The 72089-nt window shown below is 49.0% G+C and overlaps 1 protein-coding gene across 1 annotated transcript; it reads right to left on the reverse strand.

Moving 5' to 3' along the window:
- Positions 1–21473: 21473 nt before the first annotated feature.
- LOC115189603 (rho-related BTB domain-containing protein 1) lies at positions 21474–48844 on the reverse strand. The gene is made up of 11 exons (XM_029748218.1): positions 48511–48844; positions 43095–43290; positions 41384–41487; positions 37455–37640; positions 35542–35950; positions 34783–35332; positions 34226–34344; positions 28214–28364; positions 23510–23598; positions 22177–22282; positions 21474–21816 (listed from the first exon to the last, which is right to left on the reverse strand). Exons 2-11 carry the CDS (start codon positions 43272–43274, stop codon positions 21647–21649), a joined length of 2064 nt encoding a protein of 687 aa, XP_029604078.1. The 5' UTR covers positions 43275–43290; positions 48511–48844; the 3' UTR covers positions 21474–21646.
- Between the last annotated feature and the right edge of the window lie 23245 nt (positions 48845–72089).

Below are 72089 nucleotides of genomic sequence, written 5' to 3' on the forward strand. Positions count from 1 at the left end.
CCTCTGCCTACAAAGCCCCCTGCTTTCTCTCTCTCCTGGGACGAGACAGGACCAGACAGATGCATGGATTTGTCTCACTGTTAAAGCATTGTATTGTATTGTATCAGAGGCAGTAGTCACAGTAAATATATAGTGGATGCACTGTCAGTACGCTCTACATACAGTTAAGTTGGAAGTTTACATACTCCACAAATTTCTTGTTAACAAACTATCGTTTTGGTAAGTCGGTTAGGACATCTACTTTGTGCATGACACAAGTAATTTTTCCAACAATTGTTGACCGACAGATTATTTCACTTAAAATGTACTGTATCACAATTCCAGTGGGTCAGAAGTTTACATACACTAAGTTGACTGTGCCTTTAAACAGCTTGGAAAATTCAAGAAAATGATGTCATGGCTTTAGAAGCTTCTGATAGGCTAATTGACATCATTTGAGTCAATTGGCGGTGTACCTGTGGATGTATTTCAAGGCCTACCTTTAAACTCAGTGCCTCTTTGCTTGACATCATGGGAAAATCAAAAGAAATCAGAAAAAAAATTGTAGGCCTTCACAAGTCTGGTTCATCCTTGGGAGCAATTTCCAAATGCCTGAAGGTACCATGTTCATCTGTACAAACAATAGTACACAAGTATAAACACCATGGGACCACGCAGCTGTCATACCGCTCAGGAAGGAGACGCGTTCTGTCTCCTAGAGATGAACGTACTTTGGTTTGAAAAGCGCAAATCAATCCCAGAACAACAGCAAAGGACCTTGTGAAGATGCTGGAGGAAACAGGTACAAAAGTATCTATATCCACAGTACAACGAGTCCTATATCGACATGACCTGAAAGGCCGCTCAGCAAGGAAGAGGCCACTGCCCCAAAATTGCCATAAAAAAGCCAGACTACGGTTTGCAACTGCGCATGGGGACAAAGATCTGTCACGTCCTGACCATAGTAAGTTGTTATTTTCTATGGTAGAGTAGGTCAGGGCGTGACAGGGGGTGTTTGTCTGTTCTTGTATTTCTATGTTCAGTTTCTAGTTTTGTATCTCTATGTTGGTGTTGTTTGGGTTGATCTCCAATTGGAGGCAGCTGATCCTCGTAACCTCTAATTGGAGGTCATATTTAAGTTGATGTTTGTCCCACCTGTGTTTGTGGGTGATTATCTTTTGAGTAGTGTGTTTTCCACTCTGTGTCACGGTTTATTGTTTTTTGTGTTTCAAGTAAATTTATGTATTGCATTTAGTTTCACGGAATAAATAAATATGTGAAATTACGAACACGCTGCATTTTGGTCCGATCCTTCAGACAGCCGTGAAAAGATCGTACTTTTTGGAGAAATGTCCTCTGGTCTGATGAAACAAAAATAGAACTGTTTGGCAATAATGACCATCGTTATGTTTGGAGGAAAAAGGGAGAGGCTTGCAAGCCGAAGAACACCATCCCAACCGTGAAGCACGGGGGTGGCAGCATCATGTTGTGGGGGTGCTTTGCTGCAGGAGGGACTGGTGCACTTCACAAAATAGATGGCATCATGAGGAAAGAAAATTATGTGGATATATTGAAGCAACATCTCAAGACATCAGTCAAGAAGTTAAAGCTTGGGTCTTCCAAATGGACAATGACCCCAAGCATACTTCCAAAGTTGTGGTAAAATGGCTTAAGTCAAGGTATTGGTGGCCATCACAAAGCCCTGACCTCAATCCTATAGAAAATCTGTGGGCAGAACTGAAAAACCGTGTGCGAGCAAGGAGGCCAACAAACCTGACTCAGTTACACCAGCTCTGTCAGGAGGAATGGGACACAATTCACCCAACTTATTGTGGGAAGCTTGTGGAAGGCTACGCGAAATGTTTGACCCAAGTTAAACAATTTCAAGGCAATGCTACCAAATACTAATTGAGTGTATGTAAACTTCTGACCCACTGGGAATGTGATGAAAGAAATAAAAGCTGAAATAAATAATTCTCTACTGTTATTCTGACATTTCACATTCTTAAAATAAAGTGGTGATCCTAACTGACCTAAGACAGGGAATTTTTACTAGGATTAAATGTCAGAAATTGTGAAAAACTGAGTTTAAATGTATTTGACTAAGGTGTATGTAAACTTCTGACTTCAACTGTATATTACTGTGGATGTGGATCTTTAATAATACCACCATTCTGTACATTTAGCTTTTCCTCTTAGATTAACAAAATATAGACAAGTTTCCAATATAATAGAAACCAACCAAATGAATGTGATCAGTCACATGACTCTGCGTCACCAGGAGCTCCATTTCAACGTATACTTTCTATTTTTTATCAAAATGTGTTTTTTTCGGCAGAAATGCCTTCTGGAGCATATGAACTTTCATGTGCCTTAATAATAAATGTGTACGTCATATGTAAATACAAATAACATTGTTAAATTACGAGCCTAGTTGGTTTAGCCATTGAAAAAGACAGCAACCTTGATTGGCTGAGATAATGACATGCCGGGAGATGAGTTCGGATTGGTCCGCCATGTAACATGTTTCTGTCTATAATATGAGCAGGTCAGTATGTGTAGGTCATCCTTTCTAACGAGGCTTTTAATAAATATATCACATAGTAGAACTGCATCAGTGTTGCTCTCTACTTTCTGGAGGACCGAGTTTAGAAATCAGTGGAATTAGAGTATGTTAGCTAAGGAGATGGAGAAAATGCTGGTGTTTGATTGAAAATATGCATACGGAGTCAAAAAGAGAACACACAGAAGGCTGTTGTATAAAACACCTGTTACATCTTCTAACTAAAGGGCGACCGTAGCATCCGTGACAGAGAGGGAGAAGCCTCCATCCATGTTTACGGGTAAGATAGTCTAGCTAGCTACATTTTCAGATATTACACGTTTCACATTTTTTCAGAAAGTCGTTTTCATTTCAAGATAAAGTGTACTGTTAGATAGCTAGCTAACGTTATGTGTCTGATCTGTATGGTAATACTATTCGTATCTCAGAGCCATTTGCATTGCTAGTTATAGCCTAATGTTAGATAGCTAGCATAGAACCTAGTTGGTTATCTACCTGCAGATTCATGCAGGGTAGTAACATCATGAGTTGGGATTATGTTTCATTGTTTAGCTAAATAGCTAGCTAAACAAAAGACTCCACTATGTAAGTAAACATTTCAATAGAATATTCATGATGTCACTGCGACAACTGTTGATAGACGTAGCTGGTAAATTTGCTCAACCTAATCTGATTTCAGAGCACTCTGGTCTGAGTCTGACAGAGCACAGAATCACTGGCAAATTTATGAACGATCAACACCCGTTGAATATGTCTGTAAACGTTGACAAAAAAAGCGTAATTAAATTGTTGCCAGCAGCACAGTTACAGTCACCAACACTCTGGATAACATGAAAACAGCCTAACCAGCTCTGCTAGGGGGAGTAAAATGGTCAGAGTGAGGTGTTCTCTGATTATGTGTCTGGAAGTAGCTAGCAAGCTAGCCAACGTTAGCAACTTATGTTGGGTGCTTGACTGCTGTGAGGTCAGAACACTGGGATCAACCCTACTCCTCGGCCAGAGTGTCCAGTGTGAGGTCAGAACGCTGGGATCAACCCTACTCCTCGGCCAGAGTGTCCAGTGTGAGGTCTGAACGCTCAGATCAACCCTACTCCTCGGCCAGAGTGTCCAGTGTGAGGTCAGAACGCTGGGATCAACCCTACTCCTCGGCCAGAGTGTCCAGTGTGAGGTCTGAACACTCGGATCAACCCTACTCCTCGGCCAGAGTGTCCAGTGTGAGGTCTGAACGCTGGGATCAACCCTACTCCTCGGCCAGAGTGTCCAGTGTGAGGTCAGAACGCTGGGATCAACCCTACTCCTCGGCCAGAGTGTCCAGTGTGAGGTCAGAACGCTGGGATCAACCCTACTCCTCGGCCAGAGTGTCCAGTGTGAGGTCAGAACGCTGGGATCAACCCTACTCCTCGGCCAGAGTGTCCAGTGTGAGGTCAGAATGCTGGGATCAACCCTACTCCTCGGCCAGAGTGTCCAGTGTGAGGTCTGGGATCAACCCTACTCCTCAGCCAGAGTGTCCAGTGTGAGGTCTGGGATCAACCCTACTCCTCGGCCAGAGTGTCCAGTGTGAGGTCAGAACCCTGGGATCAACCCTACTCCTCGGCCAGAGTGTCCAGTGTGAGGTCTGAACGCTGGGATCAACCCTACTCCTCGGCCAGAGTGTCCAGTGTGAGGTCAGAACGCTGGGATCAACCCTACTCCTCGGCCAGAGTGTCCAGTGTGAGGTCAGAACGCTGGGATCAACCCTACTCCTCGGCCAGAGTGTCCAGTGTGAGTCTCATCCTTAAAGAGATGGGTGGGGCTAAAGCTTTAGAGGGTGTGAACATTGCTGAATGGGTGTAGACGAAGGAAGAGCTCTCCAGTAGGTACCAAAAATATTCAAGGGACATTTTCTCAAAAGTGAGGTTACAAGTTTATCAACTTTCAAAGCAAAAATACTTTCCCATTGTTCTTCAACTGTAGTGTCTGATAGACCATTTTCTAGCTCTTCTACTTCTCTCCAATGTAAAATACACCATTTCAAATGTTGCTACATAAGACCGAACCAGTCGGTCACATATACTTTAATGATTGTCAGCGTGAACAACAGGCTCACAGAGGAAACCAACCCATTACAATATAACTAGTGTGACATTCGTCGTTAGGAGGAGACCAAGGCTGGCTAGCTGGGTGTTGGGGTTCATCATATTTATTGACAAATGAGAACCAGAAAAAAACAATACAATGAACGAAAAGCTAGGCATTCAAACACATGCAACACAAAGACAAGATCCCACACTGAAGGAGGGAAAAAAGGGCTGCCTAAGTATGATTCCCAATCAGAGACAACGATAGACAGCTGCCTCTGATTGTAAACCATACTAGGCCAATCAAAGGAAAAAAACAACAACATATAAATATATGACATAGAATGCCCACCCCACACCCTGACCTAACCAAACAGAGAAAAACGGCTCTCTAAGGTCAGGGCGTGACAACTAGTGTCAAAGAGACCTGCTAAAACTGCCATATCCATGCTGGCAGATAGATGTGTTGATTTAAACTGTCTGATAACATTAAAGTGAAACTACACATTGATTCCTTCTACAGGATTGGTCCAACTCACTAAGAACATCCCAAATGGCACCCTATTCCTTATATAGTGTACTACTTTAGACCAGAGCCCTATGGCACCCTATTCCTTATATAGTGCACTACTTTAGACCAGAGCCCTATGGCACCCTATTCCCTATATAGTGCACTGCTTTAGACCAGAGCCCTATGGCACCCTATTCCCTATATAGTGCACTACTTTAGACCAGAGCCCTATGGCACCCTATTCCCTATATAGTGCACTGCTTTAGACCAGAGCCCTATGGCACCCTATTCCCTATATAGTGCACTACTTTAGACCAGAGCCCTATGAGCCTCCAGAGAGAGAGAGAGAGACACTACTTTAGACCAGAGCCCTATGGGCCTCCAGAGAGAGAGAGACACTACTTTAGACCAGAGCCCTATGGCACCCTATTCCTTATATAGTGCACTACTTTAGACCAGAGCCCTATGAGCCTCCAGAGAGAGAGACACTACTTTAGACCAGAGCCCTATGGCACCCTATTCATTATATAGTGCACTAATTTAGACCAGAGCCCTATGAGCCTCCAGAGAGAGAGAGAGAGACACTGCTTCTACAGGTCTGAACAGAAGCCTCTGATGGGCTGATAGGTAGATAACACAGTATTAACAGGAAAGAGGGCTCTGACAAACAACAACAATGAGATAACCTGGGGAGCGCGTCCCAAAAGGCACTCTACTCCCTTTATATAGTGGGAACAGAGTCCTATTTGGGACGCGGCCTGAGGCACTAACATGTGGTGATTAGATCACCCATATGCACTGATAAAGGTGTATTCTACCTGTTACAGTCAGGAAACCAACCCATTACATTACAGTCAGGAAACCAACTCATTACATTACAGTCAGGAAACCAACCCGTTACATTACAGTCAGGAAACCAACCCGTTACATTACAGTCAGGAAACCAACCCATTACATTACAGTCAGGAAACCAACCCATTACATTACAGTCAGGAAACCAACCCATTACATTACAGTCAGGAAACCAACCCGTTACATTACAGTCAGGAAACCAACCCGTTACATTACAGTCAGGAAACCAACCCATTACATTACAGTCAGGAAACCAACCCTTTACATTACAGTCAGGAAACCAACCCTTTACATTACAGTCAGGAAACCAACCCATTACATTACAGTCAGGAAACCAACCCATTACATTACAGTCAGGAAACCAACCCATTACATTACAGTCAGGAAACCAACCCTTTACATTACAGTCAGGAAACCAACCCATTACATTACAGTCAGGAAACCAACCCTTTACATTACAGTCAGGAAACCAACCCATTACATTACAGTCAGGAAACCAACCCATTACATTACAGTCAGGAAACCAACCCATTACATTACAGTCAGGAAACCAACCCATTACATTACAGTCAGGAAACCAACCCATTACATTACAGTCAGGAAACCAACCCATTACATTACAGTCAGGAAACCAACCCATTACATTACAGTCAGGAAACCAACCCATTACATTACAGTCAGGAAACCAACCCATTACATTACAGTCAGGAAACCAACCCGTTACATTACAGTCAGGAAACCAACCCGTTACATTACAGTCAGGAAACCAACCCTTACATTACAGTCAGGAAACCAACCCCTTACATTACAGTCAGGAAACCAACCCCTTACATTACAGTCAGGAAACCAACCCATTACATTACAGTCAGGAAACCAACCCATTACATTACAGTCAGGAAACCAACCCATTACATTACAGTCAGGAAACCAACCCTTTACATTACAGTCAGGAAACCAACCCATTACATTACAGTCAGGAAACCAACCCTTTACATTACAGTCAGGAAACCAACCCATTACATTACAGTCAGGAAACCAACCCATTACATTACAGTCAGGAAACCAACCCATTACATTACAGTCAGGAAACCATCCCATTACATTACAGTCAGGAAACCAACCCATTACATTACAGTCAGGAAACCAACCCATTACATTACAGTCAGGAAACCAACCCATTACATTACAGTCAGGAAACCAACCCTTTACATTACAGTCAGGAAACCAACCCATTACATTACAGTCAGGAAACCAACCCATTACATTACAGTCAGGAAACCAACCCTTTACATTACAGTCAGGAAACCAACCCTTTACATTACAGTCAGGAAACCAACCCGTTACATTACAGTCAGGAAACCAACCCGTTACATTACAGTCAGGAAACCAACCCATTACATTACAGTCAGGAAACCAACCCATTACATTACAGTCAGGAAACCAACCCTTTACATTACAGTCAGGAAACCAACCCATTACATTACAGTCAGGAAACCAACCCATTACATTACAGTCAGGAAACCAACCCTTTACATTACAGTCAGGAAACCAACCCATTACATTACAGTCAGGAAACCAACCCATTGAGAACACATGACTTCTTCTATGGGTTCCCTGTATCTACCACCAAACTGACCTGATATCAGATCATGATGAACCACAGTGAACCCATCATGAACCCTGTATCTACCACCAAACTGACCTGATATCAGATCATGCTGATATCCACATGTCTGTGTGAGACCCCACTAAACAGGAAGAGACCTCCCAGCCACCACTCGTCCACTTCACTAGAGACGGACAACCAATCAGAGGTTGACGCCTCCTGACCTGGTGAAAGAGAATCGTTGAAGAACGATCAAGAGGCTGAACAAACAGTACTTGGTGCATTGGTAAGGCTGTATACGCATCAGAGTGAGTGTTTTAATTCAGGTCTACCTGTATTATACAGTTCTGTAATACTTGTATGTTTAATAATATCATATATTTGGTATGTTAAGGCACTTTCACCGTCGGATCACCAAGACCAGTAAATACATCGACACTCTGAACACATCAACCTGCCTTTATACATTTTACATTTTAGTCATTTAGCAGACGCTCTTATCCAGAGCGACTTACAGTAGTGAATACATACATTTCATTTTATGCATTATTTTTTTATAATTTTTTTGTACTGGCCCCCCGTGGGAATCGAACCCACAACCCTGGTGTTGCACACACCATGCTGGCATTGCAAACACGATGCTCCACCAACTGAGCCACAGGGACCTTGCCTTCACAAGGTCCCTGTTTTACAATGACATAATCAGAGAGTGTAAACGGACGTCTGGTTGCCTCACCTCAGGAAATAGACAAAAATTTGTAGTTTAACAAGTCATTGCATGGATAGATTTTGTTTTGGCCACGACTTGGACTGGACTCCAGACTCGTCCCGTTCTACTGGGGACTCGACTTGAGACTCAGACCTCACGACTTGGACTGGACTCAAGACTCGTCCCGTTCTACTGGGGACTCGACTTGAGACTCAGACCTCATGACTTGGACTGGTCTCCAGACTCAACCCGTGTGGCTCAGTTGGTAGAGCATGGTGTTTGCAACACCAGGGTTGTGGGTTCAATTCCCACAGGGGACCAGTACGGAGAAAAATGTATGAAATGTATGCATTCACTACTGTAACTGGCTCTGGATAAGAGTATCTGCTAAAAGACTAAAATGTTCTACTTGAGACTCAGACCTCATGACTTGGTTATTTAAAAATATATATTTCACCTTTATTTAACCAGGTAGGCCAGTTGAGAACAAGTCCTTTATTTAACCAGGTAGGCCAGTTGAGAACAAGTTCTCATTTACAACTGCGACCTGACCAAGAATAAAGCAAAGCAGTGTGACACAAATAACAACAACACAGAGTTACACATGGAGTAAACAATAAACAAGCCAATAACACAATAAACAAGTCAACGACACAGTAGAGAAGAAAAAAAAGAAAGTCTATATACAGTGTGTGTAAAAGGCATGAGGAGACTCTAATAACAGTGAATTGGCTCCACCTCTGCTGTACAGCGGACAGGGTGACATCAGGAACAGATAATATCTGTAAGACTGTCGTAGAAACAACTGATCCACTCATATAGAACAGACTGCCTTTCCCCACCATGACACCAAGGATGCAGCCCAAATCACACCCTGGTCTCTGGTACATCTAGTATAAAGTAGTGTACTGTATAGGGAACAGGGTGCCATCAGGGACGCAGTCCCCGTCTCTCCACTCTGCGACTCTGGGTCAGCAGGACTGATAGAGGGATCTTTCATTCCTCTGCCATTGTCTCCAGAGCTGTATCAGCCTCCGCCCGTCACCAGCAGCACTCTGGCATCAGAGCAGGTCAGCCCGTCACCAGCAGCACATGGGGCTCTGGCATCAGAGCAGGTCAGCCCGTCACCAGCAGCACTCTGGCATCAGAGCAGGTCAGCCCATCACCAGCAGCACTCTGGCATCAGAGCAGGTCAGCCCGTCACCAGCAGCACATGGGGCTCTGGCATCAGAGCAGGTCAGCCCGTCACCAGCAGCACATGGGGCTCTGGCATCAGAGCAGGTCAGCCCGTCACCAGCAGCACATGGGGCTCTGGCATCAGAGCAGGTCAGCCCGTCACCAGCAGCACATGGGGATCTGGCATCAGAGCAGGGAGTCACCAGCAGCACTCTGGCATCAGAGCAGGTCAGCCCGTCACCAGCAGCACATGGGGCTCTGGCATCAGAGCAGGTCAGCCCGTCACCAGCAGCACTCTGGCATCAGAGCAGGTCAGCCAGTCACCAGCAGCACTCTGGCATCAGAGCAGGTCAGCCAGTCACCAGCAGCACTCTGGCATCAGAGCAGGTCAGCCCGTCACCAGCAGCACTCTGGCATCAGAGCAGGTCAGCCAGTCACCAGCAGCACTCTGGCATCAGAGCAGGTCAGCCAGTCACCAGCAGCACTCTGGCATCAGAGCAGGTCAGCCAGTCACCAGCAGCACATGGGGCTCTGGCATCAGAGCAGGTCAGCCCGTCACCAGCAGCACTCTGGCATCAGCAGGGCATCACCGCACTATCTGTTTATCTCCAGGACAGAACCGGCTCAGGAGGAGGACGAGTCACAACGCTATCGCTAGGTTCACTACAATGCTACGACACATGACTGGCCTACCAGCCTTCTAAACCAACGCTATCGCTAGGTTCACTACAATGCTACGACACATGACTGGCCTACCAGCCTTCTAACCCAACGCTATCGCTAGGTTCACTACAATGCTACGACACATGACTGGCCTACCAGCCTTCTAACCCAACGCTATCGCTAGGTTCACTACAATGCTACGACACATGACTGGCCTACCAGCGTTATCACCCAACGCTATCGCTAGGTTCACTACAATGCTACGACACATGACCGGCCTTACCAGCCTTCTAACCCAACGCTATCGCTAGGGTCACTACAATGCTACGACACATGACTGGTCTACCAGCCTTCTAACCCAACGCTATCGCTAGGGTCACTACAATGCTACGACACATGACTGGCCTTACCAGCCTTCTAACCCAACGCTATCGCTAGGGTCACTACAATGCTACGACACATGACTGGCCTACCAGCCTTCTAACCCAACGCTATCGCTAGGGTCACTACAATGCTACGACACATGACTGGCCTACCAGCCTTCTCCCTAAACGCGCCGCTGACGTCAGTCTCTTAACTCCCACGTGTCCCAACTCATTCCACGGAGGGTCGACTGTCTGCAGGTCCCTAACGAGTAAAGAACTCCCCTCCCCTGGTCGACTAAGCCCTCCATGGAATGAGTCTGGCCTAACCCTAAACCAAAACCCTAACCCAAACCCCTAACCCTAACCCTAAACCCTAACCCTAAACCCTAACCCCTAACCCTAACCCAAACCCTAAACCCCTAACCCTAACCCTAAACCCCTAACCCAAACCCTAACCCTAACCCTAACCCAAACCCCTAACCCCAACCCTAACCCCTAACCCTAACCCCTAACCCTAACCCCCTAACCCCTAACCCTAAACCCCTAACCCTAACCCTAACCCCTAACCCTAACCCCAACCCCTAACCCCTAACCCCTAACCATAACCCAAACCTCCACTGTTTCTAAAGCAGGAGGAGAGACAGTGATATTAAACACGGGACTTCAGAAGTGCATTAGTAAACAGAACCATGCCATGAAGATGCAGTCAGCGGGTAATCTACAAGTCTCCACAGGCCAAACCACAAGTCCCTTTTAAGATAGGCTTGGGTTCCAAATGGTACCCTATTCCCTACATAGTGCACTACTTTAGACCAGGGCCACTACATAGGGAATAGGGTGCTGCACTACTTTAGACCAGGGCCACTACATAGGGAATAGGGTGCTGCACTACTTTAGACCAGGGCCACTACATAGGGAATAGGGTGCTGCACTACTTTAGACCAGGGCCACTACATAGGGAATAGGGTGCTGCACTACTTTAGACCAGGGCCACTACATAGGGAATAGGGTGCTGCACTACTTTAGACCAGGGCCACTATATAGGGAATAGGGTGCTGCACTACTTTAGACCAGGGCCACTACATAAGGAATAGGGTGCTGCACTAATTTAGACCAGGGCCACTATATAGGGAATAGGGTGCTGCACTACTTTAGACCAGGGCCACTACATAGGGAATAGGGTGCTGCACTACTTTAGACCAGGGCCACTACATAAGGAATAGGGTGCTGCACTACTTTAGACCAGGGCCACTACATAGGGAATAGGGTGCTGCACTACTTTAGACCAGGGCCACTACATAAGGAATAGGGTGCTGCACTACTTTAGACCAGGGCCACTACATAGGGAATAGGGTGCTGCACTACTTTAGACCAGGGCCACCACATAGGGAATAGGGTGCTGCACTACTTTAGACCAGGGCCACTATATAGGGAATAGGGTGCTGCACTACTTTAGACCAGGGCCACTACATAGGGAATAGGGTGCTGCACTACTTTAGACCAGGGCCACTACATAGGGAATAGGGTGCTGCACTACTTTAGACCAGGGCCACTACATAGGGAATAGGGTGCTGCACTACTTTAGACCAGGGCCACTACATAGGGAATAGGGTGCTGCACTACTTTAGACCAGGGCCACTACATAGGGAATAGGGTGCTGCACTACTTTAGACCAGGGCCACTACATAGGGAATAGGGTGCTGCACTACTTTAGACCAGGGCCACTACATAGGGAATAGGGTGCTGCACTACTTTAGACCAGGGCCACTACATAGGGAATAGGGTGCTGCACTACTTTAGACCAGGGCCACTACATAAGGAATAGGGTGCTGCACTAATTTAGACCAGGGCCACTATATAGGGAATAGGGTGCTGCACTACTTTAGACCAGGGCCACTACATAGGGAATAGGGTGCTGCACTACTTTAGACCAGGGCCACTACATAAGGAATAGGGTGCTGCACTACTTTAGACCAGGGCCACTACATAGGGAATAGGGTGCTGCACTACTTTAGACCAGGGCCACTACATAGGGAATAGGGTGCTGCACTAATAGGGCGCTGCATTTCCAGGAAACTCTAAATCAGCGACACCATTACCTCAGAACCTGTTTCTCCAGAATCTTGAGTCCACTAGGATCTATTCTTACATCCCAAATAGCGCCCTATTCCCTATATATATATATATATATATATAGGGGCACTTCTTTAACCAGAGCCCATAGGGCACTATGTAGCAAATAGTGTACCATTTGGGACTCTTGCCCTAGAGCAAGGCTTTTAGTTTGTTTGTTCTCTCCCTAAAACCACTCCTTGACTTATAGACACTAGAGATGACTGGTGTTGAGGTCCCATTATAGCCACAGAATAGATCAGCCATTAACTCTGTGTTGAGTTAGATCAGGCTGAATGCTTTACATTCAACAACTAACAACTATTCTACAATCCTACCACTTTATTGTGTTTCACTACCAAGTGTTTTCCCCTATCAAATATCATTATGTGGATGTCAATGTCATGTAAAATTTGCATTATAACCGTTTATAACAGTGTAACTGTACAGTGAAGCTAAATGTGCAGCTAACAGATTAGCATAATAACACGACGCCAAGGAAAGTCTGCAGAAAATGTTTGTGTGTGAATTTACTGAACAGTGAATAGAGCTTCAGTGTAGGTTATTAACCGAGAAAAACAGAGCAGGGAAAAACGAGTAAAGTCCCATATGAACAGGCAAAAGTTGACATGTCAATTTACTGTTAAATGTGTAGTTTATATATATATATATATATATATATATATATATATATATATATATATATATATATATATATATATATATATATATGTTTATTAAGGTTAGGGTCTAAATGCTGCGCTACGGACGGAATAAGTGAAAGCAAAACTTTCCCTCCACGTTGTTGCGACACATAATACTGTAGTCCAGGTGCTAAATAACACAACACAAAGTCTGTGTAACGGCAGAAAGCGGGATTATTCTCCATGACCAGGTGTATAAATGTTAAATGTTAAATGGAAGTGTTTTTCTTCAGCAGGGTATTGATTCCTGTTTCCAGGTAAAGGAAGGTCCTCACCTGTGGGTCTCGGTGGTCACCTGAGGTGGAAGCCATGTTGAACAGCTCTCTACTCCGCTGCTCACACTCCCAGTCGGATATAAAATATGAATTATCACACAGCTATAATATTATATTAATATTATTAAAATCCCGACATCAAGTCCTTCGTCTTCAACAAGTTTCCCGCTCGAAGGTCCTAATATTTCCCGGGCAAAACGCTCTGTGGCGCGAGATGGGCTGCAGTGGCATTCAGTGGAGCGCGCAGGTAGAGTCGCCTGGCTCAGTTATTACCCAGGGGGTATTACCAGAGGTTATTACCCAGGGGATATTACCCAGGGGATATTACCCAGGGGATATTACCCAGGGGATATTACCCAGGGGGTATTACCCAGGGGATATTACCCAGGGGGTATTACCCAGGGGATATTACCCAGGGGGTATTACCCAAGGGGTATTACCCAGGGAATATTACCCAGAGATTATTACCCAAGGGGTATTACCCAGGGGTATTAGCCAGAGGTTATTACCCAGGGGGTATTACCCAGTGGTTATTACCCAGAGATTAATACCCAGTGGTTATTACCCAGAGATTAATACCCAGAGATTATTACTCAGAGATTATTACTCAGAGATTATTACCCAGTGGTTATTACCCAGTGGTTATTACCCAGTGGTTATTACCCGGTGGTTATTACCCAGTGGTTATTACCCGGTGGTTATTACCCAGTGGTTATTACCCAGTGGTTATTACCCGGTGGTTATTACCCAGTGGTTATTACCCGGTGGTTATTACCCAGTGATTATTACCCGGTGGTTATTACCCAGTGGTTACTACCCAGTGGTTATTACCCGGTGGTTATTACCCAGGGGGTATTACCCAGTGGTTATTACCCAGTGGTTATTACCCGGTGGTTATTACCCGGTGGTTATTACCCGGTGGTTATTACCCAGTGGTTATTACCCAGTGGTTATTACCCAGTGGTTATTACCCAGTGGTTATTACCCAGAGATTATTACCCAGTGGTTATTACCCAGAGGTTATTACCCAGTGGTCACTACCCAGTGGTTATTACCCAGTGGTTATTACCCAGTGGTTATTACCCAGTGGTCACTACCCAGAGATTATTACCCAGTGGTTATTACCCAGTGGTTATTACCCAGTGGTTACTACCCAGAGGTTATTACCCAGTGGTTATTACCCCGACTGCTCCGTTTCACCACAGAACTGTGGGCAGGCTGTGCTTCTGTTTCACCACAGAACTGTGGGCAGGCTGTGCTTCTGTTTCACCACAGAACTGTGGGCAGGCTGTGCTTCTGTTTCACCACAGAACTGTGGGCAGGCTGTGCTTCTGTTTCACCACAGAACTGTGGGCAGGCTGTGCTTCTGTTTCACCACAGAACTGTGGGGCAGGCTGTGCTTCTGTTTCACCACAGAACTGTGGGCAGGCTGTGCTACTGTTTCACCACAGAACTGTGGGGCAGGCTGTGCTTTTGTTTCACCACAGAACTGTGGGCAGGCTGTGCTACTGTTTCACCACAGAACTGTGGGGCAGGCTGTGCTACTGGAAGGATCCAGTTCGGAGCTTGTGGATTATTAGGACGGTGTAATGCAGTTCTTTCACTATGAACTAGATGTTAAACCATCATTTTCCAGTGCGACAAAAACAACACAACAAACAGGTCGGCCTATCTGTCAAATAGCCTAATCATTTCATATTTTTATTATGAATAATTAGAACGTTATTTCTCATGGAAAAATATGATACAATTTGTACATTAACAAATGTCTGTGATATAAGGGTTTGTTGTCCGAACACCCTCCTACACTACGTTACAGTGTTGTCATTATGTTTCTGGGCCTCTAGAGGGAGCCAGAGTACAGCATTTGGGCCTGTGAGTGTTTATCAAGGTGCTGCTGTGAGTTCTGCAGAGCTTTAGTCTCAGTTACAGTGCACCTCCGTACAGCGAGCAGGGGGGCCCCAGAGAGGACTACAGATCTGAGTCTTTAACAACAGTAGAATAACTCCATTGATGAGCAGGGGGGCCCCAGAGAGGACTACAGATCTGAGTCTATTACAACAGTAGAATAACCCCATTGATGAGCAGGGGGGCCCCAGAGAGGACTACAGATCTGAGTCTATTACAACAGCAGAATAACCCCATTGATGAGCAGGGGGGCCCCAGAGAGGACTACAGATCTGATTCTGTCCCACCCTAACACCACCCTGTTCCCTGTACCACCCTAACACCACCCTGCCCCCTGTCCCACCCTAACACCACCCTGCTCCCTGTCCCACCCTAACACCACCCTGCTCCCTGTCCCACCCTAACACCACCCTAACACCACCCTGCTCCCTGTCCCACCCTAACACCACCCTGCTCCCTGTCCAGCAGCTCAGAATGTAATTACCGCTCCTCTTCCTGCAGTTTATCCCGGCAGCGTGCCGCCTCCTCTCACCCTGCCAAGCCGGGGACTTAGTCTTCAGTTGACACACCATCCAGCACCACATCCACGGTCAGTGGCAGTGCCCCTCCTCTTATGTAATAGGAGTTTCCTCTTCTCTCACAAACAACACAGGATGACTGTGGGATGTGCAAAGCAGAGATCAGAAGGGCCAACAACGTTCCAGAACGCAGACAACATTCTATAATGCAGACAACATTCTATAATGCTGACAACATTCTATAATGCTGACAACGTTCCAGAGCACAGGCAACATTCTATAATGCTGACAACGTTCCAGAACGCAGGCAACATTCTATAATGCTGACAACGTTCCAGAACGCTGACAACATTCTATAATGCTGACAACGTTCTATAATGCTGACAACATTCTATAATGCAGACAACATTCTATAATGCTGACAACGTTCCAGAACGCAGACAACATTCTATAATGCAGACAACATTCTATAATGCTGACAACGTTCCAGAGCACAGACAACATTCTATAATGCTGACAACGTTCCAGAACGCGGACAACATTCTATAATGCTGACAACGTTCCAGAACGCAGACAACATTCTATAATGCAGACAACATTCTATAATGCAGACAACATTCTATAATGCAGACAACATTTTATAATGCAGACAATATTTTATAATGCTGACAACGTTCCAAAACGCAGACAACATTCTATAATGCTGACAACGTTCCAGAACGCTGACAACATTCTATAATGCTGACAACGTTCCTGAACGCAGACAACATCCTATAATGCAGACAACGTTCTATAATGCTGACAACATTCTATAATGCTGACAACGTTCCAGAACGCAGACAACATTCTATAATGCTGACAACGTTCCAGAACGCAGACAACATTCTATAATGCTGACAACGTTCCAGAACGCAGACAACATTCTATAATGCAAACAACATTCTATAATGCTGACAACGTTCCAGAACGCAGACAACATTCTATAATGCTGACAACATTCTATAACACTGACAACATTCTATAACGCTGACAACATTCTATAACGCTGACAACATTCTATAATGCTGACAACGTTCCAGAACGCAGACAACATTCTATAATGCTGACAACATTCTATAACACTGACAACATTCTATAATGCTGACAACATTCTATAATGCCAACAACATTCTACAATGCTGACAACTTCTATAATGCTGACAACGTTCCAGAACGCAGACAACATTCTATACCACTGACAACGTTCCAGAACGCAGACAACATTCTATAATGCAGACAACATTCTATAATGCCGACAACATTCTATAATGCCGACAACATTCTATAACGCCGACAACATTCTATAACGCCGACAACATTCTATAATGCAGACAACGTTCTATAATGCTGACAACGTTCTATAATGCAGACAACATTCTATAATGCCGACAACATTCTATAATGCAGACAACGTTCCAGAACGCAGACAACATTCTATAATGCTGACAACATTCTATAATGCAGACAACATTCTATAATGCAGACAACATTCTATAATGCCGACAACATTCTATAATGCCGACAACATTCTATAATGCAGACAACGTTCCAGAACGCAGACAACATTCTATAATGCTGACAACGTTCTATAATGCAGACAACATTCTATAATGCTGACAACGTTCTATAATGCAGACAACATTCTATAATGCAGACAACATTCTATAATGCAGACAACGTTCCAGAACGCAGACAACGTTCCAGAACGCAGACAACATTCTATAATGCTGACAACATTCTATAATGCAGACAACATTCTATAATGCAGACAACATTCTATAATGCCGACAACATTCTATAATGCCGACAACATTCTATAATGCAGACAACGTTCCAGAACGCAGACAACATTCTATAATGCTGACAACATTCTATAATGCAGACAACATTCTATAATGCCGACAACATTCTATAATGGAATGCAGATCTTCTAGAAGGTTAACAATGTTCTAGAATATGAACATGAATAACAACTGTTAAGACAGGAAGGAAATGAAGACACTCTTACAGCCCATACAGCCCATATACTGGGACTACAACTTTTATTGGAAGTTGATTACAATACAGACATGTTGACATTGGTTATAGAATCACCAGGCAATATAATAATGATCATTACTAATAATAGAATGTGACATTGTGTTCCAGGGCTGTGATGTATACAGTGTTGGTCTGGCTCCTCAGAGTGACAGCTTGGGTACAGCCTGCTCTGCTCCTCCTCTCCTGACAGAGTGAGGCTGAGTGGTTGTTGCATTGTGTTCCAGGGCTGTTATGTATTCAGTGTTGGTCTGGCTCCTCAGAGTGACAGCTTGGGTACAGCCTGCTCTGCTCCTCTCCTCTCCTGACAGAGTGAGGCTGAGTGGTTGTTGCATTGTGTTCCAGGTCTGTGATGTATTCAGTGTTGGTCTGGCTCCTCAGAGTGACAGCTTGGGTACAGCCTGCTCTGCTCCTCTCCTCTCCTGACAGAGTGAGGCTGAGTGGTTGTTGCATTGTGTTCCAGGTCTGTGATGTATTCAGTGTTGGTCTGGCTCCTCAGAGTGACAGCTTGGGTACAGGCTGCTCTGCTCTGCTCCTCTCCTGACAGAGTGAGGCTGAGTGGTTGTTGCATTGTGTTCCAGGTCTGATGTATACAGTGTTGGTCTGGCTCCTCAGAGTGACAGCTTGGGTACAGGCTGCTCTGCTCTGCTCCTCTCCTGACAGAGTGAGGCTGAGTGGTTGTTGCCAAACCTTTCCCTCTGATGTTTACACGGAAGCCTTTCATAACAGCAACAGATCCTTCTATAATAACAGTGTTGTACTGAACTCCAGTTTAATAACTTGTTCTACATGACAGGTTCAGCTGAAGGGGCTCCACTCAAAAGCATAAACCCATGATTACAATAGCATTATTGATAGGTATGTGAAACAAACATTTCTGCTCTCTTGCCAACTCCTTATGGAATTGTCACGCCAAACATAGTAGCAGGAACAGACTGGCGATCGGACTCGTCTCAGTCTGAGGATTGAAACATTACATATTGTCTGCATTAACCTTTAGACCAACAGTCCAGACCCTGGTAAATACACTGGGCAGTTCAAAGGAAAACTAGAATAAAGCAATTAAGTAAAATCAATCATTTATTCAACAACATTCCCTTTTAAAAAAGAAAAAAAAGATGGAGGATGACGAGACGCTAGATCAAAGACCTTTGACAGTAGGAACCAAGAGAACCAGCCACTTGGTTATAAAGAAGATGGAGGATGACGAGCAGCTAGATCAAAGACCTTTTAACAGCAGGAACCAAGAGAACCAGCCACTTGGTTATAAAGAAGATGGAGGATGACGAGCAGCTAGATCAAAGACCTTTTAACAGCAGGAACCAAGAGAACCAGCCACTTGGTTATAAAGAAGATGGAGGATGACGAGATGCTAGATAAAAGACCTTTGACAGCAGGAACCAAGAGAACCAGCCACTTGGTTATAAAGAAGATGGAGGATGACGAGCAGCTAGATCAAAGACCTTTAACAGCAGGAACCAAGAGAACCAGCCACTTGGTTTCTATAGTAAATATCATCAACAAATAAATAAATCACTTGGTATATATATTAAAATATGATAAACTGACTAGTTATGGCTTTGGTTAACTAAAGAAAGCCTACTATACAGCTGATTAATAAAAACACATTGATTTCAAGTATAGAGTTTCCCCTTTACCATCACCAGGTGGAACCATCAGGTGTTGAAGAATACAGACCTCCATCATGGTTAAATATACCGACCTAGGGATCGATTCAAATCAGGAGCTCTGTTTATCCCCGGAGCTGTATCGGTATCCCAGTGAGCACAAGACGTACTTTATAATATCCACCCGGCACAGCCAGAAGAGGACTGGCCACCCCTCATAGCCTGGTTCCTCTCTAGGTTTCTTCCTAGGTTTTTGGCCTTTCTAGGGAGTTTTTCCTAGGGAGTTTTTCCTAGCCACCGTGCTTCTTTCACATGCATTGCTTGCTGTTTGGGGTTTTAGGCTGGGTTTCTGTACAGCACTTTGAGATATCAGCTGATGTACGAAGAGCTATATAAATACATTTGATTTGATTTGATTTTCAACGTTGTTGTTGTTGTTATTATTCCAAGGCTGCATGAAGCCCTGTCTATGAACAGGTCCTGTGTTTCATCATGTTAAAGAGTTATTTTTGCATCATTTATGATTCAGACTTAGATCCAGGGCTGGTTTCAGTGACTGCAGATAACATCAAGAATCACAATATACATCCGTAATGTTACATGTCTAACCACACTACGTTGACAGGTTGAACAACGTAGATAGAATCCTTCATTTTTCTAGGTGCACTGGTGCTCCTAAATTGTCACATCCTGACCAGTAAAGAGGTTATTTTGTTATTATAGTATGGTCAGGGCGTGGCAGGGGTGTTTGTTTGGTGTGTTTTGGGTTTGATCTATGTTATCTATTTCTATGTTTTCCTTTCTAGTTCTTCTATTTCTATGTTGTGTATGTTTGGGGTGAACTCTAATTGGAGGCAGCTGATCCTCGTTGCCTCTGATTAGAGATCATATTTAAGTAGGGATTTTTTCTTCATGGGTTTTGTAGGTAGTTGTTTCCTTGTATAGTCAGTGCACCTTACGGGACGGTTTATCGTCGTTGTTTTTGTGTTTAAGTGTGGTTCTTTAATAAATACAAAGATGAGCACTTCATCCGCTGCATTTTGGTCCGATGATCCTCAGACGACAAAGATTGTGAAATAAATTCAAATTCCAGGTTGCACAGCTAAATATTTAGGCGCATATGCAAGTAAAATGGACTCTCTGTAGAGTCCTGCCGTGTGGAGGTTATTCATGTGGACCCAAGCAGAGAGGGTAGGACCTGACAGTGTATCAAGAGAAGAGGGTAACCCCTGACAGTGCATCAAGAGAAACGAGGGTAGGACCTGACAGTGTATCAAGAGAAGAAGGGTAGGACCTGACAGTGCATCAAGAGAAGAAGGATAGGACCTGACATTGCATCAAGAGAAGAAGTGTAGGACCTGACAGTGTATCAAGAGAAGAAGGGTAGGACCTGACAGTGTATCAAGAGAAACGAGGGTAGGACCTGACAGTGCATCAAGAGAAGAAGGGTAGGACCTGACAGTGCATCAAGAGAAGAAGGGTAGGACCTGACAGTGCATCAAGAGAAGAAGGGTAGGACCTGACAGTGCATCATCAAAAGAAGAAGGGTAGGACCTGACAGTGCATCAAGAGAAGAAGGGTAGGACCTGACAGTGTATCATCAAGAGAAGAAGGGTAGGACCTGACAGTGTATCAAGAGAAGAAGGGTAGGACCTGACAGTGCATCATCAAGAGAAGAAGGGTAGGACCTGACAGTGCATCAAGAGATGAGGGTAGGACCTGACAGTGCATCAAGAGAAGAGGGTAGGACCTGACAGTGCATCGTCAGATAGTTATTTTCTGTCTTAATGCTCAGATGATATAACAGTAAAACATCGGTACAGCGTGTGTTGTTGGGACCTCTTTGCGGGGTGCAGGGTTAGAAGCTGAAGCACGAGGACAGGAGGCAGGAGGCAGATTCCCTGGGCGGTTTGGGGCTGGGCCAGACGCTCCTCAGACCTCCTCTCAGGCCACGGCAGGGGAGGTACTCCAGAAGCACCAACGTCGTCTGCTGTGGTGTTTGTTGAGAACCACGTCCTCTTTCTCCCTCTCCTTCTTCACACGCTGGTAGTGGTCCTCCTCCTTCAGGTACCACACCGGGGGCCAGCGGTGCTTCTCAAAATATTCTTGGTTCTCTGGGAGGGAAACACAACATCGACAGACCATCAGACAACATGTAGCGTAGCGACCACAGACTGGGTAGTACAGAACACAGGTGGCAAACTCATTCCATAGAAGGTTTTCACTCGTCCCTTGGACTTGATTGATCCATTAAGGTCACTGGTTAGTTAGGAAGTCCCCTCACCTTGTTTTATAGGTCTTCATTAATCACAAATTGAAAGGAAATAACAAAACCAGCAGACAGTCAATGATGCCTTACTATCTGACAGGAAACACATTAATAAAAGTTCAAAACCATATTGTTCAGTGTTCAGCTTTCATTGATTGTGATGGCCGGTTGTGTGCTGATCAGAACCAATGGACAATTAACTCACCTGCAGATTTGGCCTTGATCTCTTTGCGATAGATGGCACAGACGTTGTTGTAGTGAGTGCAGATGTGATGTAAGCACCAAGCTGCTAACTGGTTAGCATTATGGAACTGGAAGAAAAACAAAGGAAAATACATTTAAAAACGGTAGAACAATCACCCCCAAATGTAAACGGTAGAACAATCACCCCCAATGTAAACGGTAGAACAATCATCCCCAAATGTAAACAGTAGAACAATCATCCCCAAATGTAAACCGCAGAACAATCATCCTATATTTAAACCGCAGAACAATCATCCTAGGTGAGTACCTCTCTGTCTATATCCTGTCCTAGTAAACCAACCTGAGCCAGTTCCAGATAGGTGAGTACCTCTCCGTCTATATCCTGTTCTAGTAAACCAACCTGAGCCAGTTCCAGATAGGTGATTACATCTCTGTTTATATCCTGTTCTAGTAAACCAACCTGAGCCAGATAGGTGAGTACCTCTCTGTCTATATCCTGTTCTAGTAAACCAACCTGAGCCAGTTCCAGATAGGTGAGTACCTCTCCGTCTATATCCTGTTCTAGTAAACCAACCTGAGCCAGTTCCAGATAGGTGATTACATCTCTGTTTATATCCTGTTCTAGTAAACCAACCTGAGCCAGATAGGTGAGTACCTCTCTGTCTATATTCTGTTCTAGTAAACCAACCTAAGCCAGATAGGTGAGTACCTCTCCGTCTATATCGTGTTCTAGTAAACCAACCTGAACCAGTTCCAGATAGGTGAGTACCTCTCTGTCTATATCCTGTCCTAGTAAACCAACCTGAGCCAGTTCCAGATAGGTGAGTACCTCTGTCTATATCCTGTTCTAGTAAACCAACCTGAGCCAGTTCCAGATAGGTGAGTACCTCTCCGTCTATATCCTGTTCTAGTAAACCAACCTGAGCCAGATAGGTGAGTACCTCTCTGTCTATATCCTGTTCTAGTAAACCAACCTGAGCCAGTTCCAGATAGGTGAGTACCTCTCTGTCTATATCCTGTTCTAGTAAACCAACCTGAGCCAGTTCCAGATAGGTGAGTACCTCTCTGTCTATATCCTGTTCTAGTAAACCAACCTGAGCCAGTTCCAGATAGGTGAGTACCTCTCTGTCTATATCCTGTCCTAGTAAACCAACCTGAGCCAGTTCCAGATAGGTGAGTACCTCTCTGTATATATCCTCTTCTAGTAATCCAACCTGAGCCAGTTCCAGATAGGTGAGTACCTCTCCGTCTATATCCTGTTCTAGTAAACCAACCTGAGCCAGTTACAGATAGGTGAGTACCTCTCTGTCTATATCCTGTTCTAGTAAACCAACCTGAGCCAGTTCCAGATAGGTGAGTACCTCTCCGTCTATATCCTGTCCATCTTTGGAGGCTTTCACCAGCTCACTCACAGCATAGTGTTCTGTGGAGCAGACAGAAGAAACATCTTCAGACAAACGTTTATAATAAAACTATACAGAGTTTCAGAACCCGAGTTGAAATCAATATTCTTTAGATGATGCTTCACGGTCACAAGGCACCCAAGAAAAACAATACAGAAGGGCTTAAAAAAGGTTTCACTCCAGCAGTATGCAATCCCAGCTAACGCAGCACTGTACTTACAGTTTTAATACTGTAGTAATACCGTAACTACAAATGAGACAGGTTCAAATACACGTCTGAATCTCCCAATTGGTGCAGAGTCAGAGTACACAAAGTACACAGAGCGAGGAGAAAAAGGACCCTGCTCCTCAGCCAGTGTCCCCTGATCGGCCCTGCTCCTCAGCCAGTGTCCCCTGATCGGCCCTGCTCCTCAGCCAGTGTCCCCTGATCGACCCTGCTCCTCAGCCAGTGTCCCCTGATCGACCCTGCTCCTCAGCCAGTGTCCCCTGATCGACCCTGCTCCTCAGCCAGTGTCCCCTGACCCTGCTCCTCAGCCAGTGTCCCCTGATCGGCCCCGCTCCTCAGCCAGTGTCCCCTGATCGACCCTGCTCCTCAGCCAGTGTCCCCTGATCGGCCCTGCTCCTCAGCCAGTGTCCCCTGATCGGCCCTGCTCCTCAGCCAGTGTCCCCTGATCGACCCTGCTCCTCAGCCAGTGTCCTGATCGACACTGCTCCTCAGCCAGTGTCCTGATCGACCCTGCTCCTCAGCCAGTGTCCCCTGATCGACCCTGCTCCTCAGCCAGTGTCCTGATCGGCCCTGCTCCTCAGCCAGTGTCCCCTGATCGACCCTGCTCCTCAGCCAGTGTCCTGATCGGCCCTGCTCCTCAGCCAGTGTGTCCTGATCGGCCCTGCTCCTCAGCCAGTGTCCCCTGATCGGCCCTGCTCCTCAGCCAGTGTCCCCTGATCGACCCTGCTCCTCAGCCAGTGTCCTGATCGACACTGCTCCTCAGCCAGTGTCCTGATCGGCCCTGCTCCTCAGCCAGTGTCCTGATCGGCCCTGCTCCTCAGCCAGTGTCCCCTGATCGACCCTGCTCTTCAGCCAGTGTCCTGATCGACCCTGCTCCTCAGCCAGTGTGTCCTGATCGACCCTGCTCCTCAGCCAGTGTGTCCTGATCGACCCTGCTCCTCAGCCAGTGTCCTGATCGGCCTTGCTCCTCAGCCAGTGTGTCCTGATCGGCCCTGCTCCTCAGCCAGTGTCCTGATCGACCCTGCTCCTCAGCCAGTGTCCCCTGATCGACCCTGCTCCTCAGCCAGTGTCCTTATCGGCCCTGCTCCTCAGCCAGTGTCCCCTGATCGACCCTGCTCCTCAGCCAGTGTCCCCTGATCGACCCTGCTCCTCAGCCAGTGTTCTGATCGACCCTGCTCCTCAGCCAGTGTCCTGATCGACCCTGCTCCTCAGCCAGTGTCCCCTGATCGACCCTGCTCCTCAGCCAGTGTCCTGATCGGCCCTGCTCCTCAGCCAGTGTCCCCTGATCGACCCTGCTCCTCAGCCAGTGTCCCCTGATCGACCCTGTTCCTCAGCCAGTGTCCTGATCGACCCTGCTCCTCAGCCAGTGTCCTGATCGACCCTGCTCCTCAGCAAGTGTCCCCTGATCGACCTTGCTCCTCAGCCAGTGTCCCCTGATCGACCCTGCTCCTCAGCCAATGTCCCCTGATCGACCCTGCTCCTCAGCCAGTGTCCCCTGATCGGCCCTGCTCCTCAGCCAGTGTCCTGATCGGCCCTGCTCCTCAGCCAGTGTCCCCTGATCGGCCCTGCTCCTCAGCCAGTGTCCGCTGATCGACCCTGCTCCTCAGCCAGTGTCCTGATCGGCCCTGCTCCTCAGCCAGTGTCCTGATCGGCCCTGCTCCTCAGCCAGTGTCCTGATCGGCCCTGCTCCTCAGCCAGTGTCCTGATCGACCCTGCTCCTCAGCCAGTGTCCCCTGATCGACCCTGCTCCTCAGCCAGTGTCCTGATCGGCCCTGCTCCTCAGCCAGTGTCCTGATCGGCCCTGCTCCTCAGCCAGTGTCCTGATCGGCCCTGCTCCTCAGCCAGTGTCCTGATCGACCCTGCTCCTCAGCCAGTGTCCCCTGATCGACCCTGCTCCTCAGCCAGTGTCCTGATCGACCCTGCTCCTCAGCCAGTGTCCCCTGATCAACCCTGCTCCTCAGCCAGTGTCCTGATCAGCCCTGCTCCTCAGCCAGTGTCCTGATCAGCCCTTCTCCTCAGCCAGTGTGTCCTGATCGACCCTGTTCCTCAGCCAGTGTCCTGATCGACCCTGTTCCTCAGCCAGTGTCCTGATCGGCCCTGCTCCTCAGCCAGTGTCCTGATCAACCCTGTTCCTCAGCCAGTGTCCTGATCGAACCTGTTCCTCAGCCAGTGGATTTAGACGCTATGAATTTATAAATGACCCAGACTGCACTGAGCACATTCACACATTGGAGTCAATTTAGGAACACCCCCTTAGAGAGTTGGGAACATGGGAGTTCTGCATTGTGATGCACGGCAGCCATGTTATCTCCCCATTGACATTACATGGGGATATTGAATGCTAAGCCCAAATCTCGAAACAGATGGTTCTGGGCAGAGCAGACAGTCTGGGGAGACAGTCTGTTAACCAGGGTTAGGGTCAGTCTGGGGAGACAGTCTGTTAACCAGGGTTACGGTCAGTCTGGGGAGACAGTCTGTTAACCAGGGTTAGGGTCAGTCTGGGGAGACAGTCTGGGGAGACAGTCTGTTAACCAGGGTTACGGTCAGTCTGGGGAGACAGTCTGTTAACCAGGGTTATGGTCAGTCTGGGGAGACAGTCTGTTAACCAGGGTTATGGTCAGTCTGGGGAGACAGTCTGGGGAGACAGTCTGTTAACCAGGGTTAGGGTCAGTCTGGGGAGACAGTCTGTTAACCAGGGTTACGGTCAGTCTGGGGAGACAGTCTGTTAACCAGGGTTAGGGTCAGTCTGGGGAGACAGTCTGTTAACCAGGGTTAGGGTCAGTCTGGGGAGACAGTCTGTTAACCAGGGTTACGGTCAGTCTGGGGAGACAGTCTATTAACCAGGGTTACGGTCAGTCTGGGGAGACAGTCTGTTAACCAGGGTTAGGGTCAGTCTGGGGAGACAGTCTGTTAACCAGGGTTATGGTCAGTCTGGGGAGACAGTCTGGGGAGACAGTCTGTTAACCAGGGTTATGGTCAGTCTGGGGAGACAGTCTGGGGAGACAGTCTGTTAACCAGGGTTATGGTCAGTCTGGGGAGACAGTCTGGGGAGACAGTCTGTTAACCAGGGTTACGGTCAGTCTGGGGAGACAGTCTGTTAACCAGGGTTACGGTCAGTCTGGGGAGACAGTCTGTTAACCAGGGTTACGGTCAGTCTGGGGAGACAGTCTGTTAACCAGGGTTACGGTCAGTCTGGGGAGACAGTCTGTTAACCAGGTTTATGGTCAGTCTGGGGAGACAGTCTGGGGAGACAGTCTGTTAACCAGGGTTACGGTCAGTCTGGGGAGACAGTCTGTTAACCAGGGTTACGGTCAGTCTGGGGAGACAGTCTGTTAACCAGGGTTACGGTCAGTCTGGGGAGACAGTCTGGGGAGACAGTCTGTTAACCAGGGTTATGGTCAGTCTGGGGAGACAGTCTGTTAACCAGGGTTACGGTCAGTCTGGGGAGACAGTCTGGGGAGACAGTCTGTTAACCAGGGTTACGGTCAGTCTGGGGAGACAGTCTGGGGAGACAGTCTGTTAACCAGGGTTATGGTCAGTCTGGGGAGACAGTCTGTTAACCAGGGTTACGGTCAGTCTGTGGAGACAGTCTGTTAACCAGAGTTATGGTCAGTCTGGGGAGACAGTCTGTTAACCAGGGTTACGGTCAGTTTGGGGAGACAGTCTGTTAATCAGGGTTATGGTCAGTCTGGGGAGACAGTCTGTTAACCAGGGTTATGGTCAGTACCTGTCAGAGCGATCAGTCTGGGGAGACAGTCTGTTAACCAGAGTTATGGTCAGTCTGGGGAGACAGTCTGTTAACCAGGGTTACGGTCAGTCTGGGGACTGGGGAAACAGTCTGTTAACCAGGGTTATTGTCAGTCTGGGGAGACAGTCTGTTAACCAGGGTTACGGTCAGTCTGGGGAGACAGTCTGGGGAGACAGTCTGTTACCAGGGTTATGGTCAGTACCTGTCAGAGCGGTCAGTCTGGGGAGACAGTCTGTTAACCAGGGTTATGGTCAGTCTGGGGAGACAGTCTGTTAATCAGCGTTATGGTCAGTACCTGTCAGAGCGGTCAGTCTGGGGAGACAGTCTGGGGAGACAGTCTGTTAACCAGGGTTATGGTCAGTCTGGGGAGACAGTCTGTTAACCAGGGTTATGGTCAGTCTGGGGAGACAGTCTGTTAACCAGGGTTACGGTCAGTACCTGTCAGAGCGGTCAGTCTGGGGAGACAGTCTGTTAACCAGGGTTATGGTCAGTCTGGGGAGACAGTCTGTTAACCAGGGTTACGGTCAGTCTGGGGAGACAGTCTGTTAACCAGGGTTACGGTCAGTACCTGTCAGAGCGGTCAGTCTGGGGAGACAGTCTGTTAACCAGGGTTATGGTCAGTCTGGGGAGTCAGTCTGTTAACCAGGGTTATGGTCAGTACCTGTCAGAGCGGTCAGTCTTGGGAGACAGAGTCTGTCAGCCAGGGCCGTCAGCTCCATAGGGTCCAGCTCTGCCATGGGACAAAGCTGATTGGTGTAGAGATACTCCAGAACAGCCTGCATACACACCCTGCTGGTGCCTGGGAACGAGACCTAAACACACAGACACACACAGACACACACAGACACACACAGACACACACAGACACACACAGACACACACACAGACAGACACACAGACAGACACACACACACAGATACACACACACAGACACACACACAGACACACACAGGAAAGAACAGAGACAAATCATTTGACAACATCTAAATGTCCTGTTTCACTGTCAGTAAAGACTAGCAGTAGAGACTACAGAGGGTCTGTAGACTAGCAGTAGAGACTACAGAGGGTCTGTAAAGACTAGCAGTAGAGACCACAGAGGGTCTGTAAAGACTAGCAGTAGAGACTAGCAGTAGAGACTACAGAGGGTCTGTAAAGACTAGCAGTAGAGACTACAGAGGGTCTGTAAAGACTAGCAGTAGAGACTACAGAGGGTCAGTAGAGACTAGCAGTAGAGACTACAGAGGCTCTGTGAAGACTAGCAGTAGAGACTACAGAGGCTCTGTAAAGACTAGCAGTAGAGACTACAGAGACTCTGTAAAGACTAGCAGTAGAGACTACAGAGGCTCTGTAAAGACTAGCAGTAGAGACTACAGAGGGTCTGTAAAGACTAGCAGTAGAGACTAGCAGTAGAGACTACAGAGGCTCTGTAAAGACTAGCAGTAGAGACTACAGAGGGTCAGTAGAGACTACCGGTAGAGACTACAGAGGCTCTGTAGAGACTAGCAGTAGAGACTACAGAGGCTCTGTAGAAACTAGCAGTAGAGACTACAGAGGCTCTGTAGAGACTAGCAGTAGAAACTACAGAGGGTCTGTAGAAACTAGCAGTAGAGACTACAGAGGGTCTGTAAAGACTAGCAGTAGAGACTACAGAGGCTCTGTAAAGACTAGCAGTAGAGCCTACAGAGGGTCTGTAAAGACTAGCAGTAGAGACTACAGAGGCTCTGTAAAGACTAGCAGTAGAGACTACAGAGGGTCTGTAGAGACTAGCAGTAGAGACTACAGAGGGTCTGTAGAAACTAGCAGTAGAGACTACAGGTCTGTAAAGACTAGCAGTAGAGACTAGCAGTAGAGACTACAGAGGCTCTGTAGAGACTAGCAGTAGAGACTACAGAGGCTCTGTAGAGACTAGCAGTAGAGACTACAGAGACTCTGTAGAGACTATCAGTAGAGACTACAGAGGCTCTGTAGAGACTAGGATACCGGGTTGTAGCTAGCTACCACACTAAAATAAAGACGTCCCCATGGTCAAAGAGAGAGGTGGTGTTAGCCTGTTAGCCTGCTAGCCTGCTGGTCTGCCTGTCTGAGAGCAGTGAAACAGAACAGGCAGGACTCTGTGTTCAGAGAGAGGTAGTGTTAGCCTGTTAGCCTGTTGGTCTGCCTGCCTGAGAGCAGTGAAACAGAACAGGACTCTGTGTTCAGAGAGAGGTAGTGTTAGCCTGTTAGCCTGTTAGCCTGAGAGCAGTGTAACAGAACAGGACTCTGTGTTCAGAGAGCGGTAGTGTTAGCCTGTTAGCCTGAGAGCAGTGTAACAGAACAGGACTCTGTGTTCAGAGAGAGGTAGTGTTAGCCTGTTAGCCTGAGAGCCTGTTCAGAGAGAGGTAGATGATGTCCTTGTCCTAACAGCTATTTAAAGATCTCTGAATGACGTCTATTTTTACTTGTTACTCTGATGAAACTGTCATGTAGCTGTTCTTACTGCCACCTGGGGTTTAATCAATGAACTGGAGACAACATCCCCTATTCCCTATGGATCCTGGTCAACATCCCCTATTACCTATGGATCCTGGTCAACATCCCCTATTCCCTATGGATCCTGGTCAACATCCCCTATTCCCTATGGGTCCTGGTCAACATCCCCTATTCCCTATGGATCCTGGTCAACATCCCATATTCCCTATGGATCCTGGTCAACATCCCCTATTACCTATGGATGCTGGTTAACATCCCCTATTCCCTATGGATCCTGGTCAACATCCCCTATTCCCGATGGATCCTGGTCAACATCCCCTATTCCCTATGGATCCTGGACAACATCCCATATAATCCTATGGATCCTGGACAACATCCCATATTCCCTACGGATCCTGGTCAACATCCCATATTCCCTATGGATCCTGGACAACATCCCATATTCCCTTTGGATCCTGGTCAACATCCCCTATTCCCTATGGATCCTGGTCAACATCCCCTATTCCCTATGGATCCTGGTCAACATCCCATATTCCCTATGGATCCTGGTCAACTGGAGACAACATCCCCTATTCCCTATGGATCCTGGTCAACATCCCCTATGGATCCTGGTCAACTGGAGACAACATCCCATATTCCCTATGGATCCTGGTCAACATCACCTATTCCCTATGGATCCTGGACAACAACCCATATTCCCTATGGATCCTGGTCAACTGGAGACAACATCCCCTATTCCCTATGGATCCTGGTCAACATCCAATATTCCCTATGGATCCTGGTCAACTGAAGACAACATCCCCTATTCCCTATGGATCCTGGTCAACTGGAGACAACATCCCCTATTCCCAATGGATCCTGGTCAACATCCAATATTCCCTATGGATCCTGGTCAACATCCCCTATTCCCTATGGATCCTGGACAACATCCCATATTCCCTTTGGATCCTGGTCAACATCCCCTAATCCCTATGGATCCTGGTCAACATCCCCTATTCCCTATGGATCCTGGTCAACATCCCCTATTCCCTATGGATCCTGGTCAACATCCCATATTCCCTATGGATCCTGGTCAACATCCCCTATTCCCTATGGATCCTGGTCAACATCCCCTATTCCCTATGGATCCTGGACAACATCCCGTATTCCCTATGGATCCTGGTCAACTGGAGACAACATCCCCTATGGATCCTGGTCAACATCCCCTATGGATCCTGGTCAACTGGAGACAACATCCCCTATTCCCTATGGATCCTGGTCAACATCCAATATTCCCTATGGATCCTGGTCAACATCCCCTATTCCCTATGGATCCTGGTCAACTGAAGACAACATCCCCTATTCCCTATGGACCCTGGTCAACATCCCCTACTCCCTATGGATCCTGGTCAACATCCCCTATTCCCTATGGATCCTGGTCAACATCCCCTATTCCCTATGGATCCTGGTCAACATCCCCTATTCCCTATGGATCCTGGTCAACATCCTCTATTCTCTATGGATCCTGGTCAACATCCCATATTCCCTATGGATCCTGGTCAACATCCCCTATTCCCTATGGATCCTGGTCAACATCCCCTATTCCCTATGGATCCTGGTCAACATCCCCTATTCCCTATGGATCCTGGTCAACATCCCCTATTCCCTATGGATCCTGGTCATCATCCCCTATTCCCTATGGATCCTGGTCAACATCCCCTATTCCCTATGGATCCTGGTCAACATCCCCTATTCCCTATGGATCCTGGTCAACATCCCCTATTCCCTATGGATCCTGGTCAACATCCCCTATTCCCTATGGATCCTGGACAACATCCCCTATTCCCTATGGATCCTGGACAACATCCCATATAATCCTATGGATCCTGGACAACATCCCATATTCCCTACGGATCCTGGTCAACATCCAATATTCCCTATGGATCCTGGTCAACTGAAGACAACATCCCCTATTCCCTATGGATCCTGGTCAACTGGAGACAACATCCCCTATTCCCAATGGATCCTGGTCAACATCCAATATTCCCTATGGATCCTGGTCAACATCCCCTATTCCCTATGGATCCTGGTCAACATCCCCTATTCCCTATGGATCCTGGACAACATCCCATATTCCCTTTGGATCCTGGTCAACATCCCCTATTCCCTATGGATCCTGGTCAACATCCCCTATTCCCTATGGATCCTGGTCAACATCCCCTATTCCCTATGGATCCTGGACAACATCCCCTATTCCCTATGGATCCTGGTCAACTGGAGACAACATCCCCTATTCCCTATGGATCCTGGTCAACATCCCCTATGGATCCTGGTCAACTGGAGACAACATCCCCTATTCCCTATGGATCCTGGTCAACATCCAATATTCCCTATGGATCCTGGTCAACATCCCCTATTCCCTATGGATCCTGGTCAACTGAAGACAACATCCCCTATTCCCTATGGACCCTGGTCAACATCCCCTATTCCCTATGGATCCTGGTCAACATCCCCTATTCCCTATGGATCCTGGTCAACATCCCCTATTCCCTATGGATCCTGGTCCACATCCCCTATTCCCTATGGATCCTGGTCAACATCCCCTATTCCCTATGGATCTTGGTCAACTGGAGACATCCCCTATTCCCTATGGATCCTGGTCAACATCCCCTATTCCCTATGGATCCTGGTCAACTGAAGACAACATCCCCTATTCCCTATGGACCCTGGTCAACATCCCCTATTCCCTATGGATCCTGGTCAACATCCCCTATTCCCTATGGATCCTGGTCAACATCCCCTATTCCTTATGGATCCTGGTCCACATCCCCTATTCCCTATGGATCCTGGTCAACATCCTCTATTCCCTATGGATCTTGGTCAACTGGAGACATCCCCTATTCCCTATGGATCCTGGTCAACATCCCCTATTCCCTATGGATCCTGGTCAACATCCCCTATTCCCTATGGATCCTGGTCAACATCCCCTATTCCCTATGGATCCTGGTCATCATCCCCTATTCCCTATGGATCCTGGTCAACATCCCCTATTCCCTATGGATCCTGGTCAACATCCCCTATTCCCTATGGATCCTGGTCAACATCCCCTATTCCCTATGGATCCTGGTCAACATCCCCTATTCCCTATGGATCCTGGTCAACTGGAGACAACATCCCCTATTCCCTATGGATCCTGGTCAATTGGAGACAACATCCATTCCCTATATTATCTATGGATCCTGGTATTCCCTATGGATCCTGGTCAGGTCTGTGCCTTTCCAAATCATGTCCAATCAATTGAATTTACCACAGGTGGACTCCAATCAAGTTGTAGAAACATCTCAAGGATGATCAATGGAAACAGGATACACCTGAGCTCAATTTCGAGTTTCATAGCAAAGGGTCTGAATAGTTATGTAAATAAGGTATTTCTATATTTAATTTTGTATAAATGTGCAATAAAATAAATTAAAAATATTATTTTCGCTTTGTCATTATAGGGTATTGGTCAGCGAATGCTCTGAGTTCTGGTAATCCGTCTGAATGTTAACCTGTTTAAAGGTCTTACTCACATCGGCTACGAAGAGCGTGATCACACAGTTGTCGGGAACAGCTGGTGCTCTCATGCATGGTTCAGCGTTACTTTCCTCAAAGTGAGCATAGAAGGTATTTTGCTTGTCTGGTAGGCGTCACTGGACAGCTCGCGGCTGGGTTTCCCCTTTGTAATCCGTGATACTTTGCAAACCCTGCCACATCCAACAAGCGTCAGAGCCGGTGTAGTAGGATTCGATTTTAGTCCTCTATTTACGCTTTGGCTGTTTGATGGTTCGTAGCGGGATTTCTTTTAAGCGTCTAGGTTAGTGTCCCGCTCCTTGAAAGCGGCAGCTCTAGCCTTAAGCTCAGTGTGCATGTTGCCAGTAATCCATGGCTTCTGGTTGGGATATCTACATACTGTCACCGTGGGGATGACTTCGTCGATGTAATTATTAATGAAGCCAGTGGCTGATGTGTTAAACTCCTCACTGGTACTTCCTGTTTTAGTGTTTCCTTGCAAGTAAAAGACCCTGGTAAAAAGTAGTTTACTACATAGGGAATAGGGTGCCATTTGGCACGAACATAACCCTAACCCAGACTGTGCTGTAGACTCGTTAACTCTCCATGAAGGATCCACCCAACACAGCAGCCTAACCCCAACACTAGATATTACTCTGTGCTGTAGACTCACCTCGTTGTTAGCACTCTCCATGAAGGACCCTCCGAACACAGCAGCCATCCAATCACAGGAGGAGATGAGCAGAGGTCTGTGAGCATTGATGGTTCCATCCTCCAACCTGAAGGTGACGTCTGAGACAGAGACATTATAACAACAACCTGAAGGTGACGTCTGAGACATTATAACACCAACCTGAAGGTGACGTCTGAGACATTATAACACCAACCTGAAGGTGACGTCTGAGACATTATAACACCAACCTGAAGGTGACGTCTGAGACATTATAACACCAACCTGAAGGTGACGTCTGAGACATTATAACACCAACCTGAAGGTGACGTCTGAGACGTTATAACAACAACCTGAAGGTGACGTCTGAGACATTATAACAACAACCTGAAGGTGACATGTGCCCCGGAGAAACACATTAAACAGAACACATCACATCAACCCCATCCAAAGTTCCAGTCACATGATAACTTCCTAGTCAATACATTTGAAAAGCAACAGATAAATTCTCTCTCATCAAGAAAACAAAACACTTTGATCTATGATGCTGCATGGTTTACCTGTGAAGGTGTTCTTGTTGAGACACTCCTTGATGCGGTTGGATTTCCTGACGTGGAAGGCCTTGGTGATCTCCTGGTTCATGAAGCCCTCGCGGTTCATGATGTTCTCCACCATCATCCTCAGGTCAAACACCTCCAGGACCTCCGCGATCTGGGCGATCTTCATCAGATCCCGCTCCTCTTCATCCAGCTCCCCAGTGTAGAGGAACTTCAACACGGCACTGAACGGACCCAGCTGGATGGAGTAGTCCATCTTCACCACCGTCATGTGAGCCGGGGAGCCCGTCACGGGGTTGGTCACGCTCTCCTTGTGGATGCTGTAGAAGGCCTTGCTCCAGGAGGCCAAGGACAGCTTGGTGCGACGGTGCTTACCAGAGAAGCTCATCATCTTCAAGGTGCCGTCACTCTTCGAGGCCCTGAGGGAGCAGGGGGAGTGGTTGGGGAGCACAGCCACGTCCTCATCTGTGTCCAGACTAAGGGTCCTGAGGAGAGAGTCCCGGGCATGCCGCTCCGTCACCACCAGGCACTGGGACTCGTCACTGAAGTCCATCTGGAAACAATCACATTTATAACGTTTTTTTTTTTTTATGTGTCACAAAGTGCTCTACAGAAACCCAGCCGGAAACCACAGAGAGCAAGCAATGCAGAGGCAGAAGCACAGTGGCTAGGAATCAAAACCTAGAAGGAAGGAACCTAGAGAGGAACCTAGAGAGGAACCTAGAGAGGAACCTAGAGAGGAACCAGGCAAATAGACACTACCTGGAACAGGTCATAAAACTTGGAGGAGGAGGTGGAGAGGTAGATCTTGTGGGCGAAGATGTGGATGTGGTCCTGGAGGATGAACATGACGTCAGCACACAGAGGACTGTCCAATAAGAGGCCAGGACCCTCCCTGTTGTTGACGAAACACTCTGGAACCTTGATGAGAGGGGGCGGTGCTTTGGGCGGCAGGAAGGGCGCCTGGAGGAGGGGCTTCTGGACCTTCCGGAGGTGGGACTTCCAGAACTGCAGGTGTCGACGGGAGATGAGCGCTGCTCGAATGGCGTTGTCGAAGATGTCCTTGACGCCAAACTGGTCGAACACACTGGTCTCGTAGTAGGAGATGCCCAGCTCCTTGGCCACCTCCCGGCCAGTCTCTGGAGGAAGGATGTCTCCTGGCTTTATAGGCCTGGTGGGGAGGAAATAACAGCTATTCTCAATACGGAACAATACAAAGTAATTATTTTATTAAATCTATGTAAACCGGTTTGCTTAATAGAATAAAATGTCAGTAGTTACTGCACATAGAGTGTCAACTAAAACTAAAATGTATAGATCTAGTCAATCAAAACCAGCCACATGACGTAATGCTGATTCTATACCTGGCTAGTGGCCTCCTGGCCCTGTAATGCTGATTCTATACCTGGCTAGCGGCCTCCTGGCCCTGTAATGCTGATTCTATACCTGGCTAGTGGCCTCCTGGCCCTGTAATGCTGATTCTATACCTGGCTAGTGGCCTCCTGGCCCTGTAATGCTGATTCTATACCTGGCTAGCGGCCTCCTGGCCCTGTAATGCTGATTCTATACCTGGCTAGTGGCCTCCTGGCCCTGTAATGCTGATTCTATACCTGGCTAGTGGCCTCCTGGCCCTGTAATGCTGATTCTATACCTGGCTAGTGGCCTCCTGGCCCTGTAATGCTGATTCTATACCTGGCTAGCGGCCTCCTGGCCCCGTAATGCTGATTCTAAACCTGGCTAGCGGCCTCCTGGCCCCGTAATGCTGATTCTATACCTGGCTAGCGGCCTCCTGGCCCCGTAATGCTGATTCTATACCTGGCTAGCGGCCTCCTGGCCCCGTAATGCTGATTCTATACCTGGCTAGCGGCCTCCTGGCCCCGTAATGCTGATTCTATACCTGGCTAGCGGCCTCCTGGCCCCGTAATGCTGATTCTATACCTGGCTAGCGGCCTCCTGGCCCCGTAATGCTGATTCTATACCTGGCTAGCGGCCTCCTGGCCCCGTAATGCTGATTCTATACCTGGCTAGCGGCCTCCTGGCCCCGTAATGCTGATTCTATACCTGGCTAGCGGCCTCCTGGCCCCGTAATGCTGATTCTATACCTGGCTAGCGGCCTCCTGGCCCGTAATGCTGATTCTATACCTGGCTAGCGGCCTCCTGGCCCCGTAATGCTGATTCTATACCTGGCTAGCGGCCTCCTGGCCCCGTAATGCTGATTCTATACCTGGCTAGCGGCCTCCTGGCCCCGTAATGCTGATTCTATACCTGGCTAGCGGCCTCCTGGCCCCGTAATGCTGATTCTATACCTGGCTAGCGGCCTCCTGGCCCCGTAATGCTGATTCTATACCTGGCTAGCGGCCTCCTGGCCCCGTAATGCTGATTCTATACCTGGCTAGCGGCCTCCTGGCCCCGTAATGCTGATTCTATACCTGGCTAGCGGCCCCCTGGCCCCGTAATGCTGATTCTATACCTGGCTAGCGGCCTCCTGGCCCCGTAATGCTGATTCTATACCTGGCTAGCGGCCTCCTGGCCCCGTAATGCTGATTCTATACCTGGCTAGCGGCCTCCTGGCCCCGTAATGCTGATTCTATACCTGGCTAGAGGCCTCCTGGCCCTGTAATGCTGATTCTATACCTGGCTAGCGGCCTCCTGGCCCTGTAATGCTGATTCTATACCTGGCTAGTGGCCTCCTGGCCCTGTTGACGGCCTCCAGATCAGCATAACGCAGGTCCAGCTGACAACCCACCAGGATGACAGGCGTCCTGGGACAAAAGTGTTTGATCTCCATGTGCCACATGGTCTTGACGTGATGCAGAGAGTTGGGGTTGGCGATGGAGAAACACAGCACAACCACGTCAGACCTGTAGAGAACAGACGGGAACCAGAGACACACAGCAGACAATCAGAGGCAGAGAGACACACCAGACAATCAGAGGCAGAGAGACACACCAGACAATCAGAGGCAGAGAGACACACCAGACAATCAGAGGCAGAGAGACACACCAGACAATCAGAGGCAGAGAGACACACCAGACAATCAGAGGCAGAGAGACACACCAGACAATCAGAGGCAGAGAGACACACCAGACAATCAGAGGCAGAGAGACACACCAGATAATCAGAGGCAGAGAGACACGCCAGACAATCAGAGGCAGAGAGACACCAGACAATCAGAGGCAGAGAGACACACCAGATAATCAGAGGCAGAGAGACACAGCAGACAATCAGAGGCAGAGAGACACACCAGATAATCAGAGACACACCAGATAATCAGAGGCAGAGAGACACACCAGATAATCAGAGGCAGAGAGACACAACAGATAATCAGAGGCAGAGAGACACACCAGACAATCAGAGGCAGAGAGACACACAGAAAGCTACTGTTTACAGGCCTCCTGGGCCGTATGCAGCGTTCCTCACTGTGTTCCCTGAATTCCTATCAGACCTTGGCAGATAATATTGTAGTTTTTGGTGACTTTAATATTCACATGGAAAAGTCCACAGACCCACTCCAAAAGGCTTTCGGAGACATCATCCACTCAGTGGGTTTTGTCCAACATGTCTCCGGATCTACTCACTGCCAGTCATACCCTAGATCTACTCACTGCCACAATCATACCCTGGATCTACTCACTGCCACAATCATACCCTGGACCTACTCACTGCCACAATCATACCCTGGATCTACTCACTGCCAGTCATACCCTGGACCTACTCACTGCCAGTCATACCCTGGATCTAGTCACTGCCAGTCATACCCTGGACCTACTCACTGCCACAGTCATACCCTGGACCTACTCACTGCCAGTCATACCCTGGATCTACTCACTGCCAGTCATACCCTGGACCTACTCACTGCCACAATCATACCCTGGATCTACTCACTGCCACAATCATACCCTGGATCTACTCACTGCCAGTCATACCCTGGACCTACTCACTGCCAGTCATACCCTGGATCTAGTCACTGCCAGTCATACCCTGGACCTACTCACTGCCACAGTCATACCCTGGACCTACTCACTGCCAGTCATACCCTGGATCTACTCACTGCCAGTCATACCCTGGACCTACTCACTGCCACAATCATACCCTGGTCCTACTCACTGCCACAATCATACCCTGGACCTACTCACTGCCAGTTATACCCTGGACCTACTCACTGCCAGTCATACCCTGGATCTACTCACTGCCACAATCATACCCTGGATCTACTCACTGCCACAATCATACCCTGGATCTACTCACTGCCACAATCATACCCTGGATCTACTCACTGCCAGTCTTACCCTGGATCTACTCACTGCCACAGTCATACCCTGGATCTACTCACTGCCAGTAATACCATGGATCTACTCACTGCCAGTCATACCCAGGATCTACTCACTGCCACAGTCATACCCTGGATCTACTCACTGCCACAATCATACCCTGGATCTACTCACTGCCAGTCATACCCTGGATCTACTCACTGCCAGTCATACCCTGGATCTACTCACTGCCACAATCATACCCTGGATCTACTCACTGCCAGTCATACCCTGGATCTACTCACTGCCACAATCATACCCTGGATCTACTCACTGCCAGTCATACCCTGGACCTACTCACTGCCAGTCATACCCTGGATCTACTCACTGCCAGTCATACCCTGGATCTACTCACTGCCAGTCATACCCTGGACCTACTCACTGCCACAATCATACCCTGGATCTACTCACTGCCACAATCATACTCTGGATCTACTCACTGCCAGTCATACCTTGGATCTACTCACTGCCACAATCATACCCTGGATCTACTCACTGCCAGTCATACCCTGGATCTACTCACTGCCAGTCATACCCTGGATCTACTCACTGCCAGTCATCCCCTGGACCTACTCACTGCCAGTCATACCCTGGATCTACTCACTGCCAGTCATACCCTGGATCTACTCACTGCCAGTCATCCCCTGGACCTACTCACTGCCAGTCATACCCTGGATCTACTCACTGCCAGTCATACCCTGGATCTACTCACTGCCAGTCATACCCTGGATCTACTCACTGCCAGTCATACCCTGGATCTACTCACTGCCAAGGACACAGTGTATTGTCGTGGCCAAGGCCTGCATTAAGATCATACTGTAGAAGGCCTATAATATATATACCCTATAGGGTTAGGGTTAGATACTATACTATACTAACCCTATAACCAAACAGGTACACAACACAACAACAGTACTAGGTACAGTTTGTCCTCTGGAGTATTTATGGCCAACTCATATTCTTGAGGTGTTGTTGAATATCGTGTTTTCACATCATAACACGATGTGCCAATGCCTTTAAGTACAACGATTTTAAGTCTTAAGACAGAAACTAAGGCAAACAAGTGATAACCAAGTCCCCTCTCACTCAAACCTGGGCTCAGGTGCCAAAAACAGAACTTAGAAATGGGGTCTAGAACCAGTACACCTTGATTAGACTCAGAAATCAATGTGTCAGGTAGTGAGCAGTTATAACAGAGGTTATAATGAATGATTAGAGGGGTGTGGGTTTAAACTGCCTTCTAGGTAAACAGACAGACAGATCAATGTGTCAGGTAGTGAGCAGTTATAACAGAGGTTATAATGAATGATTAGAGGGGTGTTGGTTTAAACTGCCTTCTAGATAGACAGATCAATGTGTCAGGTAGTGAGCAGTTATAACAGAGGTTATAATGAATGATTAGAGGGGTGTGGGTTTAAACTGCCTTCTAGGTAAACAGACAGATCAATGTGTCAGGTAGTGAGCAGTTATAACAGAGGTTATAATGAATGATTAGAGGGGTGTGGGTTTAAACTGTGTCAGGTAGTGAGCAGTTATAACAGAGGTTATAATGAATGATTAGAGGGGTCAGGGTTTAAACTGCCTTCTAGGTAAACAGACCGACCTGATGTCTCGCTGACATCAACAGAGATGTTACGCTGATGGCAGCTTGACAACGATCAATCCACCAATCAGTGAAACCTCTTCGGAGGCACCAGTCCCATTAAGACCGTCCGGGTGCATCATTTAAGGATCACACAGTCGGATATACTAAGATCGAGAGAACTAATTTACAGGAAGTCAAAACCAGATGAATATTTGAGTGTCCCCGAGGGCCAGAGAAGGGAATCTGGCATCGCACCAATAGGGTTAACATGTAATACGGCTCAGTAGACAGGATCACTACACTATGCATGCAGCCATCAGTCCATGCCAAACACATCAGGACTCACGTCTAGACTTCCCTGTGGCTCAGTTGGTAGAGCATGGTGTTTGCAATGCCAGGGTTGTGGGTTTGATTCCCACGGGGGGGCCAGTACAAAAAATGCATGAAATATATGCATTCATGAAATGTATGCATGTAAGTCGCTCTGGATAAGAGCGTCTGCTAAATGACCAAAATGTAATACAGTATTCTGTCTACAGGTTCTGACCATACAGTATTCTGTCCATACAGTATTCTGTCTATATAGTATTACTAGTGGAGCCCTATGGCCCATCATCTAACAGAGCTCCAGTAGAATGGCTGATCTTAGCCATTCCAGAAAAATACTCCTCAGCCCATCCCCAGTCTCAGCCCCATGTGTCAGTCTTACCTTCCGTATGCGAAGCGTCTGTCTTTATGATGATCTCCGAAGGTGTCCCACAGCCTGAGAGACACACTGACCTCATCCACCACGTCCCTGGAGCGCTCCAACACCTACAGAGAGACACATATTAGACCTCATCCATCACATCCCTGGAGCGCTCCATCACCTACAGAGAGACACATATTAGACCTCATCCATCACATCCCTGGAGCGCTCCAACACCTACAGAGAGACACATATTAGACCTCATCCACCACATCCCTGGAGCGATCCATCACCTACAGAGAGACACATATTAGACCTCATCCACCACATCCCTGGAGCGCTCCAACACCTACAGCAGGGGGTGAGCGATGACAGGGGGGGGTGAGAGATGACAGAGGGGGTGAGAGATGACAGGCAGGGGGTGAGCGATGACTGGCGGGGGTGAGAGATGACTGGCGGGGGTGAGAGATGACAGGCAGGGGGTGAGAGATGACAGGCAGGGGGTGAGCGATGACAGGCAGGGGGTGAGCGATGACAGGCAGGGGGTGAGCGATGACAGGGGGGGTGAGAGATGAAAGGCAGGGGGTGAGCGATGACAGGCAGGGGGGTGAGCGATGACAGGCGGGGGTGAGCGATGACAGGCAGGGGGTGAGCGATGACAGGGGGGGTGAGAGATGAAAGGCAGGGGGTGAGCGATGACAGGCAGGGGGGTGAGCGATGACAGGCGGGGGTGAGAGATGACAGGCAGGGGGGTGAGCGATGACAAGCGGAGGGGGTGAGCGATGACAGGCAGGGGGTGAGAGATGACAGGCAGGGGGTGAGAGATGACAGGCAGGGGGTGAGCGATGACAGGCAGGGGGTGAGCGATGACAGGGGGGGTGAGAGATGACAGGCAGGGGGGTGAGCGATGACAAGCAGAGGGGGTGAGCGATGACAGGCGGGGGGGTGAGCGATGACAGGCGGGGCTGAGCGATCAAGTAGGTCTTGAATTAGAGGGTGATGCCTTTAATTTACACACTGATTGAGTAGGTGAAGTTATGGAGATTGTTCTCCTGTTAGAGAGGCAGTTCTAGTAAAACATATACCGTACAGTTCCGGTATTCACGCAGTGATGAATAAATTGGTCAGATTTGTGTTGACGGCAGTATGTGGCGAGCTGCACTTGGTAATGAACTGAACACTATGCCAGTTTGGAGATAGCTGTGACATCATCGCTGAGTTCTGAAAGGGACAGGCTTCCTAACAAGGCTGTTTAATGACAGGTGGGGCTGTTTGACGACAGGTGGGGCTGTTTGACGACAGGTGGGGCTGTTTGACGACAGGTGGGGCTGTTTGACGACAGGTGGGGCTGTTTAACGACAGGGACAGGTGGGGCTGTTTAACGACAGGTGGGGCTGTTTAACGACAGGTGGGGCTGTTTGACGACAGGTGGGGCTGTTTGACGACAGGTGGGGCTGTTTGACGACAGGTGGGGCTGTTTAATGACAGGTGGGGCTGTTTGACGACAGGTGGGGCTGTTTGACGACAGGTGGGGCTGTTTGAAGACAGGTGGGGCTGTTTGACGACAGGTGGGGCTGTTTAACGACAGGTGGGGCTGTTTAATGACAGGTGGGGCTGTTTGATCTGCAGTGTAGAGAGACAGGTAATGGCAAACTCTGTACTGGTCTATAGCCCAGACCGTATGGACGTGTGTTGGGGTTAGGGGTCAGGGGTTAAGGGTTAAGTATTGTACCTCTTGACAGACTCGGTACTGGTCTATAGCCCAGACCGTAGGGACGTGTGTGGCCAGTAGCTGGTTCTGGTTCAGAGTGGTGTTGCAGGCCCGAGCGCAGATCAGCCGTGTCTTCCCTACGGCGTTGTCCCCCACCACTACACACTTAATGGTCTCAACATTGGGTCTCTCGTAGTCCATACTGCTGTTCAGGGCCCTGTGTGACAGGGAGAGAAAATAGGCTCAAATCGCAATGGATGATAATACAACGTCAGGTAGTAGATAGCCTGAACGACACAGACGAACAACTTAACGTAGGTACACATTTAAATTAAAGACTTAATTTTCACCCAGTTTATTCAACAACAACAAAAAAAACCCTGAAAGAGGTTCTAATAAGCAGCTATTCACATTCGTATTGCTATAGTGATGACAACAGGACAGTATTAACGCTGAGGTCCACTAATCTGTCTCTCCGCTGCTGCAGAACCACATCCAGAGGTCAGGGAATAGAGGGAGGAGGAAGAGGAGGAGGAGGAGGAGGAAACTGGCTCTAATCCGCAGCCCTGCATCCAAAACAAATCAGTTCAGCTCTTCAACAGAGTAGGGACTCTTGACCAAACAAGCTTTGTGTTTGTTTCAGCCGTTACACTACTGTTAAAATTTACACTTGTTGTTTAGTAGGGGCCAGCTGAAAGGACTGGGGTAAAGAGGGGCCAGCTGAAAGGGCTGGGGTAAAGAGGGGCCAGCTGAAAGGACTGGGGTAAAGAGGGGCCAGCTGAAAGGGCTGGGGTAAAGAGGGGCCAGCTGAAAGGGCTGGGGTAAAGAGGGGCCAGCTGAAAGGGCTGGGATAAAGAGGGGCCAGCTGAAAGGACTCGGGGGTAAAGAGGGGCCAGCTGAAAGGGCTGGTGTAAAGAGGGGCCAGCTGAAAGGACTGGGGTAAAGAGGGGCCAGCTGAAAGGGCTGGGGTAAAGAGGGGCCAGCTGAAAGGGCTGGGGTAAAGAGGGGCCAGCTGAAAGGGCTGGGGTAAAGAGGGGCCAGCTGAAAGGGCTGGGGTAAAGAGGGGCCAGCTGAAAAGGCTCGGGGTAAAGAGGGGCCAGCTGAAAGGGCTGGGTTAAAGAGGGGCCAGCTGAAAGGGCTGGGGTAAAGAGGGGCCAGCTGAAAGGACTGGGGTAAAGAGGGGCCAGCTGAAGGGCTAGGGGTAAAGAGGGGCCAGCTTAAAGGGCTGGGGTAAAGAGGGGGCCAGCTGAAAGGGGCTGGGGTAAAGAGGGGCCAGCTGAAAGGGCTGGGGTAAAGAAGGGGCCAGCTGAACAGGGCGGGGGTAAAGAGGGGCCAGCTGAAAGGGCTGGGGTAAAAGGTGGCAGCTGAAAGGGCGGGGGTAAAGAGGGGCCAGCTGAAAAGGGCTGGGTAAAGAGGGGGCCCAGCTGAAAGGACTGGGGGTAAAGAGGGGCCAGCTGAAAAGGGCGGGGGTAAAGAGGGGCCAGCTGAAAGGGCTGGGGTAAAGAGGGCCAGCTGAAAAGGGCTGGGGTAAAGAGGGGCCACTGAAAAGGGACTGGGGGTAAAGAGGGGCCAGCTGAAAGGGCGGGGGTAAAGAGGGGCCAGCTGAAAAGGGCTGGGGTAAAGAGGGGCCAGCTGAAAGGGCTGGGGGTAAAGAGGGGGCCAGCTGAAAAGGGCTGGGGGTAAGAGGGGCCAGCTGAAAGGGCTCGGGGTAAAGAGGGGCCAGCTGAAAGGCTGGGGTAAAGAGGGGCCAGCTGAAAGGGCTGGGTAAAGAGGGGCCAGCTGAAAGGGCTGGGGTAAGTGGGGCCAGCTGAAAGGGCTGGGGTAAAGAGGGGCCAGCTGAAAGGGCTGGGGTAAAGAGGGCCAGCTGAAAGGACTCGGGTAAAGAGGGCCAGCTGAAAGGGCTGGGGTAAAAAGGGCCAGCTGAAAGGGCTGGGGTAAAGAGGGCCAGCTGAAAGGACTGGTGTAAAGAGGGGCCAGCTGAAAGGGCTGGGGTAAAAAGGGCCAGCTGAAAGGGCTGGGGTAAAGAGGGGCCAGCTGAAGGGCTGGGGTAAAGAGGGGCCAGCTGAAAGGGCTGGGGTAAAGAGGGCCAGCTGAAAGGACTGGGTAAGAGGGCCAGCTGAAAGGGCTGGGTAAAGAGGGGCCAGCGAAGGGCTGGGGTAAGAGGGCCAGCTGAAAGGGCTGGGTAAAAGGGGCCAGCTGAAAGGGCTGGGGTAAAGAGGGGCCAGCTGAAAGGGCTGGGGTAAAGAGGGGCCAGCTGAAAGGGCTGGGGTGACGTGGTCTTCCTGTCTGGGTTGGCAACCCCCCTTGGGTTGTGCCATGGCGGAGATCTTTGTGGGCTATACTCGGCCTTGTCTTCGGACGGTAAGTTGGTGGTTGTAGACATCCCTCTAGTGGTGTGGGGGCTGTGCTTTGGCAAAGTGGGTGGGGTTATATCCTGCCTGTTTGGCCCTGTCCGGGGGTATCATCGGATGGGGCCACAGTGTCTTCTGATCCCTCCTGTCTCAGCCTCCAGTATTTATGCTGCAGTAGTTTATGTGTCGGGGGGCTAGGGTCAGTCTGTTACATCTGGAGTATTCTCTTGTCTTATCCGGTGTCCTGTGTGAATTTAAATATGCTCTCTCTAATTCTCTCTTTCTCTCTTTCTTTCTTTCTCTCGGAGGACCTGAGCCCTAGGACCATGCCTCGGGACTACCTGGCATGATGACTCCTTGCTGTCCCCAGTCCACCTGGCCATGCTGCTGCTCCAGTTTCAACTGTTCTGCCTGCGGCTACGGAACCCTGACCTGTTCACCGGACGTGCTTGTTGCACCCTCGACATCTACTATGATTATTATTATTTGACCATGCTGGTCATTTATGAACATTTTAACATCTTGACCATGATCTGTTATAATATCCACCCGGCACAGCCAGAAGAGGACTGGCCGCCCCTCATAGCCTGGTTCCTCTCTAGGTTTCTTCCTAGGTTTTTGGCCTTTCTAGGGAGTTTTTCTTAGGGAGTTTTTCCTAGCCACCGTGCTTCTTTCACATGCATTGCTTGCTGTTTGGGGTTTTAGAAAGGACTTGGGTAAAGAGGGGCCAGCTGAAAGGGCTGGGGTAAAGAGGGGCCAGCTGAAAGGGCTGGGGTAAAGAGGGGCCAGCTGAAAGGGCTGGGGTAAAGAGGGGCCAGCTGAAAGGACTGGGGTAAAGAGGGGCCAGCTGAAAGGGCTGGGGTAAAGAGGGGCCAGCTGAAAGGACTTGGGTAAAGAGGGGCCAGCTGAAAGGGCTGGGGTAAAGAGGGGCCAGCTGAAAGGGCTGGGGGAAAGAGGGGCCAGCTGAAAGGGCTGGTGTAAAGAGGGGCCAGCTGAAAGGACTGGGGTAAAGAGGGGCCAGCTGAAAGGGCTGGGGGAAAGAGGGGCCAGCTGAAAGGGCTGGTGTAAAGAGGGGCCAGCTGAAAGGGCTGGGGTAAAGAGGGGCCAGCTGAAAGGGCTGGGGGAAAGAGGGGCCAGCTGAAAGGGCTGGTGTAAAGAGGGGCCAGCTGAAAGGACTGGGGTAAAGAGGGGCCAGCTGAAAGGGCTGGGGGAAAGAGGGGCCAGCTGAAAGGGCTGGTGTAAAGAGGGGCCAGCTGAAAGGGCTGGGGTAAAGAGGGGCCAGCTGAAAGGACTCGGGGGTAAAGAGGGGCCAGGGCCTAGTCAACACCAGTAATGCTACTCTGAGAGGAGGAAACGGGCCTAGTCAACACCAGTGATGCTACTCTGAGAGGAGGAAACGGGCCTAGTCAACACCAGTAATGCTACTCTGAGAGGAGGAAACGGGCCTAGTCAACACCAGTGATGCTACTCTGAGAGGAGGAAACGGGCCTAGTCAACACCAGTGATGCTACTCTGAGAGGAGGAAACGGGCCTAGTCAACACCAGTGATGCTACTCTGAGAGGAGGAAACGGGCCTAGTCAACACCAGTAATGCTACTCTGAGAGGAGGAAACGGGCCCAGTCAACACCAGTGATGCTACTCTGAGAGGAGGAAACGGGCCTAGTCAACACCAGTAATGCTACTCTGAGAGGAGGAAACGGGCCCAGTCAACACCAGTGATGCTACTCTGAGAGGAGGAAACGGGCCCAGTCAACACCAGTAATGCTACTCTGAGAGGAGGAAACGGGCCCAGTCAACACCAGTGATGCTTACTTCTGGAAGAGGAGGAAACGGGCCCAGTCAACACCAGTGATGCTACTCTGGAAGAGGAGGAAACCGGGCCCAGTCAACACCAGTGATGCTACTCTGGAAGAGGAGGAACGGGCCCAGTCAACACCAGTGATGCTACTCTGGAAGAGGAGGAAACGGGCCCAGTCAACACCAGTGATGCTACTCTGGAAGAGGAGGAAACGGGCCCAGTCAACACCAGTGATGCTACTCTGGAAGAGGAGGAAACGGGCCCAGTCAACACCAGTGATGCTACTCTGGAAGAGGAGGAAACGGGCCCAGTCAACACCAGTGATGCTACTCTGAAAGTGGAGGAAACGGGCCTGAGTGTACCAGAGGTAGAGTATCACTGTACCCTGCCATTCCATTTACGACCCTGTGCATGTGACTAATAAACTAATCTAATTAGCTACAGACATGTTTTATAAATTACAACGTGGACTCGTTAATAATTCTAGAAGGTAGTTGATAGGAGTCTGCTGCTTGTCATAAATCAATCTGTGATGTCATTTATGTGCGCGTCAACAAAAAAGTCTTGAAATGTTTCCAAACCTCCACAATGTGTTGTTACAACCAGACAGCTGTAGTTTACTCTGAACGGACTCAATGATATCAATCAAATCACGTAACAAGAATAATATCATTGCATGGTATCATTTGTATCCACATTAAAATGAGTTAAAAAAGTGGCATCTCGACTCAACTACAGTGTAAAGTGCCAAGAACAGCTCTGTCCATGAAATAACACAGAGAGAGAAAGAGAGAGAGAGAGAGAGAGAGAGAGAGAGAGAGAGAGAGAGAGAGAGAGAGAGACAGAGAGAGAGAGAGAGAGAGAGAGAGAGAGAGAGAGAGACAGAGAGGACAGAGAGACAGACAGAGAGAGAGAGAGAGAGAGAGAGAGAGAGAGAGAGAGAGAGAGAGACAGAGAGAGAGAGAGAGAGAGAGAGAGAGAGGAGAGAGAGGACAGAGAGAGACAGAGAGAGAGACAGAGAGAAGAGACAGAGAGAGAGAGAGAGAGAGAGACAGAGAGAGAGGAAGAGAGAGGAGAGAGAGAGAGAGAGACGAGAGGACAGAGAGAGAGGACAGAGAGAGCGACAGAGAGGACAGAGAGACAGACAGAGAGAGAGAGAGAGCGAGAGAGAGAGAGAGAGACAGAGAGAGAGAGAGAGACAGAGACAGAGACAGAGAGAGAGAGAGAGAGAGAGAGGACAGACACCGTCCTGGTGTTTGTCCCAGATGCCATAACAGAAGCACCTACCGTTCTCTAAGGGCTGAGTGACTGTGAATCTGGTCAAACCCAAAACTACAGTCAGGAGTTCACAGTAAGATTCAATAATTGCAGGTAGCTCGATGGCTACTGTGCAAAATAAGAACCGCTTGCCGCTAGCTTTGGCAAATACTGCAAGATCATTTCCTAACTGGTATCACCGCCCAGCTTGTTGAGCGTTAAATCCTTTTTCCTCCCTTCCTCAATGTAACAATAACCACCACTATGCATCTAGCTGGGTTGTTCACGGGCTGCCTTCAGAAGTACTCTGTCCGTCCCCATCCGAAAGCACTACCGGGGGAAAGAAATAATCTGCAGCCACACAGCACCGAATAAAACGACGTGATGCGGCTTCCACGGTGACGTCAACGCCCGTTTCTATTTATAGCGCGAGGCGTAGCTACGGTTTCATTCAGAAAAAAAACAAGGTGGTTCAGCCCGCGAGCGGAGAGGTTATACCGGCACGCCCGGTTGCCGACATTGATGACGTTTTGTCGCGCAGTGAGAGTCGAGTGGAGACAAACGGATTCGGTTCAGTCAGTCTTTCTGATTCCCAGTTATCTGATTTGTGTTTATGTCTAGAAATGTCAGTGATCATTTGAAACGTGTCTGCCGAAGTTGGGACGTGGGAGAGTTCAGGATCATTCCGTTATATCGGAGTAATAGTATTATTTATTTATTTTCTACAAACATGTCTCTTTAGATCGATATTAATGCCATAGTTGTACATTGAATGTGCTTTATCTTTCACCCCGGCCTGATATTGGCTACACTACATCCAGCTCCTTCCATCTCCAGCGGGAGCGATGACACTGATGTGGCCCAGGATGCATCACATCCGGCCGTGATAGGAGTCCCATAAGGCGGCGCACATTTGGCCCAGGATGCATCACATCCGGCCGTGATAGGAGTTCCATAAGGCGGCGCACATTTGGCCCAGGGTGCATCACATCCGGCCGTGATAGGAGTTCCATATGGCGGCGCCCATTTGGTCCAGGTTTGGCCCAGGTCGTCCAGGTTTGGCCCAGCGTCGTCCAGGTTTGGCCCAGGTCGTCCAGGTTTGGCCCAGGTCGTCCAGGTTTGGCCGGGGGAGGCCGTCATTGTAAATAAGAATTTGTTTGTTAACTGACTTGCCTAGTTAAATAAATGTTCAATAAAAAAATGTTGTGATGTCGGCTTGCAGCGCAAACTCTCCCCATTGAGCAGTGTAGACTGTATCCTACTCGGAATCAAATCAAGTGGGATGGAACAAATTGAAGATGGTGACCAATACTACAAGTTATTTCTGGCCCGGTGCCATGTGGGCACCGGGCTGTGGGGCCATGTGGGCACCGGGCTGTGGGGCCATGTGGGCACCGGGCTTGTCTGTATATCCTCTCCCGCTGGAGACAGACAGAGACCAGGCAGGGAGGGACGCTGCTGAATGTTTATCATTATACAGAAATATGTTATACAGAATGTAAACATTTGATAAAGTCATAACTGAAGTAAAGTAACTGTCTCATCTGAACATTGATAAGTGACATATGAGCCACAACAATTTGAAATTAATGGGATGCAATTAGCTTTTTCCCATGAATATAAGATGACAACACATGAAAACAACACAGCATTCTGCAGATATATCAGAAACATTAAATAAGGAACAAAGAACCAGTCTATACAGGAAAATGGCTACTTGATATCAGGGTTGTTGTCCAAGGCCATGTAGCCTCTCTGCTATAGCTGAGACTGGGACTGGGAGCACTGAGCAGCCTCTATACTATAGCTGGGACTGGGAGCACTGAGCAGCCTCTATACTATAGCTGGGACTGGGACTGGGAGCACTGAACAGCCTCTCTACTATAGCTGGGACTGGGACTGGGAGCACTGAAGAGCCTCTATACTATAGCTGGGACTGGGACTGGGAGCACTGAACAGCCTCTCTACTATAGCTGGGACTGGGAGCACTGAACAGCCTCTCTACTATAGCTGAGACTGGGACTGGGAGCACTGAACAGCCTCTATACTATAGCTGGGACTGGGAGCACTGAACAGCCTCTCTGCTATAGCTGGGACTGGGAGCACTGAACAGCCTCTATACTATAGCTGGGACTGGGAGCACTGAACAGCCTCTCTGCTATAGCTGGGACTGGGAGCACTGAACAGCCTCTCTACTATAGCTGGGACTGGGACTGGGAGCACTGAACAGCCTCTCTACTATAGCTGGGACTGGGAGCACTGAACAGCCTCTCTACTATAGCTGGGACTGGGACTGGGAGCACTGAACAGCCTCTCTACTATAGCTGGGACTGGGAGCACTGAACAGCCTCTATACTATAGCTGGGACTGGGAGCACTGAACAGCCTCTCTGCTATAGCTGGGACTGGGAGCACTGAACAGCCTCTCTACTATAGCTGGGACTGGGACTGGGAGCACTGAACAGCCTCTCTACTATAGCTGGGACTGGGAGCACTGAACAGCCTCTCTACTATAGCTGGGACTGGGACTGGGAGCACTGAACAGCCTCTCTACTATAGCTGGGACTGGGACTGGGAGCACTGAACAGCCTCTCTACTATAGCTGGGACTGGGAGCACTGAACAGCCTCTCTACTATAGCTGGGACTGGGACTGGGAGCACTGAACAGCCTCTCTACTATAGCTGGGACTGGGAGCACTGAACAGCCTCTATACTATAGCTGGGACTGGGAGCACTGAACAGCCTCTCTACTATAGCTGGGACTGGGACTGGGAGCACTGAACAGCCTCTCTACTATAGCTGAGACTGGGACTGGGAGCACTGAGCAGCCTCTATACTATAGCTGGGACTGGGAGCACTGAACAGCCTCTCTACTATAGCTGGGACTGGGAGCACTGAACAGCCTCTATACTATAGCTGGGACTGGGACTGGGAGCACTGAACAGCCTCTCTACTATAGCTGGGACTGGGAGCACTGAACAGCCTCTCTACTATAGCTGGGACTGGGACTGGGAGCACTGAACAGCCTCTCTACTATAGCTGGGACTGGGACTGGGAGCACTGAGCAGCCTCTCTACTATAGCTGGGACTGGGAGCACTGAACAGCCTCTCTACTATAGTTGGGACTGGGAGCACTGAACAGCCTCTATACTATAGCTGGGACTGGGACTGGGAGCACTGAACAGCCTCTCTACTATAGCTGGGACTGGGAGCACTGAACAGCCTCTCTACTATAGCTGGGACTGGGACTGGGAGCACTGAACAGCCTCTCTACAATAGCTGGGACTGGGAGCACTGAACAGCCTCTCTACTATAGCTGGGACTGGGACTGGGAGCACTGAACAGCCTCTCTACTATAGCTGGGACTGGGACTGGGAGCACTGAACAGCCTCTCTACTATAGCTGGGACTGGGAGCACTGAACAGCCTCTCTACTATAGCTGGGACTGGGAGCACTGAACAGCCTCTATACTATAGCTGGGACTGGGAGCACTGAACAGCCTCTCTACTATAGCTGGGACTGGGAGCACTGAACAGCCTCTATACTATAGCTGGGACTGGGAGCACTGAACAGCCTCTCTACTATAGCTGGGACTGGGACTGGGAGCACTGAACAGCCTCTCTACTATAGCTGGGACTGGGAGCACTGAACAGCCTCTCTACTATAGCTGGGACTGGGACTGGGAGCACTGAACAGCCTCTCTACTATAGCTGGGACTGGGAGCACTGAACAGCCTCTCTACTATAGCTGGGACTGGGACTGGGAGCACTGAACAGCCTCTCTACTATAGCTGAGACTGGGACTGGGAGCACTGAGCAGCCTCTATACTATAGCTGGGACTGGGAGCACTGAACAGCCTCTCTACTATAGCTGGGACTGGGAGCACTGAACAGCCTCTATACTATAGCTGGGACTGGGACTGGGAGCACTGAACAGCCTCTCTACTATAGCTGTGACTGGGAGCACTGAACAGCCTCTCTACTATAGCTGGGACTGGGACTGGGAGCACTGAACAGCCTCTCTACTATAGCTGGGACTGGGGAGCACTGAACAGCCTCTCTACTATAGCTGGGACTGGGACTGGGAGCACTGAACAGCCTCTCTACTATAGCTGGGACTGGGACTGGGAGCACTGAACAGCCTCTCTACTATAGCTGGGACTGGGAGCACTGAACAGCCTCTCTACTAAAGCTGGGACTGGACTGGGAGCACTGAACAGCCTCTCTACTATAGCTGGGACTGGGAGCACTGAACAGCCTCTATACTATAGCTGGGACTGGGGAGCACTGAACAGCCTCTCTACTATAGCTGGGACTGGGAGCACTGAACAGCCTCTATACTATAGCTGGGACTGGGAGCACTGAACAGCCTCTCTACTATAGCTGGGACTGGGACTGGGAGCATGAACAGCCTCTCTACTATAGCTGGGACTGGGAGCACTGAACAGCCTCTCTACTATAGCTGGGGACTGGGACTGGGAGCACTGACAGCCTCTCTACTATAGCTGGACTGGGAGCACCTGAACAGCCTCTCTACTATAGCTGGGACTGGGACTGGAGCACTGAACAGCCTCTCTACTATAGCTGGACTGGGAGCACTGAACAGCCTCTCTACTATAGCTGGGACTGGGACTGGGAGCACTGATACAGCCTCTCTACTATAGCTGGGACTGGGAGCACTGAACAGACTCTTCTACTATAGCTGGGACTGGGAGCACTGAACAGCCTCTCTACTATAAGCTGGGACTGGACTGGGAGCACTGAACAGCTCTACTATAGCTGGGACTGGGAGCACTAACACGCCTCTCTACTATAGCTGGGACTGGGGGAGCACTGAAACAGCCTCTCTACTATAGCTGGGACGGTAGAGAGCACTGAGTACAGCCTCTCTACTAATAGCTGGGACTTGGGACTGGAGCACTGAACAGGCCTCTCTACTATAGCTGGACTGGGAGCACTGAACAGCCTCTATACTATAGCTGGGACTGGGACTGGACACTGAACAGCCCTATCTACTATAGCTGGGACTGGGAGCACGTGAACAGCCTCTTCTACTATAGTCTGGGACTGGAGAGCACCTGGAACAGCCTCTCTACTATAGCTGGGGACTGGGACGGGGAGCACTTGAACAGGCCTCTCTACTATAGCTGGGACTGGGAGCACTGACAGCCTCTCTACTATAGCTGGGGGACCCTGGGAGCACCTGAACAGCCTCTCTACTAAGCTGGGGACTGGGAGACACTGAACAGCCCTCTCTACTATAGCTGGGATCTGGGACTGGGAAGCACCTGAACAGGCCTCTCTAGTGGCTATAGCTGGACTGGGAGCACTGAACAGCCTCTCTACTATAGCTGGGACTGGGACTGGGGCACTGAACAGCCTCTCTACTATAGCTGGGACTGGGAGCACTGAACAGACTCTCTCTATAGCTGGGACTGGGAGCACTGAACAGCCTCTCTACTATAGCTGACTGGACTGGGAGCACTGAACAGCCTCTCTACTATAGCTGGGACTGGGAGCACTGAACAGCCTCTATACTATAGCTGGGACTGGGAGCACTGAACAGCCTCTCTACTATAGCTGGGACTGGGAGCACTGAACAGCCTCTATACTATAGCTGGGACTGGGAGCACTGAACAGCCTCTCTACTATAGCTGGGACTGGGACTGGGAGCACTGAACAGCCTCTCTACTATAGCTGGGACTGGGAGCGCTGAACAGCCTCTCTACTATAGCTGGGACTGACTGGGAGCAGGAACAGCCTCTCTACTCTAGTGGGACTGGTAGCACTGAACAGCCTCTCTACTATAGCTGGGACTGGGACTGGGAGCACTGAACAGCCTCTCTACTATAGCTGAGACTGGGACTGGGAGCACTGAGCAGCCTCTATACTATAGCTGGGACTGGGAGCACTGAACAGCCTCTCTACTATAGCTGGGACTGGGACTGGGAGCACTGAACAGCCTCTATACTATAGCTGGGACTGGGACTGGGAGCACTGAACAGCCTCTCTACTATAGCTGTGACTGGGAGCACTGAACAGCCTCTCTACTATAGCTGGGACTGGGACTGGGCGCACTGAACAGCCTCTCTACTATAGCTGGGACTGGGAGCACTGAACAGCCTCTCTACTATAGCTGGGACTGGGACTGGGAGCACTGAACAGCCTCTCTACTATAGCTGGGACTGGGACTGGGAGCACTGAACAGCCTCTCTACTATAGCTGGGACTGGGAGCACTGAACAGCCTCTATACTATAGCTGGGACTGGGAGCACTGAACAGCCTCTCTACTATAGCTGGGACTGGGACTGGGAGCACTGAACAGCCTCTCTACTATAGCTGAGACTGGGACTGGGAGCACTGAGCAGCCTCTATACTATAGCTGGGACTGGGAGCACTGAACAGCCTCTCTACTATAGCTGGGACTGGGAGCACTGAACAGCCTCTATACTATAGCTGGGACTGGGACTGGGAGCACTGAACAGCCTCTCTACTATAGCTGGGACTGGAGCACTGAACAGCCTCTCTACTATAGCTGGGACTGGGACTGGGAGCACTGAACAGCCTCTCTACTATAGCTGGGACTGGGACTGGGAGCACTGAGCAGCCTCTCTACTATAGCTGGGACTGGGAGCACTGAACAGCCTCTCTACTATAGTTGGGACTGGGAGCACTGAACAGCCTCTATACTATAGCTGGGACTGGGACTGGGAGCACTGAACAGCCTCTCTACTATAGCTGGGACTGGGAGCACTGAACAGCCTCTCTACTATAGCTGGGACTGGGGACTGGGAGCACTGAACAGCCTCTCTACAATAGCTGGGACTGGGAGCACTGAACAGCCTCTCTACTATAGCTGGGACTGGGACTGGGAGCACTGAACAGCCTCTCTACTATAGCTGGGACTGGGACTGGGAGCACTGAACAGCCTCTCTACTATAGCTGGGACTGGGAGCACTGAACAGCCTCTCTACTATAGCTGGGACTGGGAGCACTGAACAGCCTCTATACTATAGCTGGGACTGGGAGCACTGAACAGCCTCTCTACTATAGCTGGGACTGGGACTGGGAGCACTGAACAGCCTCTCTACTATAGCTGGGACTGGGAGCACTGAACAGCCTCTCTACTATAGCTGGGACTGGGACTGGGAGCACTGAACAGCCTCTCTACTATAGCTGGGACTGGGAGCACTGAACAGCCTCTCTACTATAGCTGGGACTGGGACTGGGGAGCACTGAACAGCCTCTCTACTATAGCTGAGACTGGGACTGGGAGCACTGAGCAGCCTCTATACTATAGCTGGGACTGGGAGCACTGAACAGCCTCTCTACTATAGCTGGGACTGGGAGCACTGAACAGCCTCTATACTATAGCTGGGACTGGGACTGGGAGCACTGAACAGCCTCTCTACTATAGCTGTGACTGGGAGCACTGAACAGCCTCTCTACTATAGCTGGGACTGGGACTGGGAGCACTGAACAGCCTCTCTACTATAGCTGGGACTGGGAGCACTGAACAGCCTCTCTACTATAGCTGGGACTGGGACTGGGAGCACTGAACAGCCTCTCTACTATAGCTGGGACTGGGACTGGGAGCACTGAACAGCCTCTCTACTATAGCTGGGACTGGTAGCACTGAACAGCCTCTCTACTAAAGCTGGGACTGGGACTGGGAGCACTGAACAGCCTCTCTACTATAGCTGGGACTGGGAGCACTGAACAGCCTCTATACTATAGCTGGGACTGGGAGCACTGAACAGCCTCTCTACTATAGCTGGGACTGGGAGCACTGAACAGCCTCTATACTATAGCTGGGACTGGGAGCACTGAACAGCCTCTCTACTATAGCTGGGACTGGGACTGGGAGCACTGAACAGCCTCTCTACTATAGCTGGGACTGGGAGCACTGAACAGCCTCTCTACTATAGCTGGGACTGGGACTGGGAGCACTGAACAGCCTCTCTACTATAGCTGGGACTGGGAGCACTGAACAGCCTCTCTACTATAGCTGGATGGGACTGGGAGCACTGAACAGCCTCTCTACTATAGCTGGACTGGGAGCACTGAACAGCCTCTCTACTATAGCTGGGACTGGGACTGGGAGCACTGACAGCCTCTCTACTATAGCTGGGACTGGGAGCACTGAACAGACTCTCTACTATAGCTGGGACTGGGAGCACTGAACAGCCTCTCTACTATAGCTGGGGACTGGGACACTGGGAACAGCCTCTCTACTATAGCTGGGACTGGGCACTGAACAGCCTCTCTACTATAGCTGGGACGTGGAGCACCTGAACAGCCTCTCTACTATAGCTGGGACCTGGGAGCACTGAACAGCCTCTCCTACTTATAGCTGGACTGGGAGCACTGAACAGCCTCTCTACTATAGCTGGACTGGGAGCACTGAACAGCCTCTCTACTATAGCTGGGGACTGGGACTGGGAGCACTGAACAGCCTCTCTACTATAGCTGGACTGGGAGCACTGAACAGCCCTCTAACTATAGCTGGGACTGGGACTGGGAGCACTGAACAGCCTCTCTACTATAGCTGGGACGGGAGCACTGAACAGCCTCTCTACTATAGCTGGGACTGGGAGCACTGAACAGCCTCTCTACTATAGCTGGGACTGGGACTGGGAGCACTGAACAGGCTCTCTACTATAGCTGGGACTGGGAGCACTGAACAGCCTCTCTACTATAGCTGGGACTGGGAGCACTGAACAGCCTCTCTACTATAGCTGGGACTGGGAGGCACTGAACAGCCTCTCTACTATAGCTGGGACTGGGACTGGGAGCACCGAACAGCCTCTCTACTATAGCTGGACTGGGAAGCACTGGACAGCCTCTCTACTATAGCTGGGACTGGGACTGGGAGCACTGAACAGCCTCTCTACTATAGCTGGGACTGGGAGCACTGAACAGACTCTCTACTATAGCTGGGACTGGGAGCACTGAACAGCCTCTCTACTATAGCTGGGACTGGGACTGGGAGCACTGAACAGCCTCTCTACTATAGCTGGGACTGGGAGCACTGAACAGCCTCTATACTATAGCTGGGACTGTGAGCACTGAACAGCCTCTCTACTATAGCTGGGACTGGGAGCACTGAACAGCCTCTATACTATAGCTGGGACTGGGAGCACTGAACAGCCTCTCTACTATAGCTGGGACTGGGACTGGGAGCACTGAACAGCCTCTCTACTATAGCTGGGACTGGGAGCACTGAACAGCCTCTCTACTATAGCTGGGACTGGGACTGGGAGCACTGAACAGCCTCTCTACTATAGCTGGGACTGGGAGCACTGAACAGACTCTCTACTATAGCTGGGACTGGGAGCACTGAACAGCCTCTCTACTATAGCTGGGACTGGGACTGGGAGCACTGAACAGCCTCTCTACTATAGCTGGGACTGGGAGCACTGAACAGCCTCTATACTATAGCTGGGACTGGGAGCACTGAACAGCCTCTCTACTATAGCTAGGACTGGGAGCACTGAACAGCCTCTATACTATAGCTGTGACTGGGAGCACTGAACAGCCTCTCTACTATAGCTGGGACTGGGACTGGGAGCACTGAACAGCCTCTCTACTATAGCTGGGACTGGGAGCACTGAACAGCCTCTCTACTATAGCTGGGACTGGGACTGGGAGCACTGAACAGCCTCTCTACTATAGCTGGGACTGGGACTGGGAGCACTGAACAGCCTCTCTACTATAGCTGGGACTGGGAGCACTGAACAGCCTCTCTACTAAAGCTGGGACTGGGACTGGGAGCACTGAACAGCCTCTCTACTATAGCTGGGACTGGGAGCACTGAACAGCCTCTATACTATAGCTGGGACTGGGAGCACTGAACAGCTTCTCTACTATAGCTGGGACTGGTAGCACTGAACAGCCTCTATACTATAGCTGGGACTGGGAGCACTGAACAGCCTCTCTACTATAGCTGGGACTGGGACTGGGAGCACTGAACAGCCTCTCTACTATAGCTGGGACTGGGAGCACTGAACAGCCTCTCTACTATAGCTGGGACTGGGACTGGGAGCACTGAACAGCCTCTCTACTATAGCTGGGACTGGGAGCACTGAACAGCTCTCTACTATAGCTGGGACTGGACTGGGAGCACTGAACAGCCTCTCTACTATAGCTGGACTGGGAGCACTGAACAGCCTCTCTACTATAGCTGGGACTGGGACTGGGAGCACTGAACAGCCTCTCTACTATAGCTGGGACTGGAGCACTGAACAGACTCTCTACTATAGCTGGGACTGGGAGCACTGAACAGCCTCTCTACTATAGCTGGGACTGGGACTGGGAGCACTGAACAGCCTCTCTACTATAGCTGGGACTGGGAGCACTGAACAGCCTCTCTACTATAGCTGGGACTGGGAGCACTGAACAGCCTCTCTACTATAGCTGGACTGGGAGCACTGAACAGCCTCTCTACTATAGCTGGGACTGGGACTGGGAGCACTGAACAGCCTCTCTACTATAGCTGGACTGGGAGCACTGAACAGCCTCTATACTATAGCTGGGACTGGGACTGGGGAGCACTGAACAGCCTCTCTACTATAGCTGGGACTGGGAGCACTGAACAGCCTCTCTACTATAGCTGGGACTGGGAGCACTGAACAGCCTCTCTACTATAGCTGGGACTGGGACTGGGAGCACTGAACAGGCTCTCTACTATAGCTGGGACTGGGAGCACTGAACAGCCTCTCTACTATAGCTGGGACTGGGAGCACTGAACAGCCTCTCTACTATAGCTGGGACTGGGAGCACTGAACAGCCTCTCTACTATAGCTGGGACTGGGAGCACTGAACAGCCTCTCTACTATAGCTGGGACTGGGACTGGGAGCACCGAACAGCCTCTCTACTATAGCTGGACTGGGAGCACTGAACAGCCTCTCTACTATAGCTGGGACTGGGACTGGGAGCACTGAACAGCCTCTCTACTATAGCTGGGACTGGGAGCACTGAACAGACTCTCTACTATAGCTGGGACTGGGAGCACTGAACAGCCTCTCTACTATAGCTGGGACTGGGACTGGGAGCACTGAACAGCCTCTCTACTATAGCTGGGACTGGGAGCACTGAACAGCCTCTCTACTATAGCTGGGACTGGGAGCACTGAACAGCCTCTCTACTATAGCTGGACTGGGAGCACTGAACAGCCTCTCTACTATAGCTGGGACTGGGACTGGGAGCACTGAACAGCCTCTCTACTATAGCTGGACTGGGAGCACTGAACAGCCTCTATACTATAGCTGGGACTGGGACTGGGAGCACTGAACAGCCTCTCTACTATAGCTGGGACTGGGAGCACTGAACAGCCTCTCTACTATAGCTGGGACTGGGAGCACTGAACAGCCTCTCTACTATAGCTGGACTGGGACTGGGAGCACTGAACAGGCTCTCTACTATAGCTGGGACTGGGAGCACTGAACAGCCTCTCTACTATAGCTGGGACTGGGAGCACTGAACAGCCTCTCTACTATAGCTGGGACTGGGAGCACTGAACAGCCTCTCTACTATAGCTGGGACTGGGAGCACTGAACAGCCTCTCTACTATAGCTGGGACTGGGAGCACTGAACAGCCTCTCTACTATAGCTGGGACTGGGAGCACTGAACAGCCTCTCTACTATAGCTGGGACTGGGACTGGGAGCACTGAACAGCCTCTCTGCTGATGTTGGTTGTAGGAAGAGTAGACCAAAGCGCAGCGTGGAAAGTGTCATGATACTTTTATTCACAAAACACTCAAACAAAATACCAAAAGGCGAAAACGAAAGCACACAGTTCTGTCAGGCACAGACACTAAACAGAAGACAAGATCCCACAAACTCAGGTGGAAAACAGGCTGCCTAAGTATGATTCCCAATCAGAGACAACGATAGACAGCTGCCTCTGATTGGGAACCATACTGGCCCAAAAACAAAGAAACAGAAAACAGAATTTCACACCCGTGTCACACCAACCATAGAGAATAATCAGGATCTCTAAGGTCAGGGCGTGACAGCCAGACCCCCTCCTAGACCCACTTCAAGGCTTCATGATGCACAGAGACTGAGGGATTCATCCCAAATGGCACCCTATTCCCTATATTGTACACTACTTTTGGTGAACAGCAGGGCACTATAGAAGGGATAGGGTGTGATTTGGGATGCAGAGGAGCTGCTTCATGAATATAGTTTTATTTATAACAGAACACTGATCCAATGTTTACCAGGGAGAGAACAGAGACACTGAATGAATAGGAATCTCCTGCTGCTGTTACCAGTCTGCTGTCTCCTCTTAAAGGGACTGATTGTCTCAGTTTTCATTTTAGTCATTTAGCAGACACTCTTATCCAGAGCAACTTACAGTGGTGAATGCATACATTTCATGGAATTATTATTATTTTTTACTGGCCCCCCATGGGAATCGAACCCACAACTCTGGCGTTTCAAACACCATGCTCTACCAACTGAGCCACAGGGAAGGCTTAGGTTTGTGAGGAGGATTACAAGAAGATGTGTTTTCTACTGCAGGTTTATACACTGGAGGTTTACAAGGAGATGTGACGGGTGGCAGTGGCGACCCATCATCCAGGACAGGTCATTCAGGACAGGTCATTCAGGACAGGTCATTCAGGACAGGTCATTCAGGGCAGGTCATTCAGGACAGGTCATTCAGGACAGGTCGGTCAGGGCAGGTCAAGGTCATTCAGGACAGGTCATTCAGGACAGGTCAAGGTCATTCAGGTCAGGTCATTCAGGACAGGTCATTCAGGGCAGGTCATTCAGGGCAGGTCATTCAGGGCAGGTCATTCAGGTCAGGTTATTCAGGACAGGTCATTCAGGGCAGGCCATTCAGGGCAGGTCATTCAGGACAGGTCATTCAGGACAGGTCATTCAGGACAGGTCATTCAGGGCAGGTCATTCAGGACAGGTCATTCAGGGCAGGTCATTCAGGACAGGTCAAGGTCATTCAGGACAGGTCATTCAGGGCAGGTCAAGGTCATTCAGGGCAGGTCATTCAGGGCAGGTCATTCAGGGCAGGTCATTCAGGACAGGTCATTCAGGACAGGTCAAGGTCATTCAGGACAGGTCAAGGTCATTCAGGGCAGGTCTTTCAGGGCAGGTCATTCAGGGCAGGTAATTCAGGGCAGGTCAAGGTCATTCAGGACAGGTCATTCAGGGCAGGTAATTCAGGGCAGGTCAAGGTCATTCAGGACAGGTCATTCAGGGCAGGTCAAGGTCATTCAGGGCAGGTCATTCAGGGCAGGTCATTCAGGACAGGTCATTCAGGGCAGGTCATTCAGGACAGGTCATTCAGGGCAGGTAATTCAGGGCAGGTCAAGGTCATTCAGGACAGGTCATTCAGGGCAGGTCAAGGTCATTCAGGGCAGGTCATTCAGGGCAGATCATTCAGGGCAGGTCATTCAGGACAGGTCATTCAGGACAGGTCATTCAGGGCAGGTCATTCAGGACAGGTCATTCAGGGCAGGTCAAGGTCATTCAGGGCAGGTCATTCAGGGCAGATCATTCAGGGCAGGTCATTCAGGACAGGTCATTCAGGGCAGGTCATTCAGGACAGGTCATTCAGGGCAGATCATTCAGGGCAGGTCGTTCAGGGCAGGTCGTTCAGGGCAGGTCGTTCAGGACAGGTCGTTCAGGACAGGTCGTTCAGGACAGGTCATTCAGGGCAGAGTCCCATCTGTTTTGAGCCCCACATTTTTAGCATTAATACATGTCACATATCAGTTTGCAAACAATGTAAAAAATAAATAAATCATTGAGTTAGTAAAGCAGCTCTAAAATGCAGGTGTTTCAGCTCAGTTCTTTCTGTGGTGGGGGGGGGCAGAGGAAAATATAGGGGGGGCAGCCAGAGGACAATACAGGGGGGGGGGCAGCCAGAGGATATTACAGGGAGGGGGGCAGCCAGAGGATAATACAGGGGGGGGGGGCAGCCAGAGGATAATACAGGGGGGTGCAGCCAGAGGACAATACAGAGGGGGGGGGGGGGGGCAGCCAGAGGACAATACAGGGGGGGGGCAGCCAGAGGAAAATACAGAGGGGGGGGGGGCAGCCAGAGGAAAATACAGAGGGGGGGCAGCCAGAGGACAATACAGAGGGGGGGGGGGCAGCTAGAGGAAAATACAGAGGGGGGGGGGGCAGCCAGAGGAAAATACAGAGGGGGGGGGCACGCTAATAGGGAAGGACATTCAACAAGCACAGCACAAATGACTGATGATTGGCTGAGAGAAATTGATGATAAATAGAATGGAACCCTCTCTAACAAAGTCCAGGTGGAATCAGGAAATCCCCAGGGCAGATGTCCAGGCCCCTTTTTTCAATTTTTACTAATGACATGCCACTGGCTTTGAGTAAAGACAGTGTGTCTATGTATGCGGATGACTCAACACTATGCGCGTCAGCTTCTACAGCGACTGAAATGACAGGAACACTCAACAAAGAGCTGCAGTTAGTTTCAGAATGGGTGGCAAGGAATAAGTTAGTCCTAAATATTTCTAAAACTAAAAGCATTGTATTTGGGACAAATCATTCATAAAACCCTAAACCTCAACTATTTATTGTAATGAATAATGTGGAAATAGAGCAAGTTGAGGAGACTAAACTGCTTAGAGCAACCCTGTATTGTAAACTGTCATGGTCAAAACATATTGATACAACAGTAGCTAAGATGGGGAGAAGTCTGTCCATAATAAAGCGATGCTCTGCCTTCTTAACAACACTATCAACAAGGCAGGTCCTAAAGGCCCTAGTTTCTACCTTCTTAACAACACTATCAACTAGGCAGGTCCTACAGGCCCTAGATTCTACCTTCTTAACAACACTATCAACAAGGCAGGTCCTACAGGCCCTAGTTTCTACCTTCTTAACAGCACTATCAACAAGGCAGGTCCTACAGGCCCTAGTTTCTACCTTCTTAACAACACTATCAACAAGGCAGGTCCTACAGGCCCTAGTTTCTACCTTCTTAACAACACTATCAACAAGGCAGGTCCTACAGGCCCTAGTTTCTACCTTCTTAACAACACTATCAACAAGGCAGGTCCTACAGGCCCTAGTTTCTACCTTCTTAACAACACTATCAACAAGGCAGGTCCTACAGGCCCTAGTTTCTACCTTCTTAACACTATCAACAAGGCAGGTCCTACAGGCCCTAGTTTCTACCTTCTTAACAACACTATCAACAAGGCAGGTCCTACAGGCCCTAGTTTCTACCTTCTTAACAACACTATCAACAAGGCAGGTCCTACAGGCCCTAGTCTCTACCTTCTTAACAACACTATCAACAAGGCAGGTCCTACAGGCCCTAGTTTCTACCTTCTTAACAACACTATCAACAAGGCAGGTCCTACAGGCCCTAGTCTCTACCTTCTTAACAACACTATCAACAAGGCAGGTCCTACAGGCCCTAGTCTCTACCTTCTTAACAACACTATCAACAAGGTAGGTCCTACAGGCCCTAGTTTCTACCTTCTTAACACTATCAACAAGGCAGGTCCTACAGGCCCTAGTTTCTACCTTCTTAACAACACTATCAACAAGGCAGGTCCTACAGGCCCTAGTTTCTACCTTCTTAACAACACTATCAACAAGGCAGGTCCTACAGGCCCTAGTTTCTACCTTCTTAACAACACTATCAACAAGGCAGGTCCTACAGGCCCTAGTTTCTACCTTCTTAACAGCACTATCAACAAGTCAGGTCCTACAGGCCCTAGTTTCTACCTTCTTAACAACACTATCAACAAGGCAGGTCCTACAGGCCCTAGTTTCTACCTTCTTAACAACACTATCAACAAGGCAAGTCCTACAGGCCCAAGTTTTGTCACACCTGGACTACTGTTCAGTCGTGAGGTCAGGTGCCACAGAGGGACTAAGGAAAATTGCAATTGGCTCAGAACAGGGCAGCACGGCTGGCCCTTCGATGTACACAGAGAGCTAACATTAATAATATGCATGTCAATCTCTCCTGGCTCAAAGTGCAGGAGAGATTGACTTCATCACTACTGTCTGTTTGAACTACTAGCACACAGCTCGGACACCCATGCATACCCCACAATATATGCCACCAGAGGTCTCTTCAAAGTCCAGAACAGACTATGGGAGGCGCACAGTACTACATAGAGCCATGACTACATGGAACTCTGTTCCACATCAAGTATTTGTGCTTGTCTCCACCACTCACCAGGTATCTCCCATCTTCCCCCATTGTCCCCTGTGTATTTATACCTGTGTTTTCTGTTTGTCTGTTGCCAGTTCGTCTTGTCCCGTAAAGTCCTATCAGCGTGTTCCCGTGTTTCCTTTGCTCTATTCTTTGTTTTTCCTAGTCCTCCCAGTTCTGACCTTTCTGCCTCTCCTGTCCCTGATCCTGCCTTTCCGTCCTGTACCTGCCTGCCTCTGATTTGGATTACAACTCTTTGCCTGCCTTTTGTACTATAATAGACTCTGAAACTCGTACTATCCGCCTCCTGTGTCTGATTCTGGGTCTGAGCCTGAGCCGTGACTGACCCAGCACACTCGGACCAGACACTCGGACCTGCTCAGCAACGCTGTCTCCCCCCAAGGAGCCACCATTAGAAGACATGAGGAGTTAATTCAAAACCTTCTGGAAGGTCTCCAGAACTTGGCAGAACGCCACGACCGCCCTTTCAATGCATTGCTGGAGCAATTCCGCGGATATTCTACTAGGCAGAAAGGCTCTACTATGTCAGTAACCCCGCTACCAGCGGCGCTTCTCCCCAGCCTATCCTGGCTTCCCGAAGCAGTTGGAGAAGCTTCAGAGCAGCCTCTCTCCTGGACAACGGAGAATCGAACACCTTCCTAACCTCCTCCGGAGGGCTAAGCTGGAGATCCCCGAACCCGCCGAGCGTTTCTCTCCCAGGCTGCCTCGTCTTCGAGCTGCAGCCCTCTTCGTTTCCTTCGGATAGCTCTAAGATAGCCTATCTTATAATGCTGTTGTCTGGGAGAACTCTCGCCTGGGTTGACAGCGGTGTGGGAGCAACAATCCACCGTTTGCGTCAGTCTGGAGGAGTGGCGAAGGTTAGGAAGGTGTTTGATTCTCCGTTGTCCGGGAGAGAGGCTGTTCGGAAGCTACTCCAACTGCTTCGGGAAGCCAGGCTGGGGAGAAGCGCCGCTGGTAGTGGGGTTACTGAGAGTCTGGGGGGTTACAGGTAAACTCCCGTAGTGTGGCAGTCTACGGGTAGATTTTCGCACATTGGCCGCTGAGAGTGCCTGTAACTTGGAACGTCTTTTAGACACGTTCCTTCACGGATTATCAGAGGAGGTTAAAGACGAGTTTGCAGCCCGGGAGCTTCCCATGGACCTCGACACCCTCATCACCTTGACCTTACGGATTGATGGGCGGGAGAGGAGTTCTGTTCCCGGTCACACTCGATCGCCCGGAAGTTCCCGACATCCACTGTGCAGAGGGAATCTGATGTCACCCGATTTCCCACGGGAATCACCAACGGCGGTTGACTCCTCCAGATCCCAAGCTACTGGGAAGAGCTAGATTGTCTCCGGATGAACGTTTATGCAGACTGAACACCAGGAGCTGTCTGTATTGCGGCACTACAGGACATTATATTTCCACCTGCCCATTAAAAAGACCAGGCTCGTCAGCAGGTACGAGTACTCTGGTGAGACGTACAGGGATTTTCCAATCTCCCATTACTCGTACCCTTCTCCATGCCACCTTGTTGTGGGGTGAACAAGCCAAATCTTTCCAGGTGCTCATTGACTCTGGGGCTGCTTTACCGATGCTACCTTGGTGTCAGAGCTGGGTATCTCCACTCAACCCCTCTCCATTCCCATGGACGTCAGAGCGCTGGATGGGCGCTCTATTGGCAGAGTCACCTGCAATACGGTTCCTATCAACCTACGAGTACCAGGAAATCAAAGTGAGTGTATGCAGTTCCTGCTCTTAGAATCTCCCCTTGTACCTATGGTTTCGGGGAATTTTAATTTGAGTTTTTTTTAAATTTACCCTTTATTTAACCATTCATGGCTCCAGAAGCACAATCTCCTTATCGACTGGGCTACTGGTTCTATCGTGGGTTGGAGCCCGTTCTGCTATGCACATTACCTTAATTCCTGCAGGCTTGGGAAAAGCCTCGGATCTCACTGCCATTCCTGAGTACTTGGACCTCTGGGAGGTCTTCAACAAGGACCTACGTCTCTCCCTCCGCATTGACCCTACGACTGCGCCAGGGACTTTCTCCCGGGCACTACACCACCTCAGGGGCGCCTTTACTTCCTGTCGGGTCCAGAGTCCAAGGTTATGAAGGAGAACATTGAGGACTCTCTCACTGCAGGGAGTGTTTGTCCATCTTAATTCCATCACTCTACCATCTCCTTCCTAGGATACATCATCGCTGCAGGACATATACAGATGGATCCAGACAAGGTGAGAGCGGTGGTGGATTTGCTGCACCCTTGTGCTTTTCTCTCCCATCGTCTTACGCCTGCTGAGAGGAATGTGGGAAATCGAGAACTCCTCGCCGTCAAGATGGCGTTGGAGGAGTGGAGGCACTGGTTGGAGGGGGTGGAACACCCATTCTTAGTGTGAACAGACCATAAGAATCTTGAATATCTCCGCACCGCCAAGTGCCTCAACTCTAGGCAGGCTCGTTGGGCCCTGTTATTAACCCGTTTCAATTTCACACTCTCCTACCAGCCCGGGGTACAAGAATGTGAAGCCTGATGCACTTTCACGTTTGTATAGTCCCGCTGCTACTCCGTCTGACCCCGAGACCATCCTCCCTACCTTCTGTCTGGTGGCTGCACTCGTCTGGGGTATAGAGAGCCTGGTCCCCGGGGGGTCCGGCGAACCGGATGTTTGTCCCGGACTCTGCCCGCTCCCCGGTCCTGGAATGGGCACATTCCTCGAGACTGACCTGTCATTCAGGCTCCCATCGGACCCTGGCTTTCATCCGACGCCGCTTTTGGTGGCCTTCCATGGTTCCTGATGTCTCCCCATTCATCGTCTCCTGCACTGTGTGTGCACAAAATAAGACTCCGCGACAAGCTGGCCTTCTTCAACCACTCCCTGTCCCTCACCGCACCTGGTACCTATATCCCTGGACTTTGTTACTGGTCTTCCTCAGTCAGATGGCAACACCACGATCCTGACGGTGGTGGATAGGTTTTCTAAAGCCGCCCATTTTATTCCCCTTCTCAAGTTACCCTCAGCCAAGGAGACGGCTCAACTCATGGTGCAGCACGTCTTCTGGATCCATGGACTTCCAGTCGACATGGTCTCCGATCGTGGTCCTCAGTTTTCGTCCTGGAAGGTGTTCTGCACCCTCATTGGGTCGTTGGCCAGCCTGTCCTCTGGTATTCACCCCCAATCGAACGGCCAGTCGGAGCGAGCCAATCAGGACCTGGAGACGGCTCTTCGTTGCTTCGTCTCCGCCAACCCCACCACCTGGAGCCAGCAACTCGTGTGGGTGGAATACGCCCGTAACACCCTTCCCTGCACGGCCACTGGTCTCTTGCCCTTCGAGAGTTCCTTGGGATATCAGCCCCCGCTCTTCCCTGAGCAAGAGGAAGAAATCAGCATAACCTCTGCCCAGATGTTCATCTGCCGCTGTCGCTGTACTTGGAAGAGAGCCTGGGTTGCTCTTCTGAAGACCACATCCAGGTATCGATGACAGGCGGATCGCCACCGCACACTTGCTCCCTGCTATCGGCTCGGGCAGAAGGTATAGCTTTCCGTAAACTTTCCCCTCCGTTTCATCGGCCCTTTCCCCATCTCTAAAATCCTTAGCCTCCTCTACCTGCCCCGCACCCTCCGTATACATCCCACTTTTCATGTGTCTAGGATTAAACCTCTGTCTCATAGACCTTTGTCTCCTGTTTGCCATCCTGTACCTGCCTGACTCAGATTTGGATTATGACTCTTTGCCTGTCTTGATTTACCTTTTTCCCCTTGAACTATAATAAACTCCGAGACTCGTCCTATTGGCCTCCTGCATCTGGGTCTTAGCCTGAGCCGTGATACTATACATACACGTACGCACGGGATTTTGTGTTACAGATATGTGGTAGTAGAGTAGAGGCCTGAGGATACACACTTAATATGTTGTGAAATCTGTTATGAATGTATTGTAATGATTTTAAAATGTATAACTGCCTTAATTTTGCTGGACCCCCCTAGCATCAAAACACTGTAGCATCAAAACACCTCCAGAGCTGTTTACCAGCACATGCTGTAGCATCAAAACACTGTAGCATCAAAACACTTCCCGGCAGAACGAGCAAACACAGCCATTCTGTTCTGAAGCCAACCAGGTTTACCCTGTACACAATAGCACCACATGTACTTCTAGAGCTGTTTAACACACATTGTAGAATCAAAACATGCACTTACACAGCTTCTTACCATGTCTTACTGTAGCATCAAAACATGAACCTACAGAGCTGTTTACCAGGACATACTGTAGCATCAAAACATGAACCTACAGAGATGTTAACCAGGACATACTGTAGCATCAAAACATGAACCTACAGAGATGTTTACCAGGACATACTGTAGCATCAAAACATGAACCTACAGAGCTGTTTACCAGGACATACTGTAGCATCAAAACATGAACCTACAGAGATGTTTACCAGGACATACTGTAGCATCAAAACATGAACCTACAGAGCTGTTTACCAGGACATACTGTAGCATCAAAACATGAACCTACAGAGATGTTAACCAGGACATACTGTAGCATCAAAACATGCCTTATACAGCTTCTCACCAGGACATACAGTAGCATCAAAACATGAACCTAAAGAGATGTTAACCAGGACATACTGTAGCATCAAAACATGAACCTACAGAGCTGTTTACCAGGACATACTGTAGCATCAAAACATGAACCTACAGAGATGTTTACCAGGACATTCTGTAGCATCAAAACATGAACCTACAGCTTCTCACCAGGACATACTGTAGCATCAAAACATGAACTTACAGAGATGTTAACCAGGACATGCTGTAGCATCAAAACATGAACCTACAGAGCTTCTCACCAGGACATACTGTAGCATCAAAACATGCCCTATACAGCTTCTCACCAGGACATACTGTAGCATCAAAACATAAACCTACAGAGATGTTTACCAGGACATACTGTAGCATCAAAACATGAACCTACAGAGATGTTTACCAGCGCATACTGTAGCATCAAAACATGAACCTACAGAGCTGTTTACCAGGACATACCGTAGCATCAAAACATGAACCTACAGAGCTGTTAACCAGGACATACTGTAGCATCAAAACATTCCTTATACAGCTTCTCACCAGGACATACTGTAGCATCAAAACATGAACCTACAGAGATGTTTACCAGGACATACTGTAGCATCAAAACATGAACCTACACAGCTTCTCACCAGGACATACTGTAGCATCAAAACATGAACCTACAGAGCTGTTTACCAGGACATACTGTAGCATCAAAACACGAACCTACAGAAATGTTTACCAGAACATACTGTAGCATCAAAACATGCCTTATACAGCTTCTTACCATGACATACTGTAGCATCAAAACATGCCTTATACAGCTTCTTACCATGACATACTGTAGCATCAAAACATGCCTTATACAGCTTCTCACCAGGACATACTGTAGCATCAAAACATGCCTTATACAGCTTCTCACCAGGACATACTGTAGCATCAAACCATGAACCTACAGAGCTGTTTACCAGGACGTACTCTTCAATGTAGCATCAGCACACACTTACAGATTTTCCAGGCAGAACAATCATTTGACAATTAAAGGCTTGACTTCCAACCATTCGCCATATCAAACACTCAGATCTACACAGGATCAGTGTAACATCTGGGAACATTGATTTCCAGCTAATACACTTCAGAGAGCTATTATCGACCGCCACAGAGTGCAATCATTACCTGTTATCTGTGTGATTTATACAGACTCACACCAGATTCCCTCTAATTCTGCTGTCCAGCAGCTCTCTGCAGGAAACGGCTGCTTCCCTGACTAAGCTGTTTATGAAAAGTCAGTTTGTGGCAAATGTTACAGAAATGCAGATCAGACCAGATCAGACCCATCACTTCCGGAGGCTTAGGACTCTGATGTATCAGTCTACTGTACTGTATGATGTATCAGTCTACTGTATGATGTATTAGTCTACTGTATGATGTATCAGTCTACTGTATGATGTATCAGTCTACTGTACTGTATGATGTATCAGTCTACTGTGTGATGTATCAGTCTACTGTACTGTATGATGTATCAGTCTACTGTATGATGTATCAGTCTACTGTATGATGTATCAGTCTACTGTACTGTGTGATGTATCAGTCTACTGTACTGTATGATGTATTAGTCTACTGTACTGTATGATGTATCAGTCTACTGTACTGTGTGATGTATCAGTCTACTGTATGATGTATCAGTCTACTGTATGATGTATCAGTCTACTGTATGATGTATTAGTCTACTGTACTGTGTGATGTATCAGTCTACTGTATGATGTATCAGTCTACTGTACTGTGTGATGTATCAGTCTACTGTACTGTATGATGTATCAGTCTACTGTATGATGTATCAGTCTACTGTACTGTGTGATGTATCAGTCTACTGTATGATGTATCAGCCTACTGTATGATGGATCAGTCTACTGTACTGTGTGATGTATCAGTCTACTGTATGATGTATCAGTCTACTGTACTGTGTGATGTATCAGTCTACTGTACTGTATGATGTATCAGTCTACTGTATGATGTATCAGTCTACTGTACTGTGTGATGTATCAGTTTACTGTATGATTTATTAGTCTACTGTATGATGTATCAGTCTACTGTATAATGTATCAGTCTACTGTGCTGTATGATGTATCAGTCTACTGTACTGTGTGATGTATCAGTCTACTGTGCTGTATGATGTATCAGTCTACTGTGTGATGTATCAGTCTACTGTACTGTATGATGTATTAGTCTACTGTATGATGTATCAGTCTACTGTACTGTATTATGTATCAGTCTGCTGTATGATGTATCAGTCTACTGTATGATGTATCAGTCTACTGTACTGTATGATGTATCAGTCTACTGTATGATGTATTAGTCTACTGTACTGTATGATGTATCAGTCTACTGTACTGTATGATGTATCAGTCTACTGTATGATGTATCAGTCTACTGTACTGTATGATGTATCAGTCTACTGTATGATGTATCAGTCTACTGTATGATGTATCAGTCTACTGTACTGTATGATGTATCAGTCTACTGTACTGTATGATGTATCCGTCCACTGTACTGTATGATGTATCAGTCTACTGTACTGTATGATGTATCAGTCTACTGTATGATGTATCAGTTTACTGTACTGTGTGATGTATCAGTCTACTGTATGATGTATCAGTCTACTGTATGATGTATCAGTCTACTGTACTGTGTGATGTATCAGTCTACTGTACTGTATGATGTATCAGTCTACTGTATGATGTATCAGTCTACTGTACTGTATGATGTATCAGTCTACTGTACTGTATGATGTATCAGTCTACTGTATGATGTATCAGTCTACTGTACTGTGTGATGTATCAGTCTACTGTACTGTATGATG

This window comes from Salmo trutta, unplaced genomic scaffold, assembly GCF_901001165.1.
Source record: "Salmo trutta unplaced genomic scaffold, fSalTru1.1, whole genome shotgun sequence".
NCBI lineage: Eukaryota > Metazoa > Chordata > Actinopteri > Salmoniformes > Salmonidae > Salmo > Salmo trutta.

Excerpts from the sequence above, each read along its gene's own strand:
- LOC115189603 (XM_029748218.1), bottom strand. The coding sequence starts at position 43,274 with ATGGACTACGAGAGACCCAATGTTGAGACCATTAAGTGTGTAGTGGTG. Across the intron at positions 41,488-43,094 it reads AGTACCGAGTCTGTCAAGAG|GTGTTGGAGCGCTCCAGGGA; the intron begins GTACAATACTTA and ends GTCTCTCTGTAG. Across the intron at positions 22,283-23,509 it reads CCTATCTGGAACTGGCTCAG|TTCCATAATGCTAACCAGTT; the intron begins GTTGGTTTACTA and ends TTTTTCTTCCAG.